This window comes from Theropithecus gelada, chromosome 16 (genome assembly GCF_003255815.1).
Source record: "Theropithecus gelada isolate Dixy chromosome 16, Tgel_1.0, whole genome shotgun sequence".
Classification (NCBI taxonomy): Eukaryota; Metazoa; Chordata; class Mammalia; order Primates; family Cercopithecidae; genus Theropithecus; species Theropithecus gelada.
In genome coordinates this window covers 35,498,408-35,569,906 of record NC_037684.1, presented here as the reverse complement: position 1 = coordinate 35,569,906, position 71,499 = coordinate 35,498,408, and the positions used below count along the sequence as shown (strand labels likewise).

At 45.9% G+C, this 71,499-nt stretch overlaps 2 protein-coding genes, 1 non-coding gene and 1 pseudogene across 4 annotated transcripts in view; 1 reads left to right on the top strand and 3 right to left on the bottom strand.

Moving 5' to 3' along the window:
• The window catches only part of ITGB3 (integrin subunit beta 3), a 56,650-nt gene extending 38,149 nt beyond the window's left edge, over window positions 1–18,501 (bottom strand). For both annotated transcript variants that reach the window (XM_025362905.1, XM_025362904.1), the window contains exon 1: window positions 18,394–18,501. In XM_025362905.1, the coding sequence (XP_025218690.1) occupies window positions 18,394–18,472 (79 nt within the window). In that variant the 5' untranslated portion in view covers window positions 18,473–18,501. The remainder of the gene's footprint in view (window positions 1–18,393) is intronic.
• On the top strand, window positions 13,102–13,163 carry LOC112610452. Its single transcript, XR_003116353.1, has one exon. It is a non-coding gene; the product is annotated as a U7 small nuclear RNA (small nuclear RNA).
• A 29,180-nt stretch (window positions 18,502–47,681) lies between the features above and the next one.
• On the bottom strand, window positions 47,682–62,638 carry MYL4 (myosin light chain 4). The gene is made up of 8 exons (XM_025362220.1): window positions 62,545–62,638; window positions 62,149–62,311; window positions 57,850–57,877; window positions 51,291–51,440; window positions 49,505–49,678; window positions 48,903–48,980; window positions 48,303–48,346; window positions 47,682–47,852 (listed from the first exon to the last, which is right to left on the bottom strand). The coding sequence occupies exons 2-7, from the start codon at window positions 62,275–62,277 to the stop codon at window positions 48,318–48,320; spliced, it is 588 nt and encodes a 195-aa protein (XP_025218005.1). The 5' UTR covers window positions 62,278–62,311; window positions 62,545–62,638; the 3' UTR covers window positions 47,682–47,852; window positions 48,303–48,317.
• LOC112610511 lies at window positions 50,605–50,724 on the bottom strand (annotated as a pseudogene).
• Window positions 62,639–71,499: the final 8,861 nt, after the last annotated feature.

The window sequence follows — 71,499 nt, the reverse complement described above, 5'->3', positions numbered from 1 at the left end:
GAGGTCAGGAGATCAAGACCATCCTGGCTAACATGGTGAAACCCTGTCTCTATTAAAATACAAAAAATTAGCTGGGCATGGTGGTGGGCGCCTGTAGTCCCAGCTACTCGGGAGGCTGAGGCAGGAGAATGGTGTGAACCCAGGAGGCAGAGCTCACAGTGAGCCGAGATAGCACCACTGCACTCCAGCCTGGGCGAGAGCGAGACTCCGTCTAAAAAAAAAAAAAAAAAAATAGCCCAGGTGAGGTGGCTCATGCCTGTAATCCCAGCACTTTGGGAGGCCGAGGCAGGTAGATCACCTGAGGTCAGGAGTTCAAGACCAGCCTGACCGACACGGTGAAACCCTGTCTCTATTAAAAATACAAAAAATTAGCCAGGCATTGGGGTGGGCGCCTGTAATCCCAGCTACTTGGGAGGCTACTTGGGAGGGGCAGGAGAATCACTTGAACCTAGGAAGCAGAGATTGCAGTGAGCCGAGATCACACCACTGCACTCCACCTGGGTGACAAGAGCGAGACTCCGTCTCAAAATAAATAAACAAATAAGTGTTTGCTGTTTAAGCCACCCAGTTTATGGCATTTTGTTATAGCTGCTAGAGCTGGCTAACATAACATTTTAATCTAATCATGATCATATTGTGGAGTACAAGGTAAATTATTTAGATAAGAGAACAATGTATATTACTCTTATCCAACAACAATACCAATGATTTCTGTCTGATAGAAAAGGTTATTCCCCACAGGTTAAGGTTTATTGCCTTGTAGAATATTAACCAATTTTGAATCTATTCACTAATTCATTTTAGCATTCCTTCGACTGATCAACTATAAATCTCCCTTCTTTGAAATTCCTTTTGAACTACTCCTAATGTCTTACTGGTTCTCTCATTATTAAGTTGAATAAAATCTTTTACACATGTTCCCTTTATATTTGTGTAGAATTCATACTTTTAACTCCGTAAAAATCATATATACTTTAACAGTATCCATGTCAGGACCTTACTGGGGGGCAGGGAGGTCTAACAGAATGGGTACACACAATGAGTAGACTGTCATCCTAATTGAGTCACCCACTGATAATGTGGCCATGCGTAAATCATTTAACTCCTCTCAGCCTCCATTTCTTCAATTCTAATATTCCTACCACATCATAATTATTTATGTGTCTACCTTAACAACACTGCCACCCTATAGATTTTAAGTCCCTTGAGACCTGCTCTGCCTTGCCCAACTCAGCTACATTTCTTACCCAGTGGAGATGCTCAGTAAATATGCATTGGGGCAAAATGAAAGGTAGGGGAATAGATGAAGTTTTGCTTTGCTTTTTTAAGCAACTGAGCTCATTTTTCAAAATTATGCATAGAATTCCAATATAAAACATGTAAATGGGTTACAACAGTTCCTCAGGCAATTTAAACTTTCATTGTTCTCCCAAAAACCCTTGATTACATGTGGAACCCTTGAAGCACCTCCTGGAAGCCCCAGGTCTCCTCAGAGCCTTGAGTCCATCTAACTTCAAAGGCCTCGCCCAACTTTAAAATTCTACAAGTGGGATGCCATTATAAGCCCATGGGTAACCTCTGGGGCTCCACTCTCCGACTTGACTACAACTTCAGAGTGTAAGTGTGAGGACTGTGAGTGGGAATGATGACACTGGTTCCAAGCCTGGCCTTAAAGCATCAAGGTCACCTCTGAGGTGCGGCAGCCCTGAGCCATGCAATGTCTATAATGAAAGAAAAGTAGCTGCTAGTTTCAGGATTCCTGAATGTTCACAACAAAAAATGCAACCCAAGACTTCTCCCTGCATGAGCTGCCTGGCCATCTCTTAGCCCTATCATATTGTGGTATACAAGGTAAATTACTTAGATAAGAAAACAATGTATATTATTCTTATCCAACAACAATACCAATGATTTCTGTCTGATAGAAAAGGTTATCCCCACAAGTTAAGGTTTATTGCCTTGTAGAATATTAACCAATTTTGAATCTATTCACTAATTCATTTCAGCATTCCTCTGATTGATTGCTGTCTTCCCAGGCAGATGTGGACATAGCCTCTCTTTTTCCCCTATCAGAAGACTTCTGAGAGGAGCACAGCCTGAACTATTTTAGGTATCTCCCTCCCTTTCTGGAGTTTCCATGGGAATTGGCATGCAAAGGGGTAATTCTGGACATAAATGCCATTGATATTCACAAGAGAGAGAAGCACAAGGAGACATCAAGAAAGGTTAGAAGAAGGAAGAGGACCATGGGAGGTATGGGCACTGATATGGTTTGGCTGTGTCTCCACCCAAATCTCATCTGAACTGTAGTACCCATAATCCCTACATGTCACGAGAGGGACCCAGTGGGAGGTAACAGAATCACGGGGATGGTTACCCACATGTTGCTGTTCTCCTAATAGAAAGTTCTCACAAGATTTGACGGTTTAATAAAAGGCTTTTCCCCCTTTTGCTCAGCACTTCTCCATCCTGCCGCCATGTGAAGAAGGATGTGTTTGCTTCCCCTTCCACCATGATTGTAAGTTTCCTGAGGCCTTCTCAGCCATGTAAAACTGTGAGTCAACTAAACCTCTTTCTTTTATAAATTACCTGGTCTTGGGTATGTCTTTATTAGCAGTGTGAGAACAGACTATTACAGTACATTGGTAATGGTAGAATGGAGTGCTGCTATAAGGATACCAAAAATGTGAAAGTGACTTTGGAACTGAGTAACAGGCAGAAATTGAAACAGTTTGGAGGACTCAGAAGAAGACAGGAAAATGTGGGAAAGTTTGGAGCTTCCTAGAAACTTGGAGGGCTCAGAATACAGGAAGATGTGGTAAAGTTTGGAACTTCCTAGAGACTTGTTGAATGACTTTGACCAAAATGCTGATAGTGATATGGACAATGAAGTCCACACTGAGGTGGTCTCAGAGGAGATGAGGAACTTATTGGGAACTGGAGTAAAGGTCATGTTTGCTATGCTTTAGCAAAGAGACTGGCAGCATTCTGCCCCTGACCTAGAGATCTGTGGAATATTGAACGTGAGAGAGATGATTTAGGGTATCTGTCAGAAGAAATTTCTAAGCAGCAAAGCATTCAAGGGGAAGCAGAGCATAAAGGTTTGGAAAATTTGCAGGCTGACAATGTGATCGAAAAGAAAAACCCATTTTCTGTGGAGAAATTCAAGTCAGCTGCAGAAATAAGTAACTAGGAGCTGAATGTTAATTACCAAGACAATGGGGAAAATGTCTCCAGGGCATGTCAGAGACCTTCATGGCAGCACCTCTCATCACAGGCCCAGAGGCCTAGGAGGAAAAAATGTTTTCCTGGGCCAGGCCCAGGGTCTCCCTGCTATGTGCAGCCTAGGGACTTGGTGACCTGCATCCCAGCCACTCTAGCCATGGCTAAAAGTGACCAATTTAGAGCTCGGGCCATAGTTTCAGAGGATGCAAGCCCCAAGCCTTGGCAGCTTCCACGTGGTGTTGAGCCTGCAGGTGAACAGAAGTCAAGAATTGACGTTTGGGAATCTCTGCCTAGATTTCGGAGGATGTATGGAAACACCTGGATATCCAGGCAGAAGTTTGCTACAGGGCAAGGCCCTCATGGAGAGCCTCTGCTAGGGGGGTGCACAAGGGAAATATGGGTCGAGGCCCCCACATAGAGCCCCCTCTCCTTGGGCACTGCCTAGTGGAGCTGTGAGAAGAGGACCACCATCCTCCTGACCAGAATGGTAGATCCATTGACAGCCTGCACCATGTGCCTGGAAAAGCTGCAGACCTTCAACGCCAGCCCATGAAAGTTGCTGGTAGAGAGGCTGTACCCTGCAAAACCACAAGGGTGGAGCTGCCCAAGGCCATGGGAGCCCACCTCTTGCATCAATATGACTTGGGTGTGAGACATGGAGTCAAAGGAGATCGTTTTGGAGCTTTACAATTTGACTGTCCTGCTGGATTTCAGACTTGCATGGGGCCAGTAGCCCCTTTGTTTTGGCCAATTTCTCCCATTTGGAATGGCTGTATTTACCCAATGCCTATACTCCCATTGTATCTAGGAAGTGACTAATTTGCTTTCAATTTCACAGTCTCATAGGCAGAAGGGACTTGCCTTGTCTCAGATGAGACTTTGGACTTGGACGTTCGGGTTGATTCTGGAATAAGTTAAGATTTGGGGGAAGTGTTGGGAAGTCATGATTGTGTTTTGAAATGTGAGGACATGAGATCTGGGAGGTGCTAGTGGTGAAATGATATGGTTTGGCAGTGTGGCCCTTGCCCCACCCCCCCTATCTCCTCTTGAATTGTAGTTCCCATAATCCCCAGGTGTTGTGGGAGGGACCTGATGGAAGGTAATTGAATCATGGGGGCAGTTACCTCCATGCGGCTGTTCTCATAATAGTAAGTGAGTTCTCATGAGATCTTATGGTTTTATAAGGGGCTTTTCTCCCTTTTGCTTGGCACTTATCCTTCCTGCCACCATGTGAAGAAGGACGTGTTTGCTTCACCTTCCACCATGATTGTAAGTTTCCTGAGGCCTCCCAAGCCATCTTGAACTGTGAGTCAATTAAACCTCTTTCCTTTATAAACGACCAAATCTTGGGTATGTTTTTATTAGCAGCATGAAAATGAACTAATACAGACACTGTCAGATTACTTTTTAGGACTTTTCCCAGTCTATCTATTAACCATCCATTTATTCTCAAATTAGCATTTCCCTATGAGTCCTTGATTTCCCTATGAGTCTCTATGAGCCACAATAGGAAGATTTGCAAGATACAAAATAAATAACAGCAGGTCCCTCCCAGTGAACCAGTGGTCTCTGACCCCAGAGGATAAAATGAGGTGCCAGGATTTGTTCTTTAGGAAGTCATGCCTGGAGAGTCGTGGTTACCCAGTCCCTTTATCCACTCTTTTTAATGAATCACAGATTGATTTCATGAGAACCAATGAACCCCCCATATTACCCCCAACCAAGTCCTGCTACCCAGACAGTTCCCTGGAATTCAGTGGTTAAAAGTGACTGACTCATCAGAAGTCTCTGCACTGGGCCCATGCTGATTCAATGAGTTGTTGCTCTGAGCCCACTACTCCCTCCTGAACATGTGGAAGAAGTTTGGGCCTCTATTTCAAGTCATTCATAAAGCCTATGTTCCTGCTCATTCTCTGGGGCCCAGACTCAGTCCTGCTAAAGTGGGAATCTTCACCATAATGTCACTTAAAGAACAAACAACTCCTACCTCCTACCACCCCTTTCCTCTGACAGGTTAGCCAGAGCCGGGGACAAGGTGGATTGACCCCAGTCTTCACAGGGTGGTTGTAAGGATGAAATAAACCAAACCCTGTAAAACTCTAGCACAACAGCTGGAACACAGAAAGTACTCAATAAATGCTGCTGCTGCTGCTGCTATAATTTATATTGGTTTTATTGTTGTTTTTATCCTGAGTCTCAGGTTGTTTAGGGCAGGTGAATACTTTTTTTTCCTTGATGACATCATTCTAGGGGATACTAGACATGAAGTTTAGTATGCCCTGAGCAGAAGGAGTGGTGGGAGTGTGCAGCCAGAAAGTATCACACCAGGGTAAAATGTTTAATTGTCAGATGTGGGTTAGGAATATTAGTGATTAGTGATTAGTTAGAATTCTAAATGGGGTTAGGAATATTAGTCTTCGAAAATCCAGGCTTATGCCTGTAATCCCAGCATTCTGGGAGGCCAAAGCAGGAGGACTGCTTGAACCTAGGAGTTGGCGACTAGTCTGGGCAACATAGTGAGACCCCCATCTCTATGAAAATTTTTTAAAAAATTAGCTGGGCATGGTAGCATGCACCAGTAGTCCCAGCTACTCAGGGGGCTGAGGCAGGAAACTCAGCTGGGCCTGGGAAGTTGAGGCTGCAGTGAGCTGTGATCGTGCCACTGCACTCCAGCCTGGGCAACAAAGTGAGACCCTGCCTCAAAAAAGTTTTTTGAAAATAAAAATTTTAATCCAATCAAGACCAGCCAAGAAGTTTGCCTGGAAAGTAGAAGTAGAAAGTTGTGGTTTGGTACATCAGCTTGAATCACAGAACCAGAAGAGAGACAAAGGGTGGGAAAAATGAAGGAACAAAGGAAACAAGGGAGGGAATTGGATCCAGTGGAAGTCATAATGCGTCAATGGGGGCTATTTTGAGGACATGTTGTCCAATGAGACAGGATGTTGGACTGTAGGAACAGGCCACCCTAATGAGGACAGGGGACTACAGGAGAGGGCTAAGTCAGAGTGAGAGGTGTTTATCGAGAAGGGAGGATGATCTGCAAACACTATGGACATCTATCACTCTGCCAGAAGGGAATTCTAATCTGGGTCCCCAGCCCTGCCACTGACCTTTGACTGGTCACTACCCAATTAGGTCCATGGGGACAGTGGGTGACTCACATGGTGCCTCACTGTAGTCACCTGGTCGTGTGACTCATGAAAAAACAAAACATCTCATGCTTACTGTCCTACAGAGGCACAAGTGGTTTCTCTAGAGCAAGTGGCCAAGAAAGTTTATTTTAATTTTGTTCCTTCCTTAAATGTAGCATCAGCTAAGTAACTCAAAGAAGGAGGAGACAAAGAGGTGGAGTTTAAGGTAACGCACACCTCTGTGCTCGAGCAAAAAGCTCCAGTAAGCTGTAGGGAATCCAGGCAACCATATTTCATCAAATCTAACACTGTGGATATAGTATATATCCTGATTTCAGAGATTTAAAACTGTTTTTAAGTATATCAGAGCCAGTTAAATATGGTATTTAACATTGGAAAATATTTGTGTATAATTTGCCTCCATCAATATTAAGACGTGTTCTAAGTTGGCTTATGTCCCCAAAAAAGATATGTTGAAGTCCTTACCCCAGTGCCCATGACCATGACCTTACAGAGAAATCAGGTCTTTGCAGATGTAACCAATCCATGTCATTAGGGTGGGCCCTAATCCAACATGACTGATGTCCTTATGAGAAGAGAAAAACACCACATGAAGACAGAGACACACAGAGAGAATACCACGTGAAGCAGAGATTGAAGTGATGCATCCAGAAACTAAGGAACACTAAAGATTACCAGCCAACACCAGAAGCTAGGAAGGAGGAATGATTCTACCCAGAGTCTCAGAGGGACTACGGGCCTGCTGACACCTTAATTTCAGATTTCTAGCTTCCAACAAGAATGAATTTCTGTTGTTTTGTGCCACCCAGTTTGTGGTGCTTTGTTACAACAGCCCTAAGAAACTAATACAAAATGGATTTGCATCTCCATCATTTATATGGCATGATTTTGAAGAACATTGCCATGAAATACTTGGCATGATTGAAAAAAGCCAGCATGAAATGAAATTTTTGGTGCATTTAATCCACGTATGGATAAGGTTTGAAAAGCGGTTACTTTAGCTGTACAGTTTTCTACCTGTATATATCAGTGGTGTCAGTAGTCATTGATTCATTCATTCATTTACTCGACAAATGTTCATTGAGCATCTACCCGTGCCAGGCACTCTCTTAGGCACTGGAGACACACTGATTAACTAAACAGAGTCCCTGCTCTCGTGAAGCTTACATTTTAGTGAGAAAGATGATAACAAAAAATACACAACAAAAATGCACAATTTCTAACAGTGGCAAATGCTGTAAGAAAATAAAGCAGGATAAAGGAATAGCAAGCAATGAGGGGAAGGACTCTCCTTTAGAGCATAGAGAGAAGGTCTCTCTATGGAGCTGACATTTCAAATGACGTTTAAGAGTGAATCATGGGAAGATCTAAGGCACAGACATTCCGGAAAGAACCCAAGACAAGATCTGGATGGACATCAGCCTGTTAAAGAAATAGCAGGCAGAGAGAGGGAAAGGAGGAAGAGAGAAGCACAGAGGAGCTTAGAGGAGCAGTTAGGGACCAGAACACTAGGAAGCTATAGGCCATGGTAGACAGTGTGGCTTTTTTCTCCACATAGTGGGAAGCCACTGAGGAATCTGAGCAGAGGTGAGTGAAAAAAGATCATCCTGACTGCTGAGTGGAAGACAGAAAGAAGGGAAGCAAAAAGGAAAGAGACTTATTATTCAATTAGAAATGTACTAAAATAATCCAGGCAACAGATGGCAGCGGATTTGGATGGTAGCGGAGTCAATGATGTGATCAGACTCTAGATACGTTCCATCTAAAGACTTGCTGATGGATGACTCATAGGGCATGAGGGTGTGAACAAATGTGAACCTGAAAGAGCCAGTCCTTCAAGATAGATCCGGAGTGGCTAAGTGGGCCTAAATTTTAAATAGAGCAAAGCTGCCATTTGCTGACTAGAGGTCACAACCCACTCTGAGTTCCCTGAAAATCAACACCTCTGTTCAACTTTGGAACCCCAGAGCTAACCTAAAATAACCAGTCAGGGCTCTGCTGCCTTGACCAGTCAGGCCTCAGTTGTTTCAACCAAACAGAACTAAGCAAGTTGGAATTGTTCATTTGCATAAGTGGACCTCATCAGGAACCCGGGCAGGAACTTACATTATAAACTCCCAATTCTGACACCAACAACTGAGTTTCCCCAGTTTGCAAACTGTTCATTGGAATAAAGTCTTTCCTCCCAATTCCTTTTCAGAGAACTTTTGTTCACAAGGAAAAGACAGGAAGGATTTTTGTCTGACCAAGTGGATTCCCTGTAGACAAAGTTCAAATGTCTTGACCACTGGCCATATCCTTTCATTGACCCTTCATGCTGTAAGAAAATAAAGCAGGATAGGCCGGGCATGGTGGCTCACACTGTAATCTCAGCACTTTGGGAGGTCGAGGCGGGCAGATCACCTGAGGTCAGGAGTTCAAGACCACCCTGGCCAACATGGCGAAACCCTGTCTTTACTAAAACTACAAAAATTAGCTGGGCATAGTGGTGCACGCCTGTAATCCCAGCTACCTGGGAGGCTAAGGCAGGAAAATTGCTTGAACCTGGGAGGCGGAGTTTGCAGTGAGCCAAGATCGTGCCACTACACTCCAGCCTGTGAGATGGAGTGAGACTCTGTCTCAAAGGAAAAAAAAAGGGCAGGGAATAGCAAGCAATGAGGGAAGGAGTCTCCTTTAGAGCATGTGGTCAGGAGAGGTCTCTCTGTAGAGCTGACACTTCAAGATGATGCTAATGGGAAAATCTAGGGCAGGTACTGTCCTTGTAAATGAAGCCAGATTATGTCTGGTTATCATCTCCAATGAGGTTAATTAGGTTGTCATGTGCTGAAAACTGCATAAAGCTCATCCCAGGACAGTGCCCTGTCTTCTCTAAGGTCATGGTCTAAAATTAACACCCAGCTCCTGAGAAATGTGGTAAGGCAGGGGCAGTAAAACAACAGACATGGTGGCTATGGCAGAAACAGCATGCAAAGCAGCAGGAAACCTCATGTCTAAAGCCATCTTTGCCCTTCCTCTGACCATATGACCTCAAACACATCCCTTCATCTCTCTGGTGCTCTCTCTAAGGCCCAGTGCCTCTTTGAGTCTATGTCACATTTGTAGTCAAGAAATTATAACTGCTCTGTAATATTTAACGGGTCTAACCAGCCACATCAGCCAAGCACTGGAGACTCCAGACAGCTGCTTCCTTTCCCCAGTGCTCCCAAGTTGTTAGGATTAAATGACATAACACACATGAAAGAACCCTCTATAGCGAATGCTCAATAAATGTTCATTTCCTTCCCCCTTACTTTCACTCTAGTCACTTCCTACACCAGGAATCCCCATCCCCTCCCCTCCACCTCAAGGTCAGATGTGAAAGGGCCCTTTGTCTCTAACAGGATATAGTGAAGAAATCACTTTGGGCAGGAGACAAGAGCCCCCAGGGAGAGACCCAACCAATGCCACTGAGCCAGTTGTATGATCTTGGACAAGTCACTTCACTTCTCAGAAACAACCTTTTTGCTTTTTGGTAAAACAAACAGGGGTCAAATTAGATGATCTTCAAGGTGCTGCCAGTCCTGGAAGTATCCACTCTTCCAGCCAGAAAGCATCGGCAGGTGGACTCATACCCCAGGAAGCCTAGCAACCCAAGACATAAGAACCCGGAAGCAGTGCACAAGTGGCCATTTCTTCCTGATGGCCTGATGTCTCACTCAAACACTACATCTCAAGAGTTCTGGAAAATTTTATTAGCATCGACCCCACCTCTCATCTGACTCATTCAGTATACAGAAGCAGGTCTGTACCAAGCTGTCCGAGGCTCAGTCCAGGAGTGCCCTATTGGTGACCTCCTTGGCATCCTGCTGTCCAGTTCTGCAGCCTTCCTCCCCCAGCTCATGTGTTATGGGTGTGGACAGCAGGCCGTGGTGCTATCACCGTCCTTACTGCCAGCCTGTCTTGGTAGGAAAGCAAACTGGTTCAACCGTTTTGGAGGACAAATTGACAACATCTATTAAAATTTAAATTTAAAATATGCATGCCCTTCAACCCGCCAACTTTTGTTCAAGAAATTAAGTCTGTAGAAACACTCAAACGAAGGTGCATAATAAATGAATAAGGATATCCCCTGCAGCTTTATTTGTAGTAGCAAATAATTGGGAATGACCCCAATGTCTGCCAACAGGGAATTGGTTAAGTAAATTCTGATATATCCATATAACAAACAGTATGCCTTATGGCTAGAATTAGAGCTCTTGGGATAAATAATGGAAAGCCATAAACTGACATAAAAAGATGCCTAGAGTATATTATTAAGAGACAATGGGCCAGGTGCGGTGGCTTATGTGTGTAATCCCAGCACTTTGGGAGGCCAAGGTGGGTGGATCACCTGAGGTAAGGAGTTCAAGACCAGCCTGGCCAACATGGCCAAACCCTGTCTCTACTGAAAACACAAAAATTAGCTGAGCGTGGTGGCAAATGCCTGTGATCCCAGCTACTCGGGAACCTGAGGCAGGAGAATGGCTTGAACCCAAGAGGCAGAGGTTGCAGTGAGCCAGGATTGCGCAACTGCACTCCAGCCTGGGCGACAGAGAAAGACTCTGTCTCAAAAGAAAAAAAAAAAAAAAGATCCTATTATTGATTATCCTATTTGAGAAATAACAATAATGATAAATAATTATATATGTTGACAAATACATAGGAAAAAACTCTGCAGTAACTATCAACAGTGGTTATCTTTAAAGACAAGACTACAAGGAACTGGTACTTGTACTTTCTGCATTATATTTCTGAGCTGCCTTTTTTTTTTTAATAATAAGCTTAATTCCTTTTATAAGCTAAAAGAAAATTAAAGCTAATTTGAAATGTCCTCTGTTCTGCCTCCCTGTAGACATTTGCATTGATTTAAATGTAGGCTCCCCAGAGTCTGCTGGGCTTTCTACAAACTGCACCTTCAGCATCAAAACCTCTTGGAATGGCAAACTTAGTAGGAACATAAGAATGAGCTTTGGGGTATGAGTTGCATGAGGAGATGCTGGTCAAGGGATATGAATTTTCAGTTAGACAGGAGAAATAAGTTCAAGAGATCCACTGTACAACATGGTGACTAAAGTTAATAACCATATGTCATCTACCTGAAAATCGTTGAGTGGAGATTTTTAAGAGTTCTCACCACAAATAAATGATAAGTATGTATGTGAGGTAATGCGTATGTTATTTAACTTCATTTAACCATTCCACAATGTGTACGTATTTCAAGACATCATGTTGCACATCACAAATATATATTTTTATTTGTTAATTTTAAACAATAATAATAATAATAATGAAAGAGAATGGAGAAAAAAAGGAGTAAACTTTGTCAGGCCCACTCTCACAGCCTTCAAGAACTGCCCAGGACAGTATGGTCTGTTCTCAACTTGTGGAAGTCCCAGGAAGGAAACACCAGCCTCCCCTCCCCTGGGGATTGGTCAAATATGCTCCTTGCAGGCGGCTCCAGCAAAAGGTCAATCTGGAGTTCAACAAGCGCGATGGCTAAAGTTGGGGTTTGGAGCCATCAGTGGATCTCATAGACCCAGGTTTCTCTATCCAAAAATTCCATTAGCAAAGAGATGCAGGGTTGACTACAGGGACTTTTTAAGTGGCTACTGAATGTGTCTTTTGCCAAGCTTCTGGAGCTCTCTTCTAGTGCAAAGTTTTTCAAGCTTGATTTTAACAGCAGGATCTTCTTTTTTTCCCAAAGAAATCCTTACATGAAATCCAAATTGTTAATTAGTTAAAAGAGTTCCAGTTGAAGGTGGTGGGGAGGGGCAGAAGCACACTGAAGTATCTCCCTTCATCTTCTCTGTCCCACTTTGCAGCCCCTGGGACAGCAAGAGACTGAAGCCTAAAGGTAAGGTGACTTGTTCAAAGTCACCCAACAAGCTGATGAAAAAGCCTGCAGAACTGTGAATCAAATGTAGGTTTCTTAATTCCAGATACATTGTTCTTTCCGCACTGAGGTTTTTTCTATATGAAAGAAAGTACTATATATCACGGGTTTAAGTAAAGGAATACACACACACGCGCGCGCACACAAACACACACACACACAAAGAATCATAAATGTGAGGGGAAAATGTCTAAACAGAACACACCACCTGATTAATATGAACATTATAGAGGAATAGAATTGGAAGGGAACCAGCAATTTTAATGACTGACAATGATCCTATGTGGATGAACCTATTTGAGAAATAACAATATTTGTTTTGTTTTGTTCTGTTTTTTGAGGCGGAGTTTTGCTCTTGTTGCCCAGGCTGGAGTGCAATGGTGTGATCTCTGCTCACTGCAAACTCTGCCTCCTGGGTTCAAGCGATTCTCCTGCCTCAGCCTCCCGAGTAGCTGGGATTACAGGCATGCATCACCATGCCCAGCTAATTTTGTATTTTTAGTATAGATGGGGTTTCTCCATGCTGGTCAGGTTGGTCTCAAACTCCTGACCTCAGGTGATCCGCCCGCCTGGGCCTCCCGAAGTGCTGGGATTATAGGCAAGAGCCACCGCGCCTGGCCGAGAAATAACAATATTTGCTATTTTGACTTTTTTAAGATGAATATCACCTCATTCTTTCTCCTTCTCTCCTTGAATATTTAAACATCTTCACTAACTGAACTAAGAAACTGAACTAACTCAACTATAAAACAGAGAGAGTGGGGTGAGTAAATAGTCTTTTCATGGGAACATGACAGAAAAACAGAAGACATCTAGTGTTACATCTAGTGTTAGAATTTGTCTAGCAGGCTTTCTGGTTTGGCCAAAAAGCCACCCACCCTCCCAAAAAAAGAGGAAAAAAAAAAAAAAGTCAAGTGGGTTGTTTTTTCAGAGATGCTACCAAAAATGTAAAAAGGTAGAATAGCCGCAGGTTTACTCAACAACTTCTGGCTCCAAGCAGCATGACATACAATATTTGGCCACAAAATATCTGTTACTCCTATGAGCAAGAATAATAAGTGTTGGTTGCTACAAAATCCTCTCTAATATCCTGAAGTCTTTAACTACTTAGCACATGGAAAATCTAATGGCTTATATATAGCCAAATACATCTATCCAATTAGAAAATTTAGAAACTGAAAGTGGGTAGCACCTTCAAGGTTTAATAGATCCAGTCCCAATGCTTTCAGGGGTAACTGTTCCAACACTGAGGAAGATGGAGTGGCCTCAGACAATGTCTTAGAGTTACTGATAGATGCAGCATCATAGATGAACCCCAAATGTATTATGCTAAGTGAAAGAAGCCAGACTGAAAGTCTATACACCACATGATTTCATTTATATGACATTTTGCAAAACAGAACTGCAGGGACAGGAAACCGATCAGTGGTTGCAACGGATGAGGGTTGAGGGTAGGATATCAATTACAAAAGAGCTGGGGGGTACCTGGCACAGTAGCTCATGCCTGTAATCCCAACAGTTTGGGAGGCCGAGGTGGGCAGATTGCCTGAGCTCAAAAGTTCGAGACCAGCCTGGGCAACATGGTGAGACCCTGCCTCTATAAAGAAAAAGAAGAAAAAAAAAAAGAGCTTGGGGGAACTTTGGGGGATGATGGAAATATTCTGTATCTTGATAATGGCAATGGTTACTTGACTGTATGCATTTGTCAAAATTCATAGAACTGTACGTACTAAAAAGGGTGAATTTTACTGCACATAAAATTATACCTGAATTACCTAACCAAAAAAAAAAAAAAAAAAGAGTGTTTCTAGTGAGACTGTGTGCATGGACAGAAAGGCAGATGCTATCACTTTTTTGCTGGAGAGTTTCATGTTTCAATAAATGCCAGCAGTTCCCACACGGGGAATAGGCAGTTCCCCTAAACAGAGTCATTTCCCTGCTCCCACCTTCATTTCCACTAGTGGCCTGAGCTCCATCAGGTACAATGAAGATCCCACTCAGGAAGGGCCAAGGTTCAGGAAGAGGGAGCAGAGGTGACGGGGTGGAGCAGCAGGCCCACTCTGTGGGCAGCAGAGAGGGCTGGGTAAAACCACGCGGTTCATCCCTGAAGCTGCTCAGTCACTCCCTTGGTTAATTATCTGTCTGCTGATTCATGAGTTGTGGTTCCTGTGGGCATGCTTCCTGGAGATTTCTGCCAACAAGGGAAGAAGGGTTCTTGGGACTGGGAGGGGATGATAACCAGAGATCCCAAGTAGGGTGGGAAGCTTCAGAGGAGAAATTTCTATCAGAAAATTCTAGAGTCATAGCCAGACTCCCCCTCCTCACTGTGGTGTGCTTACCCCATCTTATGGTCTTCCCAGGAGACCTCTGTCACTCCTCACCTTTGCCCTCACACCCACACGTCTAAGGGGGAGAAAGGAGAATGTTGCCCTTCTACTGGCTCCTCCCAGGAAGAAAAAAAAAAAAAACACAGACACTTTACAGAGGATCCCTTGAGTTTTTCACACTCTCAGATCACAGGTCTAAATGGTGCAACAGTGCAGCAGCCCAAATGCCCAAAGAATTCAAAATCTTGGCTATGTTTTAATACCCTCCAGATTATCCAAACAGACCACTTGAGGATCTTATATGAATGAGTGCAAATATTCAAACATTGGGTTTCTTAAAGAGAGGCACATCATCTATAGATGCCTTTTCATAGCATTCCATAGATATTCATTTTGCTGCCTATGTGCCAGGCAGTGGGCATAGAGTATTGAACAAAATAGACATGTCCCTCTCCTCATGGAACTTGAAATCTTATAGATCCTTTTATCTTCCCCTTTTTTCAGATACGGGGCTTGAGGTTTTCTCATGGGTAAAGCAAATGTATAAGCCTTTTTCCTCCTTGGCTGCTTCTGTGGATTCTTGCCGGGTTAGAGTAGCTGAGATACGCCAAGTCAGCAATAAGGAATAAGTTGAAATAAGAGGGACCCCCTCTCACATATGTGTAGGGAAAGGGACCCCATCAATTTCATTCTGAAAGCCTGCATAGTGCTTATGCATGAAGCGGTAACAGCTTTTGCCTCCAATACATGGTAGATAGCATGGATAGGAAGAATAATGACAATAGTAGTTGTCATTTATTAAATACTTATTGTGTGCCTCTGTTTCATTTAATCAGCATAATCATAGGCATTGTTTCCTCCACCTTACAAATGAGGAAACTGAGGACTCAAGAGATTAGGTAACTTATTTAAGGCCACAGAGCCTACAGGAGACAAAGTCAAGAATCAAACCCACATCTTACTGGTTTTAAACCATAGCTCTCTCTTTCCGAAGCCAACAAGCCTTCCTCCTGTGTTTCTCCAGGACCTGAGGATTCCTGCAGAGGGCCCCAACTGGAGAGTTTCTAGGATATAAACTCCAAAAGAGAAATAAACACCCCAGCTTAGACCTAATTAGGTCAGAATAAAAACCTAAACACGAGGAAGACACAAAACCCATACTTCCTGGGTGAAGCTAAAAAGATCACCTTCGTACATAAAATAAAAAACTTGATGCTATCCTCAATCAACCTCTGTTCTCCCCAAAGCAGACTCTACTACCCTGGGACAACCTCTCTGTGCCACTCCCACACCCACTCAGCTCTTTCTGTGCCCCTTCGACACTTGGAGTCCCAACCCAACTGTCCTACTCTCATCCCACCATCTGCTTCCCCAGGGATCTGATGACCCTGCCACCAACACTGGGATGGCAGATATAAATATAGGAGAAACTACTTTGCAGAGTTGGGGGCGGGGTATTACTCTGGAAGTCTGACTTTAGAGCCCCTGCCCTTAAACACTACTGTATGCTGCTTCTCAGAGAGTGCGGGGCTAGCCCAGCCCAACCCATCACCACTTCTCGAATCGTCCCAATCACAAGATTAATCTGTGAACAGATCACCTAAGGATTTTTTTTTTTAATTTTTAGTAGAGATTAGGTCTCACTATGTTGCCCAAGCTGGTCTCGAACTCCTGGGCTCAAGCAATCCTCCTACCTCCACTTCCCAAAGTGCTGGGATAACAGGCATAAGCCACCGTGCCTGACCAGATATCTTAAAGGATCTTTCAACGCAAACATAGGTATGTCAATGCAGTGGAATCCAATACACTCCAAAGTGAATTTGGAATACTGTGAATGTGAAAATTTTTTAATGACAGCAAAAATTGTTGTAAGTGCATGGAGGCAAGCATCTCATCCTGGACAGGGAAAGCATATCTTTTTTTTTTTTTTTTTTTTTTTTTGACTGAGTTGCCATGGTAGATTTCTCCATTCCCTGCATCTGATCCAAGGCTCCACATGTCCGAGGGCAGAATGCTGGAGATTCCTATTTCTGTGTCATAGTCATCAGACTGCTCACTGCACTCGAACACTATCAGCTGATCTGTTTTAGTCCCTGTCACATAGGAAATTCAGCAATAACCACTGCAATATTCCCCTCGCATCAACTGTAATCCCTCCTTCAAGATATCCTTGGCCAGGCGCAGTGGCTCCCGCCTGTAATCTCAGCACTTTGGGAGGCCGAGGCAGGTGGATCACAAGGTCAAGAAATCGAGACCATCCTGGCCAACATGGAGAAACTCCGTCTCTCTAGCGAGAGTCCATCTCAAAAAAAAAAAAAAAAAAAGATATCCTTGCCCTGTCCAGGATGAATTACACGTCTATACATACACAGAAGAGTCTTGAAGGGAATCACTAAAGTATTTTCGAATAGTTTATCTTTGAAGTGAACTTATCAACAAAGCTTCCCTTTTAAAATAAATCCTGGCCAGGTGCGGTGGCTCACGCCTGTATTCCCAGCACTTTGAGAGGCCGAGGTGAGTGGATCACTTGAGGCCAGGAGTTCGAGACCAGCTTGGCCAACATGGTGAAACCCTGTCTCTACTAAAAATACAAAAATTACCCGGCGTGGTGGCAGGCGCCTGTAATCCCAGCTACTCGGGAGGCAGAGTCAGGAGAATCGCTTAAACCCAGGAGGCAGAAGTTGCAGTGAGCCGAGAACCCACCACTGCACTCCAGCCTGGGCAACAGAGGGAGGCTCAGTCTCAATAAATAAATAAATAAAATAAAATAACAAATCCCTTCTGCAGGGTTAGGTTGTTTTACGAGTACTACAGTTTTTATTAAAAATACTTATATGCACTTTTGTGTCATCCTCTGAGGCAGAGGCGGCCCCAGCAGACCAGGAGCCAGAGTTTCTCCCCACCCCAGGCAAAATCTTCAAGGACTCCGAGAGGACCACGGTCAGCAACCCCGGGATATGCCAGCTCCATCCCTCCACCTGTGTCCCCAGCACCAAAGAAGCCGAATGCCGATTGCCTTGACGGCTGACGGTGTGCGCAGCAGCCAGAGACAAAGCCAAGGATCTCACCGGCCCAAGGGAGCCTTTTCATGGCTCCCCGAATACACTAGAGATTTTTCGGGTGCTGGGTCTGCCCCGGGAGTAGAGGCACCGCTGCCACCCGGGGACACTGGAGGAGGCAAAGCCCTCATCCTGCTCCAAAACAATCCCGCAGGAAGCCAAGTTGAAGGAAAAAAGAAAAAAGAGAAAAAGAAAAAGAAAAAACCTTTTCCCGGAGAAAGCGTAGCAGGAGAAATTGGAAACGTGGAGAAACTGGCTAACCCGCGCGCGCGCTCGCTCGCTCTCACCCAGGAAGCTAGGGCGGCATCCCTCTGCCAAGGCCTGGGAACAACCCCCGGAAGCCCCACCTCGCCTTGGCTCCTGGGCCAGTAGTCCTTGGCCCGACCGGGACCACCAACGACGCGCGCAGCCCAGGCTGATCGCGGGACTCAGAGATGAGCCCACCGCACCGTGAGCGCCGCGGCGGCCGGGAAGGCTCTCAGCCTGGCTGATGGCTTCGGCGTCCCGGAGGACCCGCCCCCAGGCACCTCTCAGCCTCGCCACCGCCAGGCCAGGAAGGTCCCCAGCTCCCGGCTCCGACGGCCCCAGCCAGGAGCCGCGCATTCCCAGCCCAGACGCGCTGAACCAGCCCTCCGGGTTTCCCGGCTCCAAGTACGCAACTTGACCGCGGCGCGGATCCTGGGGCAGCTGCGTCGCTGCCAAGCCGGAGCCTCACTCACCTCCGACGCCAACGCCCGCCAGCGCCCCCAGCGCCAGCACAGTTGCCCAGAGCGGCCGGGGCCCCGGCTGCGCTCGCATCTCGTCCGCCTCCCGCCGAGCTCCGCCCGCCCCACAGTGGGCGCCGCCGCCCGCGGCCGCTTTTCCCGCAGCGGGAGGGGAGGGGACGCGGTGGGTGGGACGCAACGGGGCGGGCCACGGACTTGCGCTTCCTCCCCTCGGGCTTCTCTGGACCCTGTGCCTGAGAGGGAGCGGTGGGAAACTGCTGCTACTCTCCTGCCGCCTCCCTCGCCTCGCCCACGAGGACCCGCCTGCCAGCCAGGTTGTCAGCGCATCCTGGTCCCGGGGGTCCGCGACTGGGCACTTGGAAGCTCAGAAAGGCCAGGAGCTTGTGATCCCTCTCTGGACCCTTCCAGTCCCGCCTCTCGGGATACCCTGTTTCATTTGGATTCTTGGGACACATTCACCCACTGCCTCGAGTTTCATTCATTCACATTTTAATTAATTTGATTGACAAACATCTGTTGAATGCCTTCTCTGAGCCGATTCAGTCTTTTATTATTAACTAATTTTTTTCCTGCCTTAGTTTGGTTTTCCGGTAGACTACCTACCTGTTGAGGGCAAGACCACATCCCAAGCTTGTGTAAGCAGTGATGAGTCCATGAAGAGCCTCACCCCACAAACACTTGGTTGCACCTAGCCGGTGTCTGAAAACGTTTCAGAACACAGTCAGCATATTGCCTCCAAATTCACACTAACAGGCTTTGGGACTTTATCTATTTTCCTCAAAGGCCTCCTGTCTGACTCCCCCAAACTGTGGCCCCTTAACTCCCATCCCAATCTTTCTTTGAGTCCCTGGATCTTCCCCAGACTTAAAACCTCTGGAAGCTCAGAGAGGCAAAATACTATGGCTATGAGCAAGAGGCCACCAGGAAGTAGCCGGGGTAGTGCAGCCCTCCTCATTGGGTAGCCCTGATGGTGATAAAAAAACAAGGCCTGAGGCATCAGTTCCCTTTTAGGGCTCTCAGAGTGGCCCTTGGCTTCCCTATGCAGAGTCCCCACCCTCTTCTGTGACACACAAGATGCCAGACAACTGGCCCTGACCCATCTCTCCAGGCCATCTCACACCCTAGTCCAAGAAGATACATGGCATTCCCAAATGCTCCATGTCTTCCTGTCCGAATGATTTTCCTTCCTTTTTCCACTTGGAAAATTCCACTTATCTTTCAAAACATCTCCGATGCCCTCTTTTCCATGTAATTTTTTTCTGACAATCCTCCACCTCCTGCCCCACCCTCCCAAACACTAGGATACACCTTAACAGTAACACACATCAGCAGAAGCGTCACTAGCAATTTGCAAGGGGAAGAGCCAGCTCTGGAAAGGGTAGTTGGGCCCTCTGACCTGGGCTTTCAGGTTGAAGCTCCATCTACCTCCCCTGGCTTCAGAGGGCCTTTAGGCCAGAAGCGTTTTAACAGCAATTTCAACACCCTGGAGCAAAGTTCAGGTCACATGGCCTGGTTACATCTCTGCCTAAAATATTTACTTATCTGCTCCATTCCCATATATATAAAACCAATCTCCAGCCACTTAGGTGTCTCCTCAGCCTATCCCTACTGGCACCAACCACTTGGGGTGGGCAACAACCTCAGCAAATATGCTAAGTCCACAACCCAAGCCCAAGCCCTAGCAAACATGATGCAATTGTGCAAGTGAGTCCATTCTGCACTCCCAGCCCCAAGGAAGGCAAAGGAGGTAGTCCATTCACATTTAGTATAGTAATTGATGGTTGTGTTTACATTTACTATCTTGTTATTCATTCCATCTTTTTGGCTGGTTTCTCTGTTTCTCTTTTTCTGCTTTCTTTAGGGATAATTTTTTTTTTCTCTACTGGCTTCCTAGTTATAGGATATGTGTGTGTGTGTGTGCGCGCGCGCTCTAGGTATTACAATATTCCTCCTTAACTTATCATACAATCTCCTATGTTGAATTAATATTGAACAATTCTATGTAAATTGTAAGAATCTGTAAACTAAAAATAAAATTCTAAGCCCCCTCCACAACTGTCTGAACTGACCCTTCCTCTCAGCCAAAGGCATTTCAAAGTTAATCTGAAAAGCTAATTCAGGCCATGATGTGAAGCGGGTTTGGGGAAGGTTTGAAGGGGGCGTTGAATATGCCTCACAGCTGACCAGCATTAGCATCAGCACAAAGACCTTAAGGCTGATAGAATAGACTCTCTAAGTCTGACAAGAAACATTAACAATCTAGTCTCTCTGAAGCCTTTGGCTTCATCTGCATGATAAAACTTTGGTCTCCACAGCCCTTTATCCTAACTCAGACATTCCTTTCTATTGATTCTAGGTCTTTAGATAATAACTCTTACAACCAATTGCCAATCAAAAACTCTTTGAATCTGTCTCTGACCTGGATGTCCCTGTGTCAGATGTCCCGCCTTTCTGGACTGAACCAATGTTCAATGTACATGTATTGATTGATGTTTTTTGTCTCCCTAAAATGTATAAAACCAACCTGTAGCCCAACCACCTTGGGCATGTGTCTTCAGGACCTCCTGAGGCTGTGTCATGGGCATGTGCTTAACCTTGGCAAAATAAACTTCTAAATTGATTGAGACTTGTCTCTTCACGTACATTAAAGACGGTCTGCTGTTTGCTGTCTCCATCATCTCTGGTGAGAAGTCTGCCATCTTTTATATTCTTGTTTCTCTGTCTTCTCCCCCTGGATTTTTTCCCTAACTTTTTATTTTGAAATCATTAATACTTACAGAAGAGTTACAAAATACTAAAGAGAGTTTTCTTATGTCCTTCACCCAGCTTCCCCTAATGTTCACATGTTATATTTCTACATCATAATTATCAAATATGGGAAATTAACATTGATATAATACTATTAATCTAGCTACAGAATATGAATTTTACCATTTTTCCCACTAACGTTCTTGTTCTGGTCCAGGGTCTAATCCATTGAATTTAGTCATCATGTCTCCTTAGTTGGCCTCAATCTGTGACATTTTCTCAGTCTTTCTCATTCATCACTTTGACACTTTTGAAAAGTCTAGGCCAGCCAGGTGCGGTAGCTAACACCTATAATCCCAGCAATTTGGGAGGCCAAGGCAGGTGGATTACTTGAGGTCAGGAGTTTAACACCAGCCTGGCCAAGATGGCGAAACCCCATCCCTACTAAAAATACAAAAAAAGGGTCAGGTGTGATGGCTCACACCTATAATCCCAGCACTTTGGGAGGCCAAGAGGGGTAAATCACCTGAAGTCAGGAGTTTGAGGCCAGCCTGGCCAACATGGTGAAACCCTATCTCTACCAAAAATACAAAAAATTAGCCAGGCATCATGGTGGGCACTTGTAATCCCAGCTACTCGGGAGGCTGAGACAGGAGAATCGCTTGAACCTGGGAGGAGGAGTTGCAGTGAGCCAAGATAACGCCACTGCACTCCAGCCTCAGCGGCAGAGCAAGACTCCGTCACACACACACACACACATACACACACACACACACTCACACAAATTAGCTGGGCATGGTGGTACGTGCCTCTAGTCCCAAATACTTGGGAGGCTGAGGCAGGAGAATCACTTGATCCTGGGAGGCAGAGGTTGCTGTGAGCCGAGATTGCACCACTGCACTCCAGCCTGGGTAACAAAGGAAGACTCCATCTCAAAAAGAAAAAAAAAAAGAAAAGAAAAGTCTAGGCCAGATTTTGTAGTATTATGTTGATTTGGGACTTGTCTGCTGTTTTCTCATGTTGGACAAGAATACTGTGAAAATGATGCTGTGCCTTCTGAGTACATCATATCAAGGAGTATATGATGTTGATATGACTTATTACTTTGATCACATGGTTAAGGTGGTGTCTGCCAGGTTTATTCACTATAAAGCTGCCATTTCTGTGAATGACAGGGCCTTAGCAGATGGATAATAAAAGTAAAAAAATACCCAAAAAAAGCTACCATTTTTCTCTTTGTAATCAATACATATTTAATGGGAGGATACTTTAATTTTATGCAAATATCATAATGGTTTCATAATTTCACCCACTAATTTTATCATCCAAATGGTTTCATAATTTCACCCACTAATTTTATCATCCATTGATGATTCTTAACTGCAACCATTCTTACTGTGGCATTTGATTCATAGTGATTTTCTATTTTCTTTTTTCTTATGTAGTTATTAATTAACATTCAACAGTAAAGAAGAGCTGTTCCTTCTCTTCCACTTTAAAATTTGTTTATTTATGTCAGTATAAACTCATGGATATTTATTTTATTGCAGGACTAACAATCCAGTACTATCATCATTTTGCTGCTCAAATTGTCCCAGGTTTTTCTCTAGCTATTCTATTCAACATCGTCTAGATATCCTCCATCTATTTGGAGACAGTTTCCAAATCCTTTCTAAGATTTATGCTCTCCAGGTGATATGGCCCCAATTTATTTTATTTTATTTTATTTCATTTCATTTCATTTTTGAGACAGGATCTTGCTCTGTTGCCCAGGCTAGAGTGCAGTGACATGATCATAGCTGATTGTAGCCTTGAACTTCTGGGCTCAAGCAATCCTCCCACTCCAGCCTCCTGAGTATCTTGGATTATAGGCACACACCACCACATCCAGATAATTTTTAAATTCTTTGTAGAGACAGAGTCTTCTTATGTTGCCCAGGCTTGTCTCAAACTCCTGGCCTCAAGAGATCCTCCTGCCTTGGCCTCCTAAGTTCTGGGATTATAGGCGTGAGACACTATGCCTAGCTTTCTCTAGTAATTTTTAAGTTTTTTAACTTTTTTTTTTTTTTTTTTTTTTTTTTTTGAGATGGAGTCTTGCTTTGTCACCCAGGCTGGAGTACAGTAGCGCAATCTCAGCTCACTTCAACGTCTGCCTCCCAGGTTCAAGCAATTCTCCTGCCTCAACCTCCTAAGTAGTCGGGATTACAGGCACCCACTGCCACACCCAGCTAATTTTTGTATTTTTAGTAGAGATGGGGTTTCGCCATGTTGGCCAGGCTGGTTTCAAACTCCTGACCTCAAGTGACCCACCCGCCTTGGCCTCCCAAAGTGCTGGGATTACAGGCATGCACCACCATGCCCAGCTCTTTCTTTATCTTTGATTTTTCAGCAGCTTAACTAAAAGGTGATTAGGTGCTATTTTCTTTGTACTTAACTAGCTTACAGTTTGGTGTGATTTATGGATATATAAGTGGTTTACTTTTCCCCACATGTAGGAAATTTTTAGCCATTATTTCTCAAAATACTATTTTCTACACATTTTCTCTCTCCTTACCTGCTGAAACTCCAATTACACATATTTTAGACTATCTGATATTATTCCACAAACCACTGAGGTTTAGGTCTTTTTTAAATTATTTTTTCTGTCTTTCAGATTAAATAGTCTATTGATATCTCTTAAGTTTCTCAATCGTTTCTTTTGCAGTCTCTAATATTCTGTGATGCCTATCCAGGAGAATTTTCATTTCAGACATTATACTTGTAAGTTCTAGAATTTCCATTAGTTCTCTTCTATACTGGCAATTTATCTGCTGATATTCCCTCATCTCCTCAACCATTATGCCTATATTTTCCTTTAAGTCCGTAAGCATGTTTACAGCAGTTGTTTTAAAATTCTAGTTTGCTAATTCTAGTTCATCTCAGGTTTGTTTCTCTTGATTTCCTTTTTCAGGAAAAATTATGGGTCCCTATGTACCTATAATCCCAGTGACTCAGGAGGCTGAAGTGGGAGGATCACTTGAGGCCAGGAGTTTGAACAACATAGCAAGACCCCATCTCTTAAACAGCCTGAACAGCATAGCAAGATGCCATCTCTTTAAAAAAAAGTAACAAAAAAAATTCTGCCCCTTTTCCTTCTTCCTGACATGTCTAGTAATGTTAGGTTTTACAGTGAAACATTGTGGACTACTGATTTTGAGTTTACGTTGTCTTTTCTTGAAGAGTATTGAGTTTTGTTCTATTAAGCGGTTAGGATAAGTATGGTGGCTTATGCCTGCAATCCCAGCAGCTTGGGAGACTGAGGAAGAAGAATCGTCTGAGCCCAGGAGGTTGAGGTTGCAATGAGCTATGATCACGGCACTGCACTCCGGCCTGGGTGACAGAGTGGGACCCTGTCTCTAAAAATAAATGAATAAATAAGTGATCTGTTAAATTAGTACCAGATTGTCTTGATCTAGTCAGGCTGAGTTTTATTCTTCATCGGAAACGGCCTTTTTAAATTTTATCCTTGGTCTTAAAGTGTAGTTTCTTGTTATTGTTATCGTTGTTGTTTTTGTTTCTAAATTATAATTTTGGCCAAAAGAATATTCTTACATAGAAAATGTGTGGATCCAGAACCTATTTCTTTCATCAAATGTAATTTCAAGGTAACTCTAACTTTTAATATACTTTTTTTTTCAGAGCAGCTTTAGATTCACAGCAAAATTTAGTGGAAAGTACAGAGTTCCCATACACCCCCCTGCCCCACACATGGAGAGCAACCCCCATTATCCATCCCCCACCAGAATGATACATTTGCTGCAACTGATGAACCTACATTGACACATCATTATCACCCAACGTTCACAGTTTACATGAAGTTCACTCTTGATGTTATGTATTTTATGGGTTTGGACAGTTTTTTTCGTTTTTTTTTTTTTTGAGACAGAGTCTCGCTCTGTCACCCAGATTGGAGTGCAGTGGCGTGATCTCAGCTCACTGCAACCTCTGCCTCCCGGGTTCAAGCAATCATCCTGCCTCAGCCTCCCAAGTAGGATTACAGGCACCAGCTGCCACGCCCAGCTAATTTTTGTATTTTTAGTAGAGACAGGGTTGCACCACATTGGCCAGGATAGTCTCAAACTCCTGACCTCAGGTGATCTGCCCACCTTGGCCTCCCAAAGTGCTGGGATTATTGACATGAGCCACCGCACCCAGCTGGACAAATTTATAAATACACGTATCTACCATTATAGTATTATACTCCCCTAGAATCGTTTCACCGCCCTAAAACGTCTCTGTGCTCTAAATATTTATCCCTCCTTCCCTCCAATCCCTGGAAACGACTGATCTTTCTACCGTCTCCATGGTTTTCCTTTTCCAGGTTGTCATATAGTTGGAATCATATAGTGTATAGTCCTTTCAGGCTGGCTTCTTTCACTTAGTAATATGTAGTTAAGGTTCTTCCCTGTCTTTTCATGGCTCGATAGCTCATTTCTTTTTAGCACTGAATAATATCCCATTGTCTGGAGGTATTACAGTTTATCTATTCACCTACTAAAGGACATCTTGGTTGCTTCCAAGTTTGGGCAATTATGAATAAAGCTGCTATAAACACTATGTGCAGATTTTTGTGTGGACACCAGTGCTCTGGATTTTGGCCATTCTAACAGGTGTGTAGTAGTATTTTATTATTGCTTTACTTCGTATTTCTCTGATGACATATGATGTAGAGCATCTTTCATATGCTTATTTGCTTCTTGTATACCTTCAAGCAGTGGTTTTTTACTATTGAACATGGCCCTTCCTCCTAAAGCATGGATTTTCTGGAGTATAATCTAAGTACCCAAGTTGCTCAACGAGATTTATTCTCTCCGGCCAAGCCAAAACTTAAACATCTCCAAGCCATGTACAGCCTTTAGTGACCTGTTCAGCTCTCAGCTGCTCTCTGAAAAACCTGAAGGAGTCTCACCCTGTGTATATCAGCCCATCCTTCATCCAAAGACCATGCAGAACACCCATGCAAATTTCTGGGGGCACCTCTGTGTTCAGTTCCTTCCTCTCTAAAAGCCTTCCTTGCAAATTACATCTTCCTCAGCAGCCCTGAATTCTAATCTATGCCTCTTCTGCCCAATGAGACCAACATGTACTTCTCGGGCTTCTGGATTGCAGTGCAATCCAGAAAATGTCCCAATGCAGAAAGCTGGGCAGATATAGGGTTCACTTCATGTGTTCCCTCTTCCTTCAGGGATTATAATTCTGCTCTCCGTGTCTAAAAGGAGTTCTTCAAATATTTGTTCAAAATGTTTTGTTGTTTCCTGTGGGAGAGCAAGTCCCATACCAGTCACTTTGCCAAAAGCAAAGGTTCTGTAATTACTTATTTACTTACCTCCACCTCTTCTACCAATACTGGACAGCAAGATGTTTTGAGTGCTGGGACTTACTTATGTTTCCTAGCAAGCTCTCAACAAATAAAAGAATATCTTCCTATTTGCCTACTGTTTTAATTTGAACAGACTACCTATCCAGCACAGATGTTGGGAGACCTGAGTGTCCACTCTTTGATTTGCCCAAGTGCCATGCTCCCTAGCGGATAGGACCAGGGAGGGGTATACAATGCATGGCAGGTGGAAGATCTTTCCCAAGATCCGTTTACGAGGCAAGAGTCACATTATCTGGTCCCTTGCCCCACTGTGCCAGGCTGACACCAAAATAGGTAGGATTTCCCTGTGTTTCTCATTAATAGTCTACTCCAACCCCGGGGCAGCTCCTGCTTCTATTCAGTTCCTTATTGTCACCACTATAAATTTTGTGGCCAGGTTTGTGGCCATTTCTCAAACCTCTTACCTTCAGGGCCATGTTTAATTCCCCTTTGTACAAAGAGCCAAAAGGTCTAGATTCACATCCTTGCCCCACCTTTTACTAGTTAGATGGCCTTGAAAAAGTCTCCAAATCCTCTCTACATTCATCTTCCTTATCTGTAAAAAATAAGCTATCTGTTTCCTGCCTTTTCCCCACCCCCAGTTTTAGCCTTCCCCCTCTCAACACACACACATAGTTATGAGGCTCCATTAGACCATGAGTATACCAAAGCCCTTTGTAATCTGAAAAGCACAGAGGCATGTGTTATTGTTGTTGTTATTTGTAGAGAGACTGCAGAGAAGACTAAGTGTGGCTCAGAATCTTCTCCTCCTACACATTTGGCAGAGACTCTTCTGTCCATTGAGAAACAGATAACTCAGCTGTTCTTTTGGCTTACAGGAGAATGGGCTTTTCAGAGTCCACACAGACTAAAAATGGCATACCTGGACTTTCTGGGCTCTGGGGAGCTACTTGAGAAAGTATCCCTAGGTTTTTATCAAGGAAGTTGTGGAGGGATGAGCTCAGCCTTGGCATTCAATATTCATTCATAAGCATGTACTAAGCATATGCAGTACGCCAGGTGCTTCTCTGGATGCTGAGGCCTCAATAGCAAAGAACAGCAGGCCTGGCCCTCCTAGCGCTTGAGCCTGGTTGGGCCTGGTGCTCTGTCTTGGAGTGCAACTCCTTCCTCAACCTCGTGTGAGCCAGCCCTTCCTCTACTGAGGAGAAAACGTGAGAAGCTCAGGGCCATAGCAAACTCATCCTGTGCCCACTGATGGCAGCTGTGAACCACATGGAGAAGCAGGACTTCCGCACGTACCACCTGAGCCACAGGGAGCTGGGCAGCCAGCCCTGCTGTGCCCACACCATGATGGTTAGGCATGATTAGAAGGGAGTTGCTGAGCCCGCGCTGGGCCGTCAACTGCCTCCTCCTCCTCCGCCCTCTCCTCCGGCCTGATGCCCTCCTCACTCTCACCTACACCTGGGGCCTACACTGGCTGGCTCCCACGTACTGTGTCTGTAATGTGCCCCAACCCTGGGGGGCTGTGCAGAGCTGCATCATCCCTGCAGGTGAGAGTTGTTATGTAAATTAATTTTGTACATGTTTGGGTGTGGATTCTGTAACCTCTTCCCCTTCCCTCTCAACCGCACCATATGAATTATACAAAATATTTCTGTTGAACTAGGACTGACCTTTCCTTGGCTTTTATATGTATTAAACAGATGTGAATCTAGAAAGAAGGAAAGAAGGAAGGAAGGAAGGAAGGAAGGAAGGAAGGAAGGAAGGAAGGAAGGAAGGAAGGAAGGAAGGAAGGGAGGGAGGGAGGGAGGGAGGAAGGAAGGAGAAAGAAAGAAAGAAAGAAAGAAAGAAAGAAAGAAAGAAAGAAAGAAAGAAAGAAAGAAAGAAAGAAAGAAAAGAGGAGAAGAAGAGAAGAGAAAAGAGAAAAGAAAAGAAAGAGGAGAGGAGAGGAGAAGAAAAGAAGCTAAGGACTTTCCATCCCAGCTCAACAAACAAGGTACTGCCTGGCCAAGCCTCGATTCAAGCTCTGAGCCCACAAAGGACATCACTGCCCATGCTCCATCTCAAACCAATCCATGCACCTTCCCCATCCAACCCCAGAATAATGGAGCTACTGCTTGGCTTCTGGCCCCAAGCTCCTGTTCTAGTATCTCTCTAAATCCCCAGTCACCCTCCTTGGGACCCTGCTCCAGTGAATTCAAACTTGCAGCTGGGCTCCAGACACTTCTCTCAGCCCTCTCTGACATTCCCTATTTGTTTTTTTGTTTGTTTGTTTGTTTTTGTTTGTTTGTTTTTCTGAGATGGAGTTTTGCTCTTATCACCCAGGCTGGAGTGCAATGGTGCGATCTCGGCTCACTGCAACCTCTGCCTCCCAGGTTCAAGCGATTCTCGGCCTCAGCCTCCTGAGTAGCTGGGATTACAGGCGCCCACCACCAGACCAAGCTATTTTTTTTGTATTTTTAGTAGAGAGAAGATTTCACCATGTTGGCCAGGCTGGTCTCAAACTCCTGACCTCAAGTGATCCACCCGCCTCTGCCTCCCAAAGTGCTGGGATTACAGGTGTGAGCCACCGCCCCTGGCCTCCTTATTTGTATTCTTAAAAGACAGATTTGAATCCTAGAGCCTCCATTTCCTAGCTGAGGGACCCTGGCAAGTTACTTGACTGCCCTAAGCCTCTATTTCCTCATCTATGAAATAGAGTTAGAAGGGACATGATGGCTCATACCTGTAATCCCAGTGCTTGGGGAGACTGAGGCAGGAGGATCACTTGAGCCCAGGAGTTCAAGACCAGTCTGAGTATCAAAGCAAGACTTCATCTCTACAGAAATGTTTAAAAAATTAGCTGGGTGCACTGGCACACGCCTGTAGTCCTAGCTACTTGGGAGGTGAGGTGGGAGGACTGCTTGAGCCCAGAAGTTCAAGGCTGCAGTGAGCTATGATCATGCCACTGCACTCTAACCTCTTAAAAAATATAAAACATAAATAAATTTTTAAAATAAGGTTAAATGAAAAAATTAACGTAAGTCACTTAGCACAGTAATTGGCATGTAATAAGTATTCAATAAATGGCGGGCATGGTGACTCACATCTATAATCCCTGTGTGGGAGATTTTAGGTGTGACCATTGTGGGAGGCCAAGGAGAGGATCCCTTGAGCCCAAGAGTTTGAAACCAGCCTGAACAACATGGTGAAACCCCATCTCCAAGTAAGTGAGTAAATAAATAAAAAAAATAGGCCAGGCACGGTGGCTCACACCTGTAATCCCAGCACTTTGGGAGGCCGAGACGGTCGGATCATGAGGTCAGGAGATTGAGACCATCCTGGCTAACACTCTGAAACCCCGTCTCTACTAAAAATACAAAAAATTAGCCGGGTGTGGTGGTGGGCTCCCGTAGTCCAAGCTACATGGGAGGCTGAGGCAGGAGAATGGCGTGAACCCGGGAGGTGGAGCTTGCAGTGAGTGGAGATCATGCCACTGTACTCCAGCCTGGGCGACAGAGCGAGACTCCATCTCAAAAAAAAATAAAATAAAATAAAATAAATAAATAAATAAGAGCTATTTTTTCCTCTTAGGATCAACTCATCTATGCTGGTTTAATCTACCCCCATATTCTGCCTACAAGTCAGGATACCCACTGATTTTCATTGTTGCTGCCCATCACTAGCCCCCTGGCCAATGTTGGCTGAATGGAGGCAGGAGGATGTTGCATAGTAGGTACTGGCTGGGTAGTGTCTTTACCAGTCAAACTGAGCATCCTCTGACAGCTCCTGGATCAGGTCCTCTGCCCTGTGCCAACCTATGGGTGGATCTAGTGTCTAGTCCTTGGGCTTAATTAGTGCTGCTGGGACAAGTTCACCAGGGCTCTTCACCTGAAGTCCCTTCATAAGTTCCTGGGGATCTGTGAGCCCCCTCACAGATGTATGGTGTGGTATACATTTTTCTATAGAAATGGTCCTTAGTTTTCACTAGCTTCTCAAATGGGTCTATGACCTCTAGGGTTAACAACAATTGTTCCACCTTCTTAAAGAACTAAAAATAGATCTACCACTCCTTCCAGCAATCTCACTACTGGGTGTCTACCCAAAAGAAAAGAAGTCATTGTATCAAAAAGACACCTGCATGCCTAGGTTTATCACAGCACAATTCACAACTGCAAAGATATGGAACCAACCTAAGTACCTATCAACTGATGAGTGGATGAAGAAAATGTGGTAGCTGGGCATGGTGGCTCACGCCTGTAATCTACTAAAAATAGATCTCTATTTTTATCTATCTCTAATGCGGTCTCTACTAAAAATACAAAAGTTAGCCGGGGATGGTGGTGGACACCTGTAACCACAACTACTCGGGAGGCTGAGGCAGAAGAATCACTTGAACCTGGGAGGCAGAGGTTGCAGCGAGCCGAGATTGCACCATAGCACTTCAGCCTGGGCGACAGAGTGAGACTCTGTCTCAAAAATAAAAAAGAAAATGTGGTATATAGACACCATGGAATACTACTCAGCCATAAAAAGGAATGACATAACGTCTTTTGCAGTAACTTGGATGGAGCTGGAGGCCATCATTCTAAGTGAAGTAACTCAGGAGTGGAAAACCAAATACTATATGTTCTCACTTATAATTGGGAGCTAAGCTATGGGTATGCAAAGGCATACAGAGTGGTATAATGGACTTTGGAGACTTAGAAGGGGGAAGGTTGGGGCGGTTAGGGATGAAAGAAACACATATTGGGTATAGTATATACCATTCAGGTGATGGATGCAGTAAAATCTCAGACTTCACCGTTATACAATTCATACATATAACCAAAAACCACTTGTACTCCAAAAGCTATTGAAATTTTAAAAAACATATATATAATAAGAAAAAAAAAGAAGAATTGCTCCAGAGAAATCCTGGGATCTAGAACCCTATGAGGCTAGTTTGGGCCGCTGAGGACTCAGGAAGGCCCTTGCTATAGCCAATACCCACACTATCAGCCATCTCCTGTTACTACTCCAGCCTGCCACTTACCAGCTTCTCTGGAGTAGCAGGACCTAGTCAGTTCTCCCAAATCTGCCTGAATTCAGTGCCAGTCCATTCTCCAGTTCCCGAAAATTCTACTCAACAGAGGGGGTTAACTCCACAGGTCTACTCCAGCCAGGGACTGGCCTCCCTTCTCCCAACCCCACTTCCCCTCAGAACATGAGCTGCTGACCCAGTTCCTCATCCCCAGCATTTGGCTTTCTTCCATGGGCAGGAACTAGAATTTGAGAGCACCTACCATATATTGCCTTCTATACAAATAATGATTAGTTCCCTCAATCCTCACAACAACTCATTTTACAGAGGTGCAAACTGAAGCTTGGTGGGTGAAGGGACAGTGATGATGATGATGATGATTTTACTAGATGCCATTTATTTTGAGGGTATTGTATTCAAGACACTAAGCTATGCATTCTTTCATACTTTTTTTTAGTCTGTGGCAAGATACGCAGAGGAATCCTGATTTTACAAGTAAAAAAACAGAGGCACAGAGAGATGAGGTAATTAGCTCAAGAGCACCAGTGAGTTAGTGGCAAAGATGGGGTTCAGAAAAGTTCAGCCTGACTTCAGTGCTCACCCTACAACCTACTGTCTCCCTTACTGTAAGTGTGGGTAGAGAATGTCAGGCACTCCCAAATGTTTCGAGTCAGCATTGCTATGATAATGGGAGAAATTCCTGTTTGTCATAAAACACTACTAGATTTCCCATTGTCTTAGATAAAATTGGAAAATCCATAAAGACATTATCTCTAGCGTCCCTGCAACCCAAGCCAAGTCCAGGAATTCTGTGCCACCAGCCTGAGGAGGCACCCGGAGCTGGGTCAGTCCTACCCACCCCCAAGGGCTGTTCTATTTCCAGGTCCTGACCACTTCCTGTCTTGACTATTACAAGAAGTTACCAGCCATGCCTGGCTGAATCCTGAGATATGATAGTGGCACCGGAAAAACCTGGGCATTGGGCCAAGGTCTGAGCTAAACAGAAGGCCCTTGGGATACAGCTTTTCCTTGAAAGGATGACAAACAGAGAGATGACTGTGAGCTGGAAGTATGATTAGCAACATGTCTCACTTCCCCCATGGCCCTATCTGTTTCCAACCCAGTAAGACCTGCCTGGAAGCCAGGAGGCCAGAGGAAGCAGCCATGAGGCCACACCTCCTTCACTGCATGGGACCCCTGGCAGGAGCGCTCCTCTGCTTCTCTGGTCCTTCCTCCTCCCTCTCTTCTCCACCCCTTTGGCTCCATTCTCCTCCCTTCAGGGACTCAGACTCCTGTGCCTACCCCAGGGGCTGTGTTCCCCATCCCTGGGCAGTTACTCTCAACCGCCATCCTCTGTCTGCCTCACCCTGATTCTTTGGTCCTTCCCTCTTTGCCTGCACACCCATCTCTTAAATGCTCAGAGGACTCTGTACATGGTAAAACTTTCAGCCTAAGACCATTCTAGTTAATGAATACCCTGTTCCCTAATGCTTTCCTTTGCTCAGGTCATAAAATGGACATTTTGTGCCTCAGAACTCTACTAGGCAATGCACTGAATAAGATTTAAGCTAAGAGGACAAGTATGTTGATAACTTTACATCTGACATTTATTGAGGGTTCATTATGGCCCAGGTGTTATTCTAAATGCCTCAAACATATTATATTGTAACATCCTCACAACATCTCTTAATGAGGTGGATGTTGCTTTTATCGCCATTTTACAGAGAAGGATGCCAAAGTGCAGAAAGGAAGGTCATTTCTCCAAGGAGTCTCCAGTTCTAAACTCTGGCATTCTGGCTTCAGAGGCCAAACACTCAATAATCAAGCCATGCCCAGAAGACTTCAATGCCTACACCCTCAAAAAGTAATTAATAATGGATATTTGGGGCAAGGTAACCTTGGATGCCCTTCAAGGTAGGGGGATAGAACTCTCAAAGTCCCTCAGAATCTAATTGTAGCATGGCAGAGGATGGGAGGGAAGCACATGAAGATTTGGCTATGAAATTAATTACATGGGTTATAAGATATAAGCCCCAGCTCTGTTTATCTGTTACAACTTTTTAAGTTGTGTTTTTTTCATCAAGACGGGGAAAAAGTACCTTAAAACTATGAGCTAGCCGGGCACAGTGGCATGTTCTACTCAGGAGGCGAAGATGGGAGGATGGCATGAACCCAGAAGTTCGAATCCTCACCTTTAAAATTAAAAATGTAAAAGAAAACCATAAAAATATGAGAGTGATTTTGTAGCAAGACTATTCTTACCGGTGGCAGCAGCGGGCCATCCGAAGCAGCGGCTACCATCACAGCAGCTGTAACAGGGAGATGCCAGCAGTGGCGGCAGGAGCAGCTATGGGAGCAGCAGTGGTGGCGGTGGGACCCCTGCGCCCCACGTCCCATGTGCCCTGAATCCCCAGGTAGCCGACTGCACCCCTCCCACCATCGCACGGCTGGGTGGGACCCGTGGGACCCGCCCCCAGGCCTGGAGCCTCCATCACTTTTGACCCTGGCCCCACGTCGCCACTATCGCCCACCGCGGCTGCAGGGAGGGCATGGAGAGGAGACGGCAGTCCCCAGAGCCTGGCCCAGGGAGCTGCCCCGGAGCCCGCCGCCCTGGGGGCCACCACAATGGGGCCAAGCCCAGTTACCAGCCTGCAGGGGAACAATGCAGTTGGGCACAGAGAGGTGGGCAGAGAGTGGCCTGGGGTGCAGAGCTGTGGAAGCGCTTCCGGGCCCGGGGGGTGGAAAGTGGAAGTGGCGCCTGCTTAGAGACCCAGCCAGCAGTACAGCCACCGTGCCCAACCCACTGAGAGCACGGGGTTCCTGTGCCTCAAGAGGAGGCTCTGCGCAGAGTTGCCGGGGCTGCATCGCCAGGATCTGCCCTGCATGAGGATGACCACTGACCCTGACACTCCTGATGGCCGGCCTCAGGACCTACAATCCACTCCCAAAGTCACTCCCGGAGGTGCCCCTGGGCAGGGCCCGGCGACGGGGAGCCCTGGGCCACCTGTGAGCACTGGGGCCACGGTAACTCATGACAATGACACCCCTACGCCAGATGCCGGCCCAGGCCCAGTGAGAACTTGAAGACCTGACTCCAGGCTGCGAAGAGGCACCGCCAGGGCCACTCGCTCCACAGAGCCAGCAGGAGCCAGGGACAAGAAGGAGCCCCACCCCTTCCAAGTTGGCGGGGTGGGAGCTCCCCAGGTTTGCTGCGGCCACCCTGCCCTGTGGAATCAGGCATCTCTGCACTCTTAGGAGCCCAGGAAGCTCTCTCTGCCCCCCGCAAGCTCAGGGGTGCCTACTCCCGCTGCCTGGCTTCTCCTGCTGTTGGAGCCCACTCTGATCTCAGAGCAAGGCCAGGGCCTAGCCTGGGCACTGTCCTAGCCCTGCCTGGGATGCACACACTTGGGACAGTGTTGACACACCTGGCCCCTGCCGCCTTGACTCCCTCTGGACTGTGGGTGCCAACAAGCACAGGAAGGAGGCTGAGGGGGGCTGCTGAGGACGACCGGAGCTGGCCTGCAGACTGAACAGCCTGGGCACCATGAAGCCTGCAGGAGGCAGACAGGCTCCTGGGTGGAAGAAGGAGGGTCCCCAGTGAAGCCCCGCTTTCAAGGGAGTGGCAGGGTGGGCGGCAGCTGCCAGTCCAGGACCAGAGAGGGGACCTGTAGTGCTTTTCTCTGAGACCCGCCCATAGCCACCTATGGACCAATCAGCATGCACTTTCTCCCTTCTGAAGCCCATAAAAACCCTGGACTCAGCCAAACTGAGCAGAGAAGGGAAAGATGACAGACAGGGAGGTGAGGACCAGCTGCACAGAGGAGCTGCCCTCCCCAGAGGAGCTGCCCACCCCAGAGGAGCTGTCCACCCCAGGATCTCCTCTCTGCTAAGAGCTGAGGAGATGACCAGCTGCAGAGGGGAGCTACCCTGTCTGCTGAGAGCTGAACACTCACTGGGACACCCTGGCTATGGAGAGGAGCTGCTCACTGCAGGCCTCCACTGAGCTTTTCTGTTGCTCCATAAAGCTCCTCTTCATCTTGCTCACCCTCCACTTGTCTATGTACTTATTCTTCCTGGTTGCAGGGCAATAACTTGGGACCCACCAAATGGCAAGGCTAAAAGAGCTGTAACACAGACAGGGCTGAAACATGTCCCTTGCTTGCCCCAAACAAGGGCGAAGAGGAGAGAAAAGCTGTGGCCCTTCAGGGATCTCAGACCTGGGAACTCCCCAAACCAGGGCTGTGACTCCCTCTTTGGGGCCCTGTGGTTCCTGGCATCTCCAAGCTTCTGGGTGCCACTGCATTCCCCAGTGCCAGCCAGGGAAGCTGCTTGTGTGCCTAGTCCAGCGGCAGCCTCACAGACAGCTGGCACCCATGCTGGCACCTGGAGCTGCCCACCCTGTGGCAGCAGCCAGCATGTCCAGCTGTGCACAATGGCCAGACCCCATGCTCGCTCATGCACCCCTTGCCGCTCCATGCCTGACTTGCAGCCTCCTTTGGAGGCATGGGATTCAGGCCAATAATGTGAGCTGAATATGGCCTGCCAGGCCAAGTGGGCGGAAAGAGCCCAGCAGGCCTGAGCAAAACTTGGGCAAAGACGCTACCGACCACAGAGGTTTCCAGCCAGAAAAAGCAATACCCCAAAGATCCAATAACACTACCAAGTCCAAATAATCTAAGTCCCATCCACAGAAAAAAAAAGAAATTTAGTAATAAGTACACCTGAGTTACAAATCACATGACCCAAGTGACTTACTGTCTCTCCTGCTACTCCCTATCCACTCCGTCTCTTCTCCCACAACCCACAAGACTCATTGCAACCAGACACTGCAAAGAAAGGACCAGAGGAACAGGATCACCAGGACACATCCCCCCATTCCATCTTCCCAGCCGGAGCCCCAAGCAGCATTCCTCATTTCCTTTAAGGTCTCTTCGGCTCTTATTCCCTGGGAGGTGTCCCTAACTCACCTGTAGTCTGTGATCATTTCTGTACTCTAAATCATTTCAGTATTTCTGCCCTAATTTTGTTAAATGCTGGTTGGAAGTTTGGATTTTTTTTTTTTTTTTTTGACCTGCTGGCAGGTTTGTACCAAGGGGCCTGAATGCTTTGCTATACACTTCTTTGAATATTCCTAGTGTCATGTTATTTGGTGGCCAGAATGGTATGTGATGGCCAAGTAACCAAAGCTGGAGAAGAGGGGAGAAAAAGGAATCAGACTTCTTAGAGCTGGATGGGACCCCAGGGCACCTTTGTCTCCTATACTGCAAAAGGAACCTGAAGCCCAGAAGGAGAAAGTAACTTGATAAGGTGACAAGTTTGACTGGTGGTGAGGGAGAACCAGGCAGTTTTTGTTTTCTACTTCACAGCACTGAGTAGAGAGAATTGGGGTGGAGCCAAGGAAAGCAAAGGGCAATAAGGCATGGTGCTAAGAATGCAGGCAGCGAGCTGACGTGGGCCTGATTCCCAAAGCTTCCACCCAGTCACTGAGTGCCCTGGTGAGAGTTACTTAACCTCCAGAAGTCTCAGTTTTCTCATCTGTAGAATGGGGATAATCACACCTACCTCATGAGGCATTTCTGGGAAGGTTAAATGAACAATGTACACAAAGCACTTGAAACAGCATTAGCACAGGGGAAGTATGCAGAAGAGGGAGGTGGGGTCTGGCCACTGTGCACAGTTGGACATGCCGGCTGCTGCCACAGGGTGGGCAGCTCCAGGTGCCAGCATGGGCGCCAGCTGTCTGAGAAAGAAAGAAAGAAGGAAGGAAGGAAGGAAGGAAGGAAGGAAGGAAGGAAGGAAGGAAGGAAGGAAGGAAGGAAGAAAGAAGGAAGGAAGGAAGGAAGGAAGGAAGGAAGGAAGGAAGAAAATGATAGGAATGGAGGCATGTGAGTGCTGATCATCAGGAAGACTCAGATCTGCTGGGGACCTGCCCATCTGAGGGAGGACGCCCAGTGGAGGCCATCAGAACCTGATGACAGAAGAGAGGAAAAGAGGTGGCCTCAGTGGTGTGCGAGCCTGTGCGCCCTCAGTTCCTACTAGGGGATATGTGCCCTATGCAGATCCAGCAGGGTTTGGAACAAGATTCAGAGGAGCTTGGTGGGAGTGTTTATGCAGGTCAAAGAGACCCCACAGAAGAAGTAAAAGTTGTAAGTGGAACTGTCTCTTTAAACCCAAGTGTGACCCAAAGAATAGCGGGGAGCAGAGCTGAAAGTGAAGAGAGTCCTGGGAGAAAGAGATCAGCTGTCTTGGAGTTCATGGTAGCCTGAGAGGAAGACTGGCTACACCAGATGCAATGTCAAAACATTCAGGAAAAAGATAAACAGAATCCCACAAAGGCCCTGAAACAGCAGTTCTTAATCTTTTTTTTTTTTTTTTTAAAGACCTCTGACCCCTTTGAAAATATAACAAAAAGGACAAATCCTCCTCTTGGAAAAAGAGCAAAAATATGCCTATGATGGTTTTCAATGATTAAGAACCTCTGTTTCTATGTGGCACATATACACCATGGAATACTATGCAGCCATAAAAAAGGATGAGTTCTTGTCCTTTGTAGGGACATGGATGCAGCTGGAAACCATCATTCTCAGCAAACTATCGCAAGAACAGAAAACCAAACACTCATTTCACTCATAGGTGAGAACTGAACAATGAGATCACTTGGACACAGGAAGGGGAACATCACACACTGGGCCTGTTGTGGGGTGGGGTGGGGGGGAAGGACAGCATTAGGAGATATACCTAATGTAAATGACGAGTTAATGCATGCAGCACACCAACGTGGCACATTTATACATATGTAACAAACCGTCATGTTGTGCACATGTACCCTAGAACTTAAAGTATAATAAAAAATAAAAAATAGACCTCTGTTTCTATTGTAAAAAGAATGAATGGTACTCAAAATTGAAATTCTAGATGGGGCATGGTGGCTCATGCCTATAATCCCAGCACTTTAGGAGGCCAAGGCAAGAGAATCACCTGAGGCCAGGAGTTGAAGCCCAGCCTGGGCCACATAGCAAGACCTTGTCTCTACAAAAAAAAAAAAAAAAAAGTTTAATTAGCAAAGCACGGTGGCATATGCTTATAGTCCTCGCTACTCAGGAGGCTGAGGCAGGAAGATGGCTTGAGCACAGGAATTCGAGGGTGCAGTGAACTATGATCGTGCCACTGTACTCCAGCCTGGGAGCGGGGTTCCAGTCAGGAGGCACAGGATGCCTTCATCTTTGCCAACATAACCACAGTTCCTACCTTTTAGGATTTGGGTAAAAAGAAGTAAAGAAGAATAAAAGAAGAGTGAGAAAGAGAACTGGAGAATGGGATGGAGGCAAGGAAAAGGGAAGAAAGACAGGGTGGAGCGGGGAGCACCAATTCACTGTGGAGTGATGTGTACCTGTTCAGAGGTAGAGAAGCCAAGGGAAACAATCTGAAGATAGGTCAGGCGTGGTGGTTCATACCTGTAATCCCAGCACTTTCGGAGGCTGAGCAGGGCCGATCCCTTGAGCCCAGGAGCTCGAGACCAGCCTGGGCAATGTGGCAAAACCCTGTCTCTACAAAAAAATAGAAAAATTAGCCAGGCACATAAGTAAAAGCATGTATTTGTTGGTTTTAACATATAAACATTTTCATTTCACTTTAGACTTATGCCTTCTTGGCTTTGTTCTCACAGCTCTATGCCACAACTTTATGTCCATCAGTGCCTCTCAGCTCACCTTCAGATTTTTTTTTTTTTTTAGTCCCAGCTATGTGGGAGACTGAGGTGGGAAGATCACCTGCTCCCCCCCAGGAAGGCTGAGGCTACAGTGAGCCATGATTGCACCATGCTGTGCTCCAGCCTGGGCAATGAAGTGAAACCCTGTTTACAACCAACAAACAAAAAAAATTCTGAAGGTGAGCTGTGAAAGCACTCATTCTTTTCTCCCCTAATCTTGTAGAATTACAGAATCATAGGTTTCAGGGTTGGAAGAGACCATTAGTTCAAACTCTTCCATAAAAACCCATGAAATATTTGCTAGTGTTCACTTGGATACCTACCACGACAGGGGACTCACTACTTCGCAAAGTAGACCATTCCATTTGGGAAACCTCTAATTGACATTAAGTTTTTCCTAGTAGGGATCTGACATCTATATCCCTGAGGTTTTCATCCACTCATCCTGGATTTGCCCCCAAAGTGACCCAGAAAAAATGTAAAGGCAATTTCCCATGATAGAAGTTGCTGTTTCCCCATTTCTCAGCCAAGTACTTTCCAGCAGGTGCTTGTTCTAAGTGAAGATTCTTGAATCCGTATTATGTGGCCATTTGCTCTGAAACCTGTTTTATCTTGGGCCTCAGTTCCCTCTAAGCGACGTATTTTTGTATTTTAGAGTCAGAAGATTAATCTCCTTGACAGAAAAGATGGAACTGAGGTCAAAATAGAGGTTGAGTTCTACTAATGTCACACTGCTAGCATAAAGGACAATGCCCTTCCTGTTCTTCTTGCTCTGAACATAAGTAAAAGCATATATTTGTTGGTTTTAACATATAAACATTTTCATTTCATTTTAGACTTATGTCTTTTTGGCTTTGTTCTCACAGCTCTATGCCACAACTTTATGTCCATCAGTGACTCTCAACTCACCTTCAGATCTTTTTTTTTTAAGACAGGGTTTTACTTCATTGCCCAGGCTGGAGCAGAGTGTGGCGCAATCACAGCTCACTGCAGCCTTAACCTTCGGGGGGGAACAGGTGATCTTCCCACCTCAGTCTCCCACGTAGCTGGGACGACAGGCATGCCTGGCTAATTTTTCTATTTTTTGTAGAGACAGGGTTTCGCCACATTGCCCAGGCTGGTCTCGACCTCCTGGGTTCAAGGGATCGACCCTGCTCAGCCTCCAAAAGTGCTGGGATTAGGAGAGAGCCACCACGCCTGACCTATCTTCAGACTGTTTCCCTTGGCTTCTCTACCTCTGAAAGGGTACACATCACTCCACAGTGAATGGGTGCTCCCCGCTCCACCTTGTCTTTTTTTCCTTTTCCTTGCCTCCATCCCATTCTCCAGTTCTTTTTCTCACTCTTCTTTTATTCTTCTTTACTTCTTTTTACCCAAATTCTAAAAGGCAGGAACTGTGGTTATGTTGGCAAAGATGAAGGCATCCTGTGCCTTCTTACTGGAACCCCGCTCCCTGAGTTCTTGTCTATTGATATCCCATCAGAGCTTGCCACCCCTCTTCCTTGAAGCCCTCCCTGACCACCCCTCCTCCTCTGACCTCCTAGTGTTCTGGTCCCACACCTCTCCCTTGCTCCTTAGACATATACCACCTAGTGTCATTTCGATTATTTTGTCTTTTAGTATAGTTCACTCCGCTTCCATATTTTTTCCCTCAAGTAGAGTATAAACTCATAGAGGGAGAGACCACAGATGACTTTGTTTTTATATCCTGGAGTACCTACTGCTGTGCACTCAAAAATTTATTTTGAATGAATGCTTCCCACCTCTGAAGGTTCTAAACACACATATACAATAAGGCTCAAAATAAAACAAAGGGACTAAGGCTGACTGTAATGAGAGGGAGTTGTTGAATGCTAAATGATTAGTATCAGAGAGCTGGAAGGGACATGAATCATGGTCTAATCGACTCCGTCATTTTGCAACGTGTGGACTGAGGCTGAGTGGGGATGTGACTTGACCAGGTCCCCACATGTCCGCAAGTGTCCTCTCTATCACCCCTCATTGCAAAACCTTTGTGGGTGTACTGAAGCGAGCGAACGAATTGCTGTGAGTCTTTAAAAGTAAACAAAAACTCCATTTGTTTGAAGGCAAAGAGACGGACTAAGTGACTTCTTAAGTTTGCTTTCAGCCCGGGATAGCAATCGGTTTTCTTCTGCGTCTCCGGAACGTGTGTGAATCCCAAACGTGGGCGGCCTGTTGGAAGCTCGCTGTTGCAAGTTTGTCATCTAGTGGTGGAAGGTAGGTATTGCACCTCCAGCCCCCTCCACCAACACAGTGTTTCCTAAAAGCCCTGGTCAACGGAGTTTGTGTAGGATGCCAAACGCGTGATGACATTCTGCTAACCGTGGCCCTCAGGTGATTACACTCTACTAGAAGTCTGCAGGGCCTCCTGAAGCTCTACAGTTCCAATCTGGCGACTGTGTTAGGGAGACTAAATTGTGACCGTCACTAATTAATACAGATGGGAAAATCTCTAGGGAAGGGGTGAGCCTGACTTGCATCTTCAAGGGTGGGAATAGCGTGGATGAGCAGAATGGGGCACATATCAGAAGAGAGGAACAAGATGAATCAAGAGGTCGTGGGGTAAGGAGAGAGGAGGAGAGGGAAGCAGCATTGGGGAGCTAACAGGAAGAAAGGTCAACTGGCTTCAGCCAGTGGTGCCTCTAGCAAATTTGGGGCAAATAAAGGAAGGTCTTAGAAATTAGATAGAAAGGTTTGGAAATGACCCAGTAGGGGATAGGAGCTCTTTTAAATCCTAATTGGGGAAGAAATTTGATTAAAATGGTGTTTTAGAACAATTAATATGCCATGCTACCATCTTTTTTTCTTTTTTCTTTTTCTCGCCATCCCCTCCCCCCCCCCCCCACTACCAGCCCCACCCCTGAGACAGGGTCTTGCTCTGTCACACAGGCTGGAGTGCAGTGGTGCCATCTCAGCTCACTGCAACCTCTGCCTCCCAGGTTTAAGCAATTCTCCTGCCTCAGCCTCCCAAGTAGCTGGGATTACAGGCACCCACCACCGCACCTGGCTAATCTGTGTATTTTTAGTAGAGACGGGGTTTCACCATGTTTGTCAGGCTGGTCTCGAACTCCTACCGTTGTGATCCACCTGCTTCAGCCTCCCAAAGTGCTGGGCCACCGCACCCGGCCTTATTTTTTTTTAAGATGGAGTCTCACTCTGTTGTCCAGGCTGGAGTCCAGTGGTGCAATCTCAGTTCACTGCAACCTCTACATCCCCGGTTCAAGTGATTCTCCTGCCTCAGCCTCCTGAGTAGCTGGGATTACAGGCATCCAACACCACGCCCAGCTAATTTTTGTATTTTTAGTAGAAACAGGGTTTCACCATGTTGGCCAAGCTGGTCTTGAACTCCTGACCTCAGGTGATCTGCCCACATTGGCCTCCCAAAGTGTTGGGATTACAGGCGTGAGCCACCATGCCTGGCCCATGCTACCATCTTTAACTGGAGAGGGGAAACTAGAAAAATCATGAGTCGAGTTTGTTATTATTCTTCCTATATATTTTTAAATTAATAAATATTTTTAATTAATAAATACATAAACTCCTAAACCGCTATGAGAGAATGATAGAAGTGCTTAGCACAGTGCCAGCACATAGTGGGTGCTCAGGAAGTTGATGATGCTCTTTATTATCATCTCTCTGAAATTCACCTTTGACATCAGGGGACCTCATATGATGATCATCTTAGCTCTAGTGACTGCTTTGTTCATTTTCTCTCTGCGGGGTAGTAGAGGCTCTGGCCTCTGTCAGGGGCCTGTGGCAGTGGATAGGGAGGAGACTTAGAGAAGGCCCCTGAATACCCTCTCTCCTCTGCTCCTTTCCCACCTCCCTCCTGAAGGTCGCTGGCTGTTCGTTCCTCTGACAGTGGGAAATTCCCATGAAGATAATCCATTCTCTCTGACAACTTTCTGGGCAACTTTCTCCCCAGCATCTGTCCACGGGGAGCAGAGAGCCTGGCCTTTAGGGAACACACAGCCATACTCTCTTTCCAGAGAAGCAGCTTCCCTGTGTCCCCTCGTGTGTCATCATCCCCTCAGGATGGTGCCGTTGCTGGCTGCAGGCCAGAGCCCCCAGAGCTGGGACACCTTTCCCTTCCTCCTTCTGGCCCACTTACTCACACTCATCCTGCCTGAGATGCCGCCTTCTCAGGCCCTCATTCAGGAACCCCTCAGGGTGGTGGAAGGGCCCCCAGTAGGCTCAGTCCTATTTCCATAAACTGCAGTTGACCCATGAACAATGTGGAGGTTGGGGGGCACTAACACACGTGCAATCCAAAATGTGCATATAACTTTTGATTCCCCAAAAACTTAACTATGAATGGCCTACTGCTGACTGGAAGCCTTACCAAAAACATAAACAGTCAATTAACATATTTTGTGTGTATATATATATATATATTATAGACTGCATTCTTTAATAAAGTAAGTTGGAGAAAAGAAAATGTTAAGAAAATCATAAGGAAAAGAAAATATATTTACTACTAAGTAGAAGTGGATAATTTTCAAGGCCTTCATCTTCCTCATCTTCACGTCGAGTAGGCTAAGGAGGAGGAAGGGTTGGTCTTGCGGTCCCAGGGTGGCAGAGGTGGAAGAGGAGGTGGAGGTGAAAGGAGACGCAGAAAGGACAGGCACACTCAGTGTACATTTTATTGAAAAATATCTGTATATAAATGGATCCACACAGTTCAAGCCCATGCTGTTCAAGGGTCAACTGTACATGGTCTGGATCTGGTAGGAAATAGTGGAAGTCAGTCTAGTTGAAGAAAATCGTGACCTTTATTTAGTCACTTTTTATGCATACCTTTTCCCAGGAGGGGCAAGTGCCGAACCTTCGTTATGGGCCGGGCAAAGTACGGGGTTGGGGAAAGGATGACTAGGAGGACAAGAGTCTCTTCTGTCTTCAGATAAACAAGCCCAACACCACGGAGGTAGCAAGTAAGTTGGTTCCCAAGGAGGTTTGTCAAGTAGAAAATGCTTCCTGGCCAGGCGCGGTGGCTCACACCTGTAATCCCAGCACTTGGGGAGGCCAAGGCGGTTGGATCACTTGAGGTCAGGAGCTTGAGACCAGCCTGGCCAACATGGTGAAACCCCACCTCCGCTAAAAATACAAAAAATTAGTCAGGTGTGGTGGCGTGTGCCTGTAATCCCAGCTACTCCAGAGGCTGAGGCAGGAGAATCGCTTGAACTGGGAGGCAGAGGTTGCAGTGAGCCGAGATCGTGCCACTGCACTCCAGCCTGGGTCACAGAGTGAGACTCCATTTCAAAAAAAAAGAAAAAAGAAAAGAAAATGCTTCCTGAACTATTCCCTCAGTGGAAGTGATGGCTGAACCGGAGCAGCGTCTTAGACCATGTGTAGAGGTCACACACTGAGACGCCGTACCATAAAAGAACTTGGGTCCCTGAGGACCCATGTGGAGCATGCCAGCTGTGCCAGCCATGGACTGCCAATCTCCGAATTGCAATGGGAGGAAGAAACACACTTTCATGTCTCTTAAGCCACTGTGTTTTGGTCTCCATACGCACAGCCAAATATAATCTTAATTAATACTGTGTTCAATAAATGTCGGCTGATGTTGTCACATGATTATAACTAATGTCTGTCTTCTCACTAGACTGAAAGCTTCATGAGGATAAGGGCCATGTCTGTGTGGTTCAGTATATCCCCAAGGCTCATGCCAGTGCCATGTGCACAGCAGGTACCCAGTGGGCATCTGTTGAATTAGTGAGTGAGCCATGACCCCTGTTCATGCTCTTCTTCTCCCTGGGCCTAAGCACCAACCTTGGGGCACCTTTTCCTTTAAGGTCTCACTGAAAGCCCTTCTCCCAGAGAAAATACTTGTAATGCTTCACTTCCTTCCGGTTCCTCCTTTTATTGGTTCCTTAAAGCTTACACTATATGTTACATAGATGGAGTTATCCCTATGCTATTTGGGGATCATTCTCTGTTTATCCCTGGTTACTTATGTGCTTGCTTAAGTGAACAGTAACCTACTTTGGGCAAGGAAACCACTTTCAGTTTTCAAATCACTGGGAACCTTAACTCCAGTTCTTCACAAATGAATACAGTGGGTAATAAATACTTGCTGAAGAAAGAAAGAAGACAGGGAGGAGGGTGAGGATCAAAAAACTACCTATCAGGTACTATGTGTTTTACCTGAGTGGTGAAATAATCTGTACAACAAACCCCTGAGACATGCAATTTACCTGTGTAACAAACCTGCACAGGTACCCCTGAGCCTAAAATAAATGTTAAAAAAGAAGGAAAAGAAGGGAAGGAGGAAAACCTGACAAGGTCCCAGTGCTAAGGAGAATGTTGGCATCTCAAGTTGGGGGTGTGATTTAAAGAAAAGAAGCAGAAAGTGAGGTCAATAAGAGCAGTCTGAGAGGCAGGGACAAGGAAGAGAGTCCTAGGAGCCAAGCTGGGAAAACATTTCAAAGGCAGGTTGAAAATGGTGTGTTGAAAATTGAGAAAAAGTAGAATTCAAGGGACCTTGTCAACATTAGCTGTGACCTTGATCAAGTCACTTCACCTTTAAGGATCTGTTTTCCTGATTTCGACACTTAGGAAGTCTGACTAATCAGTGAACTGGCTCTGCTCCAAGGAGCCCAGTTAGAGGCTCCAAGAAGCTTGAACCCAGCCCTCTCCTCCTCAGCCAAAGAAGCTGTGTTCTTCAGCTTCATGCACTGACTTCCTTATAAAATTTAGTCTGAACAAAAGGCTATGGGGCTAAACCAAAGTTTGAGAACCACTGGATTCAATGAACTCCTCAACTGTATGAAGATCCCTGATTTTGAGATTCAACCAGTCACTCCCAAAGCTGAAACCCTTCCTCAAAGAAAATCTGGGAAATGAAGGGCGTATACATAGATCTTGGCCTTGTCTCCCCAGCCAGACTGTAAATTCTAAGAAGGGCAAACTTGGGCTTGTGGTGCTCAGCTTCCCATGACAGGCAGGCAGCCTTGGCTGAATTCATAGATGTTCCACAGAGTTCTGTGGCTGGATGCTTGACAGTTACGCAATAGAAAGGCCATGGGAAGGATTTATTTCACCTTGGGGAGTTCTCGGGGATGTAGGGACTCCCTTTCTGGGATGACTGGATGACCGGACCCCTGTGCTCCCATTTAAATATTTCTACTCATATACGTGTGTCTTTAACTTCATCACATCATCTTGCTTCTTCTTCCCAATTGCTGGTTTTCAGGTGTCTCCTTTTCCCACATGCCTCTACCCACTCCCCTTCCCTCTCAGCCTGAGGTTCATGACCTCTGACCCTGACTCTTTCCAAGGCATTGAGCTGGAATCCTGTGTCTGGAGTCAATGAGATGTCCAGAACAGGCAGGACTGAACCAAGTACCGGGAACTTTGCACTCAGAGGAAGAGGCACCTAAAAAAGCAAGGATCAAACCAAAGCGTGGTCCATCTATACAATGGGATATGATTCCGCCTTAAAAAAGGAGCATGAGGACATTGTGCTAAGTGAAATAAGCCAGCCACAAAAGACAAACACTGTCTGATTTCACTTATCTAGAGAGGTCAAATTCATGGAAATGAAAAGTAGAATGCTGATTACCAGGGGCTGGGGGAAGGAGGGAATGGGGAGTAGTTTAATGAGTACGGAGTTTCTGCTGGTGGAAATGAAAAGGTTCTGGAGATTGATTACTGATATGGTTTAGCTGTGTCCCCACTCAAATCTCATCTTGAATTCCCACGTGTTGTGGGAGGGACCCAGTAGGAGGTAACTGAATCATGGGGTCAGGTTTTTCCCATGCTGTTCTCATGATAGTGAATAAGTCTACAAGAGCTGATGGTTTTTAAAACAGGAATTTCCCTGCACAAGCTCTCTTTGCCTGCCGCCATCCATGTAAGGTGTGCCTTTGCTCCTCCTTGCCTTCCACCATGATTGTGAGGCCTCCCCAGCCATGTGGAACTGTAAGTCCAATAAACCTCTTTTTCTTCCCAGTTTCAGGTATGTCTTTATCAGCAGCATGAAAAGAGACTAATACCACTACATGACAATGTGAATATAGCTTACTCGACTGAATTGTATGCTTAAAAATGGTTAAGAAGGTAAATTTTATATTATGTGTATTTTACAACAATTTTTGTTTAAAAGCAGCAACAGCAAGGACCACAGGAGGAGTCCCTGTCTCAGCCTGGCCTCTCTCTGCCTGCCACCTGGAGGTGTGATAAGGTAGAGGGTGAGCCAGAAGGGAATGAAACTCCTCCAGGTGACAACTCCTCAAGCTGCTGGCCTTCCAGAGCTTACTCTCCTGAGTCTGACCCCAATATCTCTAGATCCACAGGCTTTTGTCCTTGTCTCCTAGCTCCCAGATGCTACTCATTTCTCTGAGCACACATGAGACCGCAGGTGACATTATCACACACACACCACAAACCAACTCAATCTGTTAATTAGTTTTTTAAAAAACAAACAAAACAGAGACTGGTCATAATCCCAGAGCCCAGCCTGGCCGTATTGGAGCAGTTTATTAACAGGGAGGGCCTGTAAGGTCCTTGGGGCAGCGGCGTGGTGATAAGTCGAGGACTCCATCTCAGCTCAACCATCCGGGGCCTCTCTCTAACTCACCCTGGTATGGCTAAGGCCAAGGGCCAGGCACCTGAAAGAAAGTGCTAGGTGGAAAGGGCATTTCAGCCTCCTATACCGAGCCCCTTACCACACCCAGGGGGATCACAGGGAGAACCTAGGGAAAGAAGTGAGGAAGAACAGGGTCAAGAGCACAGGCCAGGGACTCTCTCTTCCACTTGGGATCTGGTTTTCTCACTCCCAGGAGCCTGTACAGGAGACCTCAGGCCTGAGGGAAGGGTGTTGCCTTGAGAGATCCTGGGAGAGGCAAGAGGATGTGACTGACAGGGTCAAGACAGGGAGAACAGGCAAAGGCAGGCAGGAGACAGGAGACGGTGAGTGAGCAGGGCTGTCCTCACGTCCTGATCCCAAATGGTTTCCTCTTAAGGGGTCAGGGCTGGGGCAGATGCCTTCTAGAGCATGTGGTGGTATTCTTAAGGCCCTAAGTGACCCCAGAAGGGACCGGGGGGGAGGCTGCACTCACCTGGAAGACTCTGCTTCACCCCGACATGATGTGCTTGACAAAGGCTAGGAAAGAAGTGAAAATCAGTTGCCGTGTGGCTCAGCACCTCTAGGCCCATAAACCACTTGTCCCTTCTCCACACTGCCTGACTTCCAACCCTCCCACTCTCCTTTCTCCAGACTGTGTAGTTCCTGCTCTTATTTGGGGGTTGGTGGGGAGAAGGTGGAAGAAGGGCAAACATTTAAACTCTGCTCTGTGCCCACTCTCTGTGCTCATTCTCAACACAAATGGAATGAACTACATTATCGCTATGGATCCCCACAGCCTTGAGAAAGGTGCCAGCATCACCCCTATGCCTCAGACGGGAAAACTGAGGCTCAGAGAAAATAAGTGACTTAATCGAGTCCACCAGCTAATATATCACAGAGCTAGCTGCAAAATCCATGCTCCCACCATTACACTAGGAGGTTCACTCACAAGATGGAAAAGAACAACATCCAATAGGGGGTCTACCAAAGCCCACATCAGACACACACTCCCCAGTTCCTGGGCCTACCCCACCCAAGCTGTTCCCACGCTACCATCCCTGGCTGCCCTGGGAAGCAAGGCGTGGCTTAATACCTTCATAATTGATGCAGCCGTTGGCATCCTCTTGCCCAGCTAACAGCTGCTCCACTTCAGCCTCAGTCATCTTCTCTCCTGCAATGGGTTTGGGAGGTGGTGCGCTCTTAATTACAGATGGCAAAGGAGGAACTGGCAATACCCAAATACCCCCATAAGTCTGAAGGTTCAAGACTGCCTGGATCTGGGAAGTGGTTCAAACCAAGCCTCCCCCAAATGCTTTGAAGGGTGGGGTCAAGGGTCTTAAGGTCTTGCCCAGTCTCCGAAGCCTCCCCGCTGCCTTACAGCTGCCAGGGCCTCAGTGTTTCAGGCAAAGACAAGGAAAGAAGCCCTGAGTCCCACCTCTCAGGCCTCAGCAGTAACCCCTGCTCTGCCAACCTGCTCTCCCCTCCTCTCCCAAACCCTGGTACCTGCTGAGCAAACCCAACTGGGGATGGTTGTTCTTGCAGAGCCCAGGGAGGCAGGGCCTGGATCAGGTCATTATCCTCAGGATGCAAAGACCCTTGTATACCACCCCCCAACCCAACCAGTATATGTCACCTTGGCACCTCCCACCCCTCCATTCCTCCCACTTGGTCTTCATCTCTGCCCAGCTGGCATACCCAGGGTGGCAAGGACGTGCCGAAGCTCAGCACCCATGACTGTGCCATTGCTCTCCTTGTCAAAGACACGCAGGCCCTCCACGAAGTCCTCATAGGTGCCCTGCTCCTTGTTGCGGGAAATGTGCTGCAGGATGGGCAAGAACGTCTCAAAGTCCAGCATCTTGACATTCATCTCTTTAGGCAGGCAGGGTAGAGAAAGAGAAAGCAACGTGAGCTGGTGCTCAGGGGAGCAGAGGGTCAAGAGGGGGCCTCACCCCAAGTCTGGCAGCACCCAGGGCTCGGGCTACAGCCACTTCTGGGTGGTATACCCATTAGTGCTCCTGGAGAACACAGAGCTGCCCATCCAAGCAAGGCAGGGGACTGGGGGCTGGGGAGACAGTCTCAGGGGCCTTCTTTTCTCAGTGAAAGGAGAAGGGTGGAAGGAAAAAGGAGCCCTCCACCCAGACCTCTGAGCACCAGGTAGCCAACCAGGTGAAGGAGCTGAGGGTGGCAGCAGCAGGATGTGAGGGGCCCGAAGTGCCACGCAGCCCGGGCCTCACACTCAGTTTAGACTCTTGACATGTGACAGACCTATAATCACAGGGGCAAACAGACAGGACTGAAAAAAGAAATGTTCGCACCACTCTGCATGGGGTCCCATCACTAGAGCACACTGCTTGAAGCTACTCTGAATCAATAAGTTTTATAAATTCGCAGTTCTCTTGTGAACAGCGCACTTCTCCCACATGGTAGTGTGTTAAAAAGCTTTAATTTAATAGAGGCAAACTATTTTTAAATACCACAAATGTGGGCATTTCTTTCTTTTATAAGCACCCAGGACTTGCTTCTGACTTCTGAGACACAAGCTCCTAGCCCTCTGGTCCTTTCCTGCCCACATCCTTCACCCCCACGGTTATCTTCAGCCAGAGGAGAAGGGGAAAGGGCCAGAACCAAGGGATGGAGAGGGGAACCAATATGGGACCTAGGAAGCCTCCAGAGATGGCCCGCCCTTGCTGAGAGGCTCACCCCACCCCAAATCCCATGCCAACACCACTGAGGAGAAGCATGTGTGCGTGGTTTAGAGCAGCTGTTAACTTGACTGGCACACATGACAGATGACATTACAAATGGGACACACGCCCTTGCACCTCTTTTCATCTGCCGTAACAAGGACTGATGGAGGCACAGCTCACACATGAGTATGAACACTCAACGGTCGCACTTATGAGCTACAAAAGAATCGTTTGCACCACTTTCTAAACACTCACTCACCAAAACCTATTGAAAAGCAAATGAATGCAAGAGGCAGCATGTAGAGCTAAGAATCTTGAAGCTGCTCTAATTCATATCAAACAATTTGTAAAAGTCAGTACTCTAACCATTATTAGAAACAAATGATTTGTAATACAGCTCACGATGGCCACCACAGGATACTGGGTGCTGTGACAGATGCCTCTCCTGAGAGCTCCTGGGCTGGGGAGTGAGAACCATCAGTTACCAGATTTCCAGATTCCCACCCAGCCTTCCTCAGACACTGAGGCAACAGAATGTAGCTCCTGCCCCGCAGGAGCTCCCAACCTCGTGAGGGAAACAAGCCCAGGCTACCTTCCTCCAGGGTCACTTAAGTACGGGACGTCTAGAAAAATTCTCAAAGTGGGACTAGGGTAAGCTGGGTAGGGGAGGCTGGTCCTGAGGGGCTAAAGCGGGAGAAGAGACAGCCCAGATGGCAGAGAAAATCTGGACAAGGAGGGAGCCCAGGGACTGCAAGTTGGACCCTGGGAGAGGTCTGCCATGCAGACGCACTGACCTTCGGGCTTGGGCTTGCCCAGCACGCGTAGCACCTCGGCGTTGGTGGGGTTCTGACCCAGGGCCCGCAGTACATCCCCACACTGGCCGTAGGTGATCTTCATCTCTCCAGTTGGGGTCCGATCAAACAATGAAAAGGCCTCTTTGAACTCTGTGAAGAGAAGACCCAGCCATACCCCCCAATCCCCATTGAAGGTGGTGGCTGGTGGCCAATCAGCCTCCACCAAGCTGAATAGTAGGTGCGTGTGGTTGTTAAAATATTCCAATATTTCTCTTTGTCCATTAGCCTAGGCCCTCCCTCGAACCCGTCCCCATCTCATCTTCTGCCAAACCAAGAGGCAGCCTGGTGCCTCCACGACCCATTCTAGGGCTGGGCCTGGGGTCTCTTCTATTGCTTCATTGTTATAAAATTCGAATGTTGGGAGGCTGCAGCACGAGAATCGCTTGAGCTTGGGAGGCAGAGGTTGCAGTGAGCCGAGATAGCACCACTGCACTCCAGCCTGGATGACAGAGTGAGACTCCATCTCAAAAAAAAAAAAAAAAAAATTCAAATGTCTCCCTGGTTTCCACCCCTCCCACCCACACATCCTGCTCTGGTGTAGGTGAGGTTCCTGACTGCTGAAATGACAGACAAGTGAAAATAGCACTGGCCCGGAACTGAGGATTCCTAAATTCTCATCTTGGCTCTGCCTCAGAGTGCAGGATAAGCTGGGCTGGGTCTCAGCTTCCTGTGCACACAAAGGGAGTGACAACTCCACCCCACTCCCTGGGCCTGTCACTGTGAGAGCGAAGGGAGGTTGCAGTGTGTGGAAGCATTTTACAAAGTGATAAGACCGCTGGAAAGTCAGCTATTATCAGTACTGCCTGTTCCAGGCTGAAAGGCGGCTCCCAGGCCTGATGAGGCAGTTGTCAGACCACCCCAGCTCTGCCATCCACTCGCATACGGCCTGGGGCAAACTATTAACCTCTGTGGGCCCTCGTTTTCTTAGCTCTAAGTGGAGATACAGTGATCACTTGAGCGGGTTGCAGGTGGGATCACAAAGCACGCCGAGCAATGTCCAGCATATGGTAAGGGAATCGACAAATGGTGGTTACAACTGTTTCCCAGTTCTGTTTCCTACTTACCAGCCCAGAACCATAGGGACTGGACTCCTTGAAGGCAGCAGGGCAAATATCCCCGCAGCAAGACCAAAGGAAGGCACTCCTGGTCCCTTTTTCAAAGAACCGCAACTCTTCATTGATTTGTTTTTGTTTTGTTTTTGTTTTTGTTTTTGTTTGAGACAGAGTCTCGCTCTGTCATCCAGGCTGGAGTGCAGTGGTGTGATCTCGGTTAACTGCAACCTCCACCTCCCAGATTCAAGCAATTCCTGTGCCTCAGCCTCCTGAGTAGCTGGGATTACAGGCGCCCACCGCCACCACCACACCTGGCTAATTTTTGTACTTTAGCAGAGACTGGGTTTCACCATGTTGGCCAGGCTGGTTTCAAATTCCTGGCCTCAAGTGATCCATCTGCCTTGGCCTCTCAAGTGCTGGGATGATAGGTGTGAGTCACCACACCTAGGCCCAATTCTTCATTGATTGGGATTCAACCAGTTCATTAGTGGAGGTAATTTGGCCTGGGAGGGGCATTGAAGTTACCTTATGCTACCCACAAAGAAGTGGTTTACTAAGCAGATTAACAGTATAAGCCAAAAAAGAATTCATGAACTACTTAGGGAAAAAAGCCAGTTTTAATCCTTTCCAAGTACTTCTTTCTCTAGAGGCTGCATATGGATTATTTACAAATCATTCCACATATCACAGAAGATTCCCCGACCTTAACTTTCAACTCTTTCTTAGGCTTTATATGAATTTAAAAGACATAAAACCACATTTCCTTCATATTACTGAATAATTGAGTTCAAATTTCATTCCCATTGCTTACTTGACTTTGAACAAATAAATATTTAACCTCTAAAAACATCTTATATAAATGGTACCTACATCATAGGTTTCTTTTTAGTTAGTTTTTTTTTTTTTTTTTGAGATGGAGTTTCACTCTTGTTGCCCATGCTGGAGTACAATGGCATGATCTCGGCTTACCACAACCTCTGCCTCCCAGATTCAAGCAATTCTCCTGCCTCAGCCTCCCAAGTAGCTGGGATTACAGGCATGCGCCACCATGCCAGGCTAATTTTGTATTTTTAGTAGAGATGGGGTTTCTCCATGTTGGTCAGGTTGGTCTCGAACTCCCGACCTCAGGTGATCCGTGCACATCGGCCTCCCAAAGTGCTGGGATTACAGGTGTGAGTCACCACGCCTGGCTATCATAGGTTTCTTAAATTACATTCAAATTAATATAATAATGTATGTAAATATACTATGTGTATAAATACAATAATGTATGTAAAAAATTTTAACACAATGTCCAGCACATAGTAAATGCATAAACAGTGCGTCTAGTATTATCTTACTGAGTTTAATCCTAATTTGGATCACTTAACTGTGTGATCTTGGCCAAATCATTTAACCTCACTGAACCTTGGTTTCCTCCTTTGTAAAAAGGAAATAACACCTACCTCATAGCCTTGTTATAAGGATTTAATATTTTTTTTGTTTGTTTGTTTTTATTTTTATTTTTTTGGAGACAAAGTCTTGCTCTGTCACCCGGGCTGGAGTGCAGTGGCACAATCTCAGCTTACTGCAACCTCCACCTCCCAGGTTCAAGCAATTCTCCTGCCTCAGCCTCCCTAGTAGCTGGGATTACAGGTACGTGCTACCACGCCCAACTAATTTTTTATACTCTTGGTAGAGATGGGGTTTCACCATGTTGGCCAGGCTGGTCTCGAACTCATGACCTCAAGTGATCCACCTGCTTCAGCCTCCCAAAGTGCTGAGATTACAGGTGTGAGCCACTGCACCTGGCCAGGATTTAATCTTTTTTACTTTTAAAACAATTAGCATGGTGTCTGGCACAAATTCAGTGCTCAATAAATACATATTTGTTAGTTGAATCTGAAGTCAGACTTTTTGATCTCCTAGTTCATTCAGAAGAGTGAGGTCAAGTTTAACAAAAGAGGAAGTCTCATCAAAAGAAAATGTAATGATGTGCCTGGCACAATGGTTCACGCCTGTAATCCCAGTACTTTGGGAGGCCGAAGTGGGAGGATCACCTGAGGTTAGGAGTTCGAGACCAGCCTGATGAACACGGAGAAACCCCATCTATACTAAAAATACAAAATTAGCTGGGCCTGGTGATGCATACCTGTAATCCCAGCTACTCGGGAGGCTGAAGCAGGAGCATCACTTGAAGCCGGGAGGCAGAGTTTGCAGTGAGCAGAGATCACATCATTGCACTCCAGCCTGGGCAACAAGAGCAAAATTCTGTCTCAAAAAAAAAAAAAAAGATGTAATGATGCTTAATAAGAGGGTGAAACCTGAAGAGGAGGGTAATAAGAACAATGACCTATGATTTGAGCACTTACCATGAACCAGGCCCTGAGCAAATAATTTTGCATAGAACACTCTATTAATCTTTATGAGGAAACCTTATGCTATCGGTATTATTATCCTCATTTAAAAGCCAATGTAGATATGACTTATGATCAACTATTAAGGAAACCAAGGAAATGATGAGGAGGAAGGAGGAAGAGGAGGACACCTGCTTGTTATAACTGCTGATGCTCCAACCTATCGCCTGGCCTGCTGGGAAGTCTGGTATGCACATAAAAAAAATCAAACACTGATGTTTAGGACTACAACTAGAAAAAAAAAAAAAAAGCCAGTGTGATTTTCAGGTATTAGAGGTGATGTTCAAGGGTCCAGAAGAGACCTTTCCTCAATACTCTGCAGTAGTGTAGTCACCTGCTTACTACAGCAGTGACTCCCCTCTCTAAAAGAATACAGAAATCTGGAGAGGGATGAGAAGGAAGTCAAGGGTTAGAAGCTAATTCCTATGAGAAAAAAAAAAAAAGCACAAAAGAAACTGGGAGACCAGGCACAGTGACTTAATGCCTATAATCCCAGCACTGTGGGACGCCAGAGGATTGCTTGAGGCCAGGAGTTGGAGCCTAGTCTGGGCAACATAGCAAGACCCCCATCTCTACAAAACATAAAAACAATGGTACATGCCTGTAGTACTAGCTACTCAGGAGACTGGGGTGAAAAGATTGCTTAAAACCAGGAATTCAAGGTTACGATGAACTATGATAGCACCAATGCACTCCAGCCTAGGTGACACAGCAAGACCTTGTCTCAAAATAAAATAAAATGATAGCACAAAATAAAATAAAATAAAATAAAATAAATTGGGGCATGTCACCTAGAGAATATAAATCTTAGGAGGGATTTGAAAACTATCTCCAAATAGATGGAGGATATCTAGAGGATGCTGAATGGACTAGAATGTCTAAATTGAAACCCAAATACCCTCACTTTGTAGATAAGAAAATTAAGATTTAAAGAAGTAAAATGGCCAATAGTGGAAGATTTAAAGAAGTCTCATGGCCAATGGTGGAAGAATTAGGGCTAATACGAAAGTCTCCTAATTCCACATTATGTTCTTTCCACCATAACATGAGAAAACCATTATCATCTTCACCAAAAAACAAATGAAAAGATCGCTGGGGTAAAATTAACGGAAAAACAATTCTGATTCAACAGAAGGAAAAATGTCTTCAAGGTCGGAGGGATAAAAGATCAGAATGAGTTCCCCCCTCCCCATCAGCCCTGAAAAGACACAACCATCTGTTCCAGTTGGCCATTTGGGAAGTTAAAATTTTAAATCATTAGTTGATTTTCCAGTCCTCACTAGTATCCTTGTGTTTCTATATCCACGTAAGTGTATATTTAACTAAAATGCATTGAAATTAATGCTGACTGCAAGTGAGTATCCACTGAGTATTATGAAAACAGAGTCAGGCTCAATTCACTAGTTTCAAAAGGCATATGCCAGCTCTCACGCTGTATTTGTGGGTAAACCGGTGTCACTTTTTTGGAGAGCAACCTGGCAATAACCATTATAATTTAAAATGCACCATCCTTTAAACCACTGCTAGGAAGGCCACCTGGGAAAAGAAAGCTGATATCCTCCAACCGGAAACATCTGAAAGCCTATCAATATAGTCCTGATTAAATTAAAAGGTTACACCTATGTGTGACAGTCTATATACTTGTTTAAAAGAATGAAGTAGAACTGTTCGTGTGGCTGGGCGCGGTGGCTCACACCTGTAATCCCAGCACTTTTGGGAGGCCAAGGCGGGCAGATCATGAGGTGAGGAGATCGAGACCATCCTGGCTAACACGGTGAAACCCCGTCTCTACTAAATATACAAAAAAAATTAGCCGGGCGTGGTGGCGGGCGCCTGTAGTCCCAGCTCCTCGGGAGGCTGAGGCAGGAGAATGGTATGAACCTGGGAGGTGGAGGTTGCAGTGAGCGGAGATCACGCCACTGCATTCCAGCCTGGGCGACAGAGTGAGACTCTGTCTAAAAAAAAAAAAAAAGAGAACTGTTTGTGTTAATTGTGAAAAGATATCCAAATACTGTATATTACTATATCCAAGTATATATTTAATAAAAGGTGGACAGTGTGTATCACATGGCTTGATTTGTATAAACTGTATACAGTCATCATACATACACACAAGCTTGTGTATCATTATATATTTTTCTGAAAGGATACATAAACACCTGTCCACAGTGGTTGTCTTTGGGAGAGGAATCAGCATGGAAAAAAAGGATTTTTATTTTTTATTATTTACTTTTAAGTAATATGTGTGTGTGTGTTCGCTTTTTTGTTTTACCATGTGCAAATATTCATTTGATTTTTAAAAGAGAGTATGTGCTTAAAATGAGGGGGCTGGATTAGGTGACTGTTCAAGGTCCCTTCCAATTCCTATAATTTTATGTCCTGGAGGCATTCGGTGGGGGAAACAGAGGGATATACTGCAATGACAGTGAGTCCTGCTTTACAGCTGGGGGACATGGAGCATCATGTGATAAAACATTTCATTGGCCCTGCCACCATTAGTGGGTTAGCATCTTGGCAGACTTCATGGTGGCAGGAGAGGAAGCTGGTAAACTAAGGAGGGCTTTCCAATAATGGGAACAGAAATGAGGGCTTCCAAATATCTTAGATAGATCTTTGGAGTGGAGGAAAAAAGGCACTAACTTTTGTTAAGCATCTGCTGTGCTCCAAGCAGTCTGGCGGGGTAGTTGAGAAAACAGATCTGGAATCAGATTGCCTGAGTTTGAACCTGAGCTCTACTGCTGACCGCCATGTGAGACTGGGCAAGTCACCCCATCTCTATGTGTCTCCGTTTTATCACTTGTACATGGGGGAGGTAACAATTGCTACCTCATGGTGTTGTTATGAGAATTAAAGGAGTGAATCCATATAAAGTGCCTAGGACTGTGCCTGACACATGGTAAATGCTCAATACAGGTTTGCTATGATGATGATAGTGATTACTATTACCATGAGGACAACAACTACTCCTCCTCTTCTTCCTCCTCCTCCTTCTTCTCCTCGTCCTCCAGGAAAATGCAATAGAGACGGAGAGGTGGGGTTGTCCATACTTACCTTCAATCTGGTCAGCAGTGAAGTCTATCTGCAGGGAGGGAAATAGAAGTGAGGGCTTGGATTGCTAAAAGCAATTGTAAAGGTCCCCAAAGGGAAGCAGAAGCAGAAGTGGCTTCCAATACAGTCTGGCCACCTCCAGCAGGCCACTGATAAGCAAGGAAGGAGACTTGTGCTAAGGGTAAAACACAAGTCTCCTGCTGAATGAGACACAACTGACAGGCTATAAAATACAGTCAGCCCTCCTCCCCAGCTTCAACCAACTCCGGATTGAAAATATTCAGAAAACAGTAAATAATCACATGACAATAAAATATAATACAAAAAATATATAACATAACTATCACATAGTATTTACATTGTACTAAGTATTATAAGTAACCTAGAGAGGATTTAAATTATACAGGAGGCTGTGTGTAGATTATATGCAAACTTTACATAGGAGGCTTGAGCATCCTCAGATTTTGGTATCCGTGGGGGTCCTGGAACCAATCCCCTACAGAGAATGAGGGACAACTGTAATGCAGACTCCAAAGTTCTCTCAATACCACTTATTAAGTGATGGTTCCAGGTAAGAGGGAAAGGGAAAGAAAAATTCCCTAGATAATTGTAGAACCTACACGGACTCCCTATTGCAATGCCTTTGGGTCAAAGGTAAATTCTTCATCCTAGCCACCCACAAACTGCCCTCCCTGTTGCCCCTTCAATCTCTTCCTAGTCCATAGTCCTCTGACAAGCTGCACTTCTGCCCTCTTTGGGCACCACCACTCCCCACCCTTTGACTCCTCTTTCTATCTGATTCTGATTTTAAATCCACTCCCTTCGATGAAGGCTTCCCACACCCCATCCCACTCCAGCCCCTCCTTCCGCACATGTCCCTAGTTAAGTACAATTTATAAGAGGCCATTGTTTTGTACTGAGCTCCTACACTAGGCCCAATAGACCAAACCAAAATAGATTCACTCATACTGAAGTTCCATATCACCAAGCTGAAACTAAGTTGTTGATCTGATTCTCCAAGAAATCAGGAAAGTGAGAGATAATAGCCAGATCCCCAAACAGGACCGTTTCAGCCAGAGTGATAAGAAAGTGCCATCTGCTTTAACGTTTACAAGAAAAGTAACTTTGCAATGCCAATTTGCATTTTGCCCTTCGTTTCTGCTTGCCTCTGCCCTTCTCTGTCTATAATACCACCTCCTCTGCTCGGCTCATTGTTACCAGATTCTAGACTCAAACATCAAAGCCAATTCAGATCTTAAAACTAAATGTGTTGTAATTTTGCCTTCTGACACACTCTTAGGCACTCTGGGACAGCAAGAGTAATTAGCATGGGCCCTCCACGCTTCCTAATTGTTTCCAGTCATGCCTTTATGTGCACTCTGTCTCCCTGAAGCCACTGTTCCCTCAGGCAAGGATTCTTGTTATTGTTCACTGAAATGCTTAGTACATAGTAGGCACTGAAAAAGTATTTGTTGCAGGAAGTAATACATTTTGGACTTCCCTCTCATAATGCATAATAATTTAATGCTGAGTACAGAAGAGGAGAGTGAATGACAATGGCCAAGCGTAAGTCATCATTTTATTTTATTTTATTTTTTATTCTTATTTTTTGAGATGGAGTTTCACACTTGTCACTCAGGCTGGAGTGCAATGGTGCAATCCTGGCTCACTGCCACCTCTGCCTCCCAGGTTCAAGCAATTCTCCTGCCTCAGTAGCTGGGATTACAGGCGCCCACCACAACGCCCAGCTAATTTTTGTATTTTTAGTAGAGACAGGGTTTCACCACGTTGGCCAGGCTGGCCTCGAACTCCTGACCTCACATGATCCACCTGCCTCCACCTCCCAAAGTGCTGAGATTACAGGCATGACCCACCGCACCCAGCCCAAGTCATCATTTTGATTTAAGATCTTGTATGTTACCTCTTGGTCCTTATGCACCCCACCCACCCCACCCCATCCCATCCCATCCCATCCCCTCTCCACTGGTGGTGCTTCCAATCCTGGAGCCTCTTCTTCAAGTGCCATCATTCCTAGTACTAATTCTGCTGCTGCTTGTGCTGTGCCCATCCCATCTCCTCATCTCCAAGAGCTGACCTCCATTCATGAGGACCCAGAGGTGGCAGCCATGAGCTGGGGATGGGTTGGGGCAGTGGAGAGTTAACCGAGTTGGAAAAAAAACTAGCTGTGGCCAGGAATAGACTTTGCCAAAAGTGGGGGGTGGTCAGAAAGTTAAAGGAACCTTCTAGATGGGGTGAAGGATGCTCTGCATTCACTCTCTGAGGAAAAGCACCGTTTGCCTTACTTTGCAATGCTTTAAGTACCAGGAATAAACATGTAAGAGCAATTAATGTAAAAACATAAAATCTCAATAGATGTGGTCATAACTACACACACTGGGCTTAAGTTTGCTTCTGTTCTATCTTCGAATCTTTTTTATAATTTATTTATTTATTTGTAGAGACGAGGATCTTGCCATGTTGCCCGGGCTGGACTCAAATGCCTGGCCTCAAATGACCCTCCCGCCTCGGCCTCCCAAAGGGTTGGGATTATAAACATGAGTCACCTCACCTGGCTTCTGCTCTATCTTGGAGGAAAGAACCTTCTAATCAAAGGAACTGGGTAAGTATAACACAATAATAGGGAAAATGACTCTCATAAAGATACCTATTTTTTTTTTCTACTTCAAAGCAACTTCAACAACCCCCAACAACGCCCATGAAGATGCAGACATGGAAAAGAGGATTGCAACCAGGGGTGCAATTTCTCATGGGTGAGAAATTGAGAGAGGAGAGTGAATGAAAGAAGTGACAGGCCAAGGGAAGGACACCAGTTTGATGCCACTAGGCAGCTGTTGCCCAGACACCAGGGACCAGGCCTGGCAACCCACCCAAAGGCACAGTGCTTTATGGGAACAAATCAGAAATGAAGGCGAGGAGGGATCTTGAAGGGGGAAATAGCTTTTCCTGCCAGGCTCAGCTTGTAGAGGGAGTGATGTATGACCTAGAAAACCTGCAGGTGTTTTCAGGGTCCTACAGGAGCCTCAGTTTCCCCAGAGTGAGCCATAACCAAGTTCAGAAATGGGGCAATTGCCTCCATCTCTTGGCTAAGCAGTTCCACCTTAACTCCTGCCCCTTGTGGGGACTGGGTCTTTGGCATAATAATTGTAGGGTTATCCCGGCTGTGGGTATGAGAGGAATTCTCAGAGGGCAGGGAGGTCATACAACTAGAGCTCTGGGTTTTAATTTCCCTGCCTGCTTGTCACGGAACCTGGTCCTGTGCTCTTATTTTGACCTGATACCTCACCACCCCCAGCCCTGTCCTGAGGCTGAGATCCCTGGGGGCTCAGCACTCCCAACCTGTTATTAATAGCTCTTCATACCAGTAGCCACTTGACCTCTTCCATTCTGGTGCCAAGGCTTAAAACTGCTCCTCTCCAGAGGTCTCTGGCCCCCTCTCTCTTCAGCCCGCCCCTCTCCCACCAGTTCCATTCCTTCAGCAGCTGGGCCAGAGAGCTGGGAGGTCTAACATGACTGAGTCAGCAGGCAGGGCCCACACCAGCTCCAGGGAGAGGAATGTTTTGTGTGAGGAGAGCAGGGTGGGGCAAAGGAACCAGGCCCAGCTTCCTGATCCAGTCGGAGAGAGGGTCTTAGCCCCGGTTGGGCCAGTCCTCTGCATGCTACAGATAGGAACCCAGGCTAAGGCCACAGAAGGAAAGGCCTGTCTGGGTAAGGAAAGAGAAGACAGGAATCCAAGCTCCTCTTACCTTAACCACAACCTCCTTCCCACCCTGCCCTCACCTGCCATAAGAGTGTTTGTGAGTGAAGCCTTTCCCAAACTGCCGTGCACAGGGAGGATATTCCCTCACTGTTTATATCACTTACTCCAAGTTACACTGGCAGCTCCCCTGTGTCTGTTCTCCATAAAGATATCCCACTACCTCCTAGGAAAAGGCTAGTCTCTTTTACTTTGCTATGGTGGTCCTCACAATGCCTTATAAAAGGGTGGATGAATGGTTGGTTGTATCTCTCTCCATTCCCAACTAGCTGCACAAATCTAGGGTAGCAGGACAGGGCTCCCTCAAAGCAGCACCTCATTCTTGATGGAAAAGGTTTATGACCCTATCTCCCCCTCCTCAATCAACCCCAACACCCGCTCCACTGCCCCATGGGACTGCGGTCTGGGTCATGGACACCCTAGTCCTCATCCCAGTCCGCCCCACATAAAGTAGATCTCTAAGCTCCAGAGCAAAAGGACTCTGCATGTCATCCCCACTTCTATCCCAATGGCTGAGCCTCACTTACCTTTACACTCTTGGGGTCAAAGGCAGGTTCCCTGGGAGCCTCAGGAGCTGGGGCAGGGGCTGGTGCAGGGGCTGGAGCTGGAGCTGGCTTGGCCGCCTCCTTCTTAGGCTCAGGCTTCTTGGGAGCCATGTTGTCTTGTTGGGATCTTCAGCAGAGGAGTGATCTAAGAAGAAACCAAGAGACGTGGCGTCTGGGAGATGAGATAGGAGCCTGGGCCGCCTCCCTTCCCTTTTATCCTGGGCAGGAGCCCCCACAGAGGGGCTGGGTGAGAGCAAGAGCAACTGCTGCTGACTATAAAAGGAAGAAACGCCAGCAGGGTACAGCTGACAACTGTGTATTGTCACCAGGTTTGGGGCCACCAGCCCCCTCCCCTTCACGCCACACCTCTCTCTTCACCTCTAGGACAGGCTGATCCCTTCCTGCCAATTGGTGGAAACCCACAAGGACCAGGGAAACAGACCTTCTCAAATATGCCAGAGCAGCCGGAGAGATGAGCTGACTTGAGCAGTTGATAACCCTCACACAAAGCCCAGGGGAGGGTGAGGCTTTTTTTAGCCCCTCCTGAGCAGAGGCAGCCCACTGCACATTCCTTCTAAGCCAAGATCCTTTAAGCTGAGAGCCACTCTGGGCCCTCAGCTCTGCCTAGAGGCCCAACTCTCCAGGCGTGGAGCTCCGAAGTAACAGCTGGTCCAGCCAACCCACACTGCCCCACACCCTCCCAACTCACAGAGTGAAAGCCTCCATTTTCCAGAGCAGGCATCCCAGGAACTCCACAGACCTCAGATCCCTGGATCTACCCGCTTACACACAACCTCAATCATTCATTCAACAAGTAGTGAGCACTTAACCCACGCCTAGGCACCTAGGAGAGAAGCAGACAGACGTGGTAGAAAGTCGAGGAGATTGAGGGTCAGAAAACTTGGGGTCTAGTTTTCACTCTACCCCTAACTCATTCTGTGCTCTGTGTGTGTGTGTGTGTATAGTGCTTACTACTATCAGTACCAGGAACTGTTAAGTGCTATTCACATAAAATGTCATTAAATCTTCACCACAGTCCTATAAGGTAGATACTATTTTGTTTGTTTGTTTTAACAGAAACAAGGTATCGGTCTGTTGCTCAGGTTGGAGTGCAGTGGTGCAATCACATTTCACTGCAGCCTCGTCTTTCCTGGCTCAAGCGATTCTCCCACCTCAGCCTTCCCAGTAGCTGGTACTATAGGTGCGTACCACCACACCTGGCTAATTTTGGGGGAGTTTTTTTGTGTTTTGTTTTAGTTAGAGATGAGGTCTTGCTAAATTGCCCAGGTTAGTCTTGAACTCCTGAGCTCAAGGGATCCACCAGGCTCGGCCTTCCAAAGCACCAGGATTACAGGCATGAGCCGCCAAGCCAGTCCAGGTAGATACTATTATTATTTTCATTTTACACCTGGGGAGATTGAGACTAAAACTGGTTGAATAACTTGGCCAAGGTCACTCAAATAATTAGCTATAAGCTGGGATTAGACTCTAGATATGTCTGATTCTAAAGTCTATGCTTGAATAATGTATATGATAATCCAGTTATGGGGGAGAGGCATACAAGTTTGCGCATTCATTGGAAAGATCAGGATGGATACACACTGAACCGTTAACAGAGACACCTCTGGGGACCTAAGGGGTAAGGGTGGGAGGATAACAGCAATTTGCAGTTCTTTACTTTTTTCACTTCCTATATTAATGGAAATTTTTATAACGAGCATTTACTGTTTATGTAAAAAAAACTTAGAAAGTCAACAAAATAATTCAGAAAAATAACAACAAAAAAGCGTATGTATCCACTACACAAAACTGCTTTGCCCTGAACCTTCAGACTCTACCGTTCAGGGGAAAAGAGGAATAAAGGTGAGAGAAGCAAAAAATCACTTGCCTTTCTAGGCCCAGTTTCCTCACCTATAAAGCAAGATTGCTAGACCACAGAACGCCTGGTTGCTGTTAGCTCCTAAGCCTGCAATTCTGGGTGCCCTGGAACCCACATCTGCCCATTCCCCAGCTCTCTAACCACAGGTTCCATGCCCCAAATCATTGCTTTCAGAGCCAGAAGGACCCTTAGAGATCATCTGGCCCCATCCTGTTTTACAGGCAAGGAATCTAAGGTCCAAGGAAACGTTTAAGTTGCCTCAAGACATTCAGCTACTTACAGGCAGAGCTGGTCCAACTAATTCTGTTTCCCAGGGTGCAGTGCTCTCTGTAGCACACTGCTCTTCACTGCTCCTCCTGTAGCCTGTACACGCTTACTGGTGGTGACAGAGAAGCCCTCAAAGGAAACAGGCAGGAAAAAGTGCCAGGACTTGCTCAAGGGGATATTAGAACGAGACCAGGGCCCAGACTCCAGCCCAGCCCTGGTCCTGAGCTGGGAAGGCGGGTCCTTTGCTCTGTTTACCTCACCTCCTCCCCTCATCTTCTGCCTCACCTCTCTTCCTTGTCGGCTACCAAACTTGATCCCTTGTACCCTCGATCGCACTTTCTATAATCCCTGTCAGTCCTCTCCCTGACCTACCCCATTCCCCACGGGGGTTGGGAGTTCAGGTTGTTGGTGATGGGGAAGGAGAAAAAGTGGAAACCCAGGCCCTCCTCCTTCTCCACCTCCACCTGCATCCCTTCCTGGACTGCATCCTGCGGAGTCTGTGCAAAAATATACAAACTGGGATTTCTGTAAAAAGCTGCAGGATAGAAGCTGGGAGACCCAGGCACTAGTCCTGACTTTGCCAGCCACTTCCCGTCTCTGGGCTTCAGCTTGCTTATTTTAAAAGGAAAAATAATCAGGAGGCTTTCAAACCATGTTCAACAGAATCCTGAGACTAGAAATCTTGCTATCTTGCTTTATACATGACATGCTTCTGGCTGCAAGGGACATAGAAAGGCCAGGCCTTGGAGCTCCTTCCACCACCATCACTTCAGTCATCACCACTCCTGTGTTTTACATACCGGAATTCCCAGTGTGTAAAACAGTATCATTTTCTAATGGTTACATTGCTTAATTTTTTTTTAAATAATCACTGAATGGCACATGCCCCCTTCCAGTTAAAACACGCACACACAACAAGTTGTTATTATGTTATTGTCGTAGTTATTCTACAAAGATGTATGATCCTCAGAAGAAAAAGCTGGAAGGTTGTTCTTTTCTTTTCTTCCTTTCCTTTCTTCCCCCACCCCCCACCGCCACCCTTCTTTTCTAAAGTCTAAGAAGCAAAATGTCAAGTCTGCATGGGAACAGAGCTATGAGGTTAGAAAGCTGGGAAAGCCGAATGGGGCTCCGGAGGCATCCAAAATCACGCAAGGACTGTGGACTCTGGAGGTACGCAGTGATGGGTCTGAAGCCTGGTTTTGCCACTTTCTAATCTAGGCCTGAGTGGCCTCAGGACCTTTGAGGGTAAACATTTCCTTTTCAAATTGTCATGAGATTTGTATGAAATAATGTGAGTAGGGCACTGCAAACAACCTCTGCCATGTAGGAAACATTCAAAGAGATTCATTTCACTTTCCTTTGCCCAGCAGGTTGAAGCTAGAGCTGCATTCAGGCTTCCCAGATTTGGAACTTCCAGAGAGAGGTCCACATGAGAAAGGGACAAGGTAAGATGACAGTGGCTAAAGGGATTTTAAGGTGTGGGATTAGGAACGATGAAGAAGTGGAAAGGAATGGAAGTGGGGGAAGGGCAGCCGCTGGGAACTCATGGTGTAAAATATTTGTGGCTCAGAAAGCATGTGGCAGGTCTCTAGGGCCAGACGGCCTGTCTGACGGAGAACACTCAGAGAAGGCATGCCCAACCACCTGAAACCTTAGGCACAGGTGCCCCAGCAGGGGAGAAGACGCTCCTCAAATCAGTTTCAGATTCATTTTCGGCAGCCCCAGTGAAAAAAGTGCCTGACACTTCAGAAACAACTGGAGGAGAGCTGTGGTTTCAGGCAAAGAGCCATGCATGAAGAAGCAACATATCAATCCCTGGCCTTGTTTTTACTAAAATTCATGACGCCGCGCTTCATGAGAGCCCAGTAACTGGAGTCCCAGTTTCCATCTTCTTATCGTCTTCATTCTGTTTCATGGCCAGTGACTTTCACCTTCAAATCTTACCAGTCGAGAGAGTATCCTTCCCAGGGCCTATGACACAGACTTGCCCTACAATATCTGTTGACCCATCAGAGCCAAGGAAAGAAGGAGATGTACTAGTGTGAAGAGGCAAGTATGGCAGTGGGTACTGGCAGACAAATAACTTTCTCTGGGAAGCATCTGGTGGTTTCTGAGCCAGCGTTGCTGAGGCTCACCCAAATGCTCCCATGTGGGACTTCCAATTCAGCAGATTGAAAACACAAGACAGAATTTAACACCTACCGGTTTACATCAGATGTCAAATTCAGACACAAATGCACAAAGGAGAAGTGACATCAGCCCTCATTTGGGCTGAGCTCACAAACACTCACTCCTCCTCCTCCCTTCATCTCTAACCACACAGAGCCTGCCTGTGTCCTGCTCAGAGAGAGATCCATTAGAGTCTCCTGCCTGGGAAATGCTGCTGACAGCTAGCCTGGCTGTTAATGCCTTGTTCCTGTCACCCTCTCTCTCTCTCCTCTGACCAATGTCTCATAAGTCTGGACATCACAGGGCAATGCCCTGGCCAACACTATGTCAATCGTCCCCGTAGAGAGTACTGGGTAATTTGGGTTTTACTGCAAGGCAGAGGTTAAGAAAGCTGACTCATGAATCAGACTGCCTGGTTTAGAGTCCTGGCCTAATTAGTCAACTTTTTTTTTTTTTTTTTTTTGAGACAGGGTCTCACTTTGTCATCCAGGCTGGAGTGCAGTGGTGAAACATAGTTCATTGCAGCCTCCATTTCCCTGGTTCAAGTGATTCTCCCGCCTTAATCTCCCAAGTAGCTGGGACTACAGGTGTGCACTACCACACCTGGCTATTTTTTAACTTCCTTATGCCTCAGTTTTCTCATCTGTAAAATGTGGCTGTTATAACAACAATGTAGTTGTGAGGATTAAATGAGTTAATACAAGTGGCACACAGAGAACAGTGTCTAGCACAAAGCAGCTACTCAAGATCTTTAAGCTTGGATCCTGATTGAACTGCTGTGACTGTGGCTCCCTATCCCAAGATCACCCGCACAAGAGTTACAAAGAGAAAATACCAAGAAATGAAGAAACCCTCGAGAAACCCCTTGGGTGAAGGAAAGGGCCTTGTTTCAAATTGGTGTGGGTGTGGTAGAAGGGTGGCTTTGATTAGAGGCAGGAAGTGACCAGGCACAGCTGTGGAATGATTAAAAAAAGAAAAAGAGCTCTCAGGGTTCTGATCTCTCTTTTCCTCCACCACTGTCTTATAACAAACAGTGCTACTCCCTCACTTGCCATGTGGTCCAGGTGTTGGTAAGAGTAACAGCAAAGCACTGGAGATGCACTGTGCTTGTGATCAAAACAAGTAAGGGGGCAACCCAACTTTAGACAGATGTTCCCCCTCCTTAGCCCTCTAAACATCCAGGGCAGGTGAACTACAATCCAAGAAGCATTTCGGCCACAGACGTGGTGGCTCACACCTGTACTCCTAAGGCTGCTTTTCCCAGGTGGGAGGGCAAAGGGCGAAGCCCTGACATGAAGAGTTATTTTATGAGGCTGGGCCTGACGGACTTGGGAGTTTGGGGGCCAAGGGTTCTCAGTTTTAGGGAGGGCTCATTCACCCCAGCCTTCAACCTCTAAGCTCAATGGCACTAGTATGCATTGTTGGACAGAACAACCTATATGGCCAAGGACAAAATAACAAGACACCTGAATAGCACAACTAATCCGAAAGGATACAACTTACTTGATTACACAGTGTAACTTAAGTGGAAATATGACAACAGATGGACCAAGATTTTAAAAGTAGCCCAAAAATCATGCTAAAAGAGATGAAGGAAAAGATTACTAATATGACACCTGGACAAGAAAATGTAAAGAACAAACAGAATATCAACTATAAAAAGTATAATAGATGAAATAAGAAAAAATATTTTTAAAGAACAAGCAGGCCAGGTGCGGTGGCTCACGCCTGTAATCCTAGCACTTTGGGAGGCCGAGGCGGGCGGATCACGAAGTCAGGAGATCAAACCATCCTGGCTAACACAGTGAAACCCTCTTTCTACTAAAAATACAAAAAATTAGCCAGGCAAGTGTTGGCAGGCACCTGTAGTACCAACTACTCGGGAGGCTGAGGCTGGAGAATGGCGTGAATCCAGGAGGTGGCACTTGCTGTGAGCCGAGATAGCGCCACTGCAGTCCAGCCCGGGGACACAGCGAGACTCTGTCTCAGAAAAAAAAAAGCAGAGATCTTATGTATGAAAAAGTAATCACCAAAATAGAGCACACGATAGATTGGAAAAGTGGCAGAATAGATATAGCTGGGAAACAAATTAGGGAATTCAAAAACAAAAGAAAGAATATCTCCCAGAAAAAAAAAAGAGGGCAAAGAAATAGAAAACATAAAAGAAAAGCTAACAGATATGGAGGAGAGTACGTTTATATTTAATTGACAATTTTAAAAAAGAGATATGAAGCATAGAAGCCAAAATGTTTTAGCCCGGTATTCCCAGCACTTTGGGAGGCTGAGGCAGGTGGATCACTTGAGGTCAAGAGTTCAAGACCAGCCTGGCCAACATGGTGAAACCCCATCTCTACTAAAAATACAAAAATTAGCTGGGCATGGTGGTGCATGCCTGTAATTCCAGATACTCAGGAAGCTGAGACAAGAGAATTGCTTGAACTAGGGAGGCAGCGGTTGCAGTGAACCGAGATTGCACCACTGCACTAGAGCCTGGGCAACAGAATGAGACTCTGTCTATAAGTAAATAAATAAATACATTTAAGCTTCAAGGAAAGAAAACATCTCTGACTTATCTAGACAGGTGAAAGAATTTATGCTCAAATTGAAACCTTTCACAATACAAATCAATACACATTATTTCAACCTAAGTATGCAGAAGATTCTAATTGTAATAAACAGAATTATGTAAATTGGCTACATAAACAAGAAAAGCTTAAAGAATGCTTTGTTGATATTAATAGATTTAGAGTTGCTTTTTGTTGATATTAATAAATTTAGAGTTGCTTTTTCAATGTATACAATACCTCTTTGAATTTCATGTTAATAATACTGAGTTGACACAAGAGTTAGTGAATTCACTTAACTTGGACAGATGTAGTTTTAAAACTGATATGTTTTTGCTTCAAAGTCAAGTCAATTCTGCTAAAATAAATATAACTAATATGAAGTAGTTTTGTCAGTTTGCATGTAAACATTAAAGAAAAATACTTTTTTGATATCTGATTATTAGAAAACTTTTAAGTATGCTTGGAACAACTTAGGTATATGAATCTACTTTTTCAACTGTGCATTTTATGAAATCTAAATACAGATTAAGTGTTTATAATGAAAATTTACCATCCAAACTGAAACATGCTATAACAGCAAAATACATACTGGATTTTGAAGTACAAAAAAAGAATGTGGGCCGGGCATGCTGGTTCATGTCTGTAATCCTAACACTTTGGGAGGCCGAGGCAGGTGGATCACTTCAGGTCAGGAGTTTGAGACCAGCCTGGCCAATGTGGTGAAACCCTGTCTCTACTAAAAATACAAAAATTAGTGGGCGTGGTGACGCATGCCTATAATCCCAGCTACTCAGGAGGCTGAGGCAGGAGAATCATTGAACGCCTGAGGCAGAGATTGCAGTGAGCTGAGATCGAGCCACTGCACTCTAGCCTGGGCAACAGAATGAGACTCCATCTCAAAAAAGAAGAAAAAGAAGAATGTAACATATCTCATATTGATTACATGTTGAAATGATAACATTTTGGGTGTATTGAGCTAAATATTATTAAAAATTTTAGGCCGGGCGTAGTGGCTCGAGCCTGTAATCCCAGCACTTTGGGAGGCCGAGACAGGCGAATCACGAGGTCAGGAGATCAAGACCATCCTGGCTAACATGGTGAAACCCTGTCTCTACTAAAAGAATACAAAAAACTAGCCGGGCGAGGTGACGGGCGCCTGTAGTCTCAGCTACTCGGGAGGCTGAGGCAGGAGAATGGCGTGAACCTGGGAGGCAGAGCTTGCAGTGAGCTGAGATCCGGCCACTGCACTCCAGCCTGGGCGACAGAGCGAGACTCTATCTCAAAAAAAAAAAAGAAAAGAAATAAGTAATCTGGCTAGGCACGGTGGCTCACGCCTGTAATCCCGGCACTTTGGGAGGCCGAGGCGGGTGGATCACCTCACATCGGGAGTTCGAGACCAGCCTCACCACATGGAGAAACCTCGTCTCTACTAAAAATACAAAATTAGCCAGGTGTGGTGGCGCATGCCTGTAATCTCAGCTACTTGGGAGACTGAGGCAAGAGAATTGCTTGAACCTGGGAGGCAGATGTCGCAGTGAGCAGAGAGCGTGCCATTGCACTGCAGCCTGGGCAACAAGTGCGAAACTCCATCTCAAAAAATAAAAATAAAATAAAATAAATAAGTAATTAAACAAGAAAGGTCTTGCATGGACTACTGAAGAAAGAAGGCCATAAATCAGGAGAATTATTAACCCAATCCTCTGTATATAAAAATCCTTCCCACCAAGGAGGGAGAAAATAAAAGCAATGAATAACCTGGAGGCTCAATAACTCATAAGGCCCAGAACACCAAAAATGAAAGCAGAAAAGGAGGGGAAAGGTGTCTAATATCAAAGTTCAAGGACCACAGTAAAAGTAGCTATCACAACACTTTATTTGTTACTTACTTATTTTTCGAGATGGAGTCTCATTCTGTCACCCAGGTTGGAGTGCAATGGCTCGATCTCGGTTCACTGCGAACTCCACCTCCCTAGTTCAAGCAATTCTTCCTCCTGAGTAGCTGGGATTACAGGTGCCCACCACCATGCCCAGCTAATTTTTGTATTTTTAGTAGAGACAGGGTTTCACCATGTTGGCCGGGCTGGTCTCAAACTCCTGACCTCAAGTGATTTGCCTGCCTTGTCCTCCCAAAGTGCTGGGATTACAGGCATGAGCCACAGCACCTGGCCAACACTTTAAATCATCCTCTCAAACTTCATTTCCTTGACTGCTTTAGTGTAGGTGGAGAACGCTATATGTTCGGCCTCATTGCTCAATTGTTTAAATGGTTGAAGCTCATTTCTGTACTGCAATCAAGGCAGTGCTGTCTAGTGATGTATGTGTGAACTGAATCCTGTGAGAAGGACACTGGGAGGGGGCCTGCCTAAGGTGGGTTAGAGTCTACCTAGGGATCTAAAGCAGAGGGCAGGATAGCTGGTGTTTGGCAGAGATTTATAGTTGCAAAGCAGCAGA

Bases quoted from the DNA above. Each gene is read 5' to 3' on its own strand.
- MYL4 (XM_025362220.1), bottom strand. From the start codon at position 62,277: ATGGCTCCCAAGAAGCCTGAGCCTAAGAAGGAGGCGGCCAAGCCAGCT. The intron at 57,878-62,148 runs GTAAGTGAGGCT...CCCTCCCTGCAG, and splicing joins TTGACCCCAAGAGTGTAAAG to ATAGACTTCACTGCTGACCA. The intron at 49,679-51,290 runs GTCAGTGCGTCT...GCCTGCCTAAAG, and splicing joins GGGCAAGCCCAAGCCCGAAG to AGATGAATGTCAAGATGCTG.